Source organism: Saccostrea cucullata, unplaced genomic scaffold (assembly GCF_032062105.1).
Source record: "Saccostrea cucullata isolate Sc308-1 unplaced genomic scaffold, CSIRO_AGI_Scuc_v1 ctg923, whole genome shotgun sequence".
Lineage (NCBI taxonomy): Eukaryota > Metazoa > Mollusca > Bivalvia > Ostreida > Ostreidae > Saccostrea > Saccostrea cuccullata.
Genome location: NW_026936399.1, coordinates 616,105 through 688,193, shown reverse-complemented (window position 1 = coordinate 688,193; position 72,089 = coordinate 616,105). Strand labels below are relative to the sequence as shown.

The window sequence follows — 72,089 nt, the reverse complement described above, 5'->3', positions numbered from 1 at the left end:
CATATAATTATTAAGAATAGAAAACAATTAAAAAATAATTTTTCACTGGATAGATTAATAAAATAATTAGTTTTATTGATTTAAAGCAAAGGGGGATAACTCTTTAAGGGCGGCTCAAGGTTAAAGATTAGGACACATTCCGCTCTTACATATTGAGACTAAAACATTAATATTATATCTCCATATACTGAGTATTCTGTTATGCATTCAAATTCATTGAATCTGAGGCTATTATGGATACCTTAATTAAGTTGTTGAAATGAAGGACTAAGCACCCCTTCCAAGGGGAGATTATCAAGAAAAGACAAAAACAGGGTGAGGTCTTAAAAAAAATTTCTTAACCACCACTGGGCAGAAATGGTCAAATTTTATGTGGGAGCTTCCAGAGATAATGTAGACTCTAAATTTTTCAAATCTTGGCCACAATAGGGAATCAAAGTTTACGTTGATTTTTAAAAATCCTGTTCTCAAAAAATGCTGTGCTAGAAAAGTCGAAAGTAATGTGAAATCTGTAAAAAGTTGCTAATTAAGATTATGAAATGATTGAATCAATCCATTGTCCCTTGGGCTAGGGTGGTGCCACAATAGGGAATCAAAATATTACAAGGGAAAAAACTGATGAACAGTAGAGCAAGAGTAACTTGTGTGAGCATTGTGGCCCATGGGCCTCTTGTTATAAATAAGATTCATCTGACATTTTATTAATTTTTATTTGCACAGTTAATAAATTCTTTCAATATATGTTAGTTGTCACGTGATAATGAATAAAATGTGTTTAATCAAACAAAATACTTGTTATTAACCTCTGCAGAGCGTGTGAGGGCAACATTGGTAGAGATGGGAAACCCAGTCTTCAGTGGAGGTTTCAGCACGTTTCTAGCCTTCATTCTTCTAGCAGCCAGTAAAAGCTACGTGTTCACCACATTTTTTAAGGTAGACAGTCTTCAATTTTCAGTTTCTAATTTAAGCATTCACAAGTAAGAAATATTAGAGTAATATTTATCTCACCTTTGTGTTATTTTTGGAATGAGATTAATTGATCATTGCTACTTTGCTAGACTCAATCTGATACACCCAAGGAGATATTAGACAAATGAAAAAATAATTTAGATCATATTAAACACTTTTTTAAATATTATCTCTTGAATATCCAAATTATTCGATAACATAAAATTATTAGAAGACTTTGACCCGATTTATTTTCAGCGAGTTGTTATAAACATAGAGGAGTGGTTTTTGAAATTAAGTATTTCAAGGAGATTATTTTCACTGAATCAATTTTTTCTTAAATGTATCATGGTAATTTACCAATGTTCAAGTTCTGGGCAGATGGTAATTGTGAAATGACATGCCTTATAATGACAAAAAGTTCTTTCCTCAATCAATGTCAGACTTATGGTAACTCATTCAAGTTAGGGAAACTTATTCTTCCTCTACACTTACAATATTCTTCAAACTTTTTGTACATGTAAATTATTCCTGCACAAAAACAATATTTATAGAGCAAAACAGAAAATATTAGAAGCATGTTTTTCCATTGTAACCTAATGAATCATCTTTGACATGGGTACATTGACATGGGACTTTATATAACCACATATCAACTTAGGTTAAAGTCCTGACTCTATAATTGTATAATATGTAGCTGGAGTACAGTCACACCTTATTATCTCAAACTGGATGAGACTGGGAACAAACGTTGAGATATCCAGAAATTTGAGATATTGAGGGTAATAAACTACCGTACTTTGAAAATAAGTGACTTGGGACTTCCAAATCACTTCGATCTATCTATAGTATTCAAAATATCAATGTTTGAGATTCTGACGTTTAACTGTATCAAAAGAAATGAAGCAATTATAAACTGGTTTTTATAAAAAAAAAAAAAAATTTGGCAGATATTTTTCCTGGTGGTGATATTTGGCCTCTTTCATGGACTCGTATATCTGCCAGTATTATTGTCGTGGATTGGACCCTCGGCGTACACCAGCGCTGACAGGCGTTATAAAGGCGACGACCCGGAATCTGGAGAGGAAAATAAAGATTCCAAATTACAAGGCCACGATAACCTTGCCATGAAAACTACAGTAAGTCTCAAACATTATAGATGTCTTAGTGCCTAGAAAATATATAAATATGTTTATATTGTAAAAAATTGTGATAGAAGATAGAAGTGATCTAATTTAGCTCATGTAGACAATCACCAAACAATAGGTTAACTGTATTCATTTAATATTGTAGTTAAATTCATACTCGCTAATTGATCAATATTGGCATAAAGTAGATGAGAAATCGTATATCTTTTATGAAAAATTGATCTTGTTGAATATAAAATATGTGCTTAAGCAAGCTTTTTGAGATTTTACAACTGGCTTTCATTTTCCTTTATTTACATAGTACAAAACTGGTAAAATAATTAAGTAATTAATGTTGTCTTTTGATTTTTTGCCACTACATGCATGTTGTTTTGGAATTTGTTCATGGAACAATTAATTAATTATTAGAATCAGGTTTTTCATTCTTCGGTTATTTATTTTTTTAATCTGTCTTTCCGTAATTTATGTGATGCATGTATTGAATGATTTTTTCTGACCAATATCTGCCACAAAAGAAAAGTCTAATTATGTTCTAAACTAAGTCAATATCTGCAGACATCAAAGCATTTGTCTATTTTAATCTTTCTTATAACCCATAGACTTGGTAATCATTACATACATGGAAATTAACAAGTTCTTCTAAATTTTGATGCCATTTGCTTAAAGTTCAAAGTTAGAAGATCAAGATTTTTTTAATAACCACATGGGAAGGCTTTTCTTAATTTTTGACATTTTCAAGTTCGTATCTTTGTTTGTTAACATGTACTGAATATTAATTTTCTTGTTGTGAACTTTTCTTTTCATCAAGCATGATGGTATGGGTATTTGTACACTGTTATATTGTAATGAGCCAAAAATATAAAGAGAAAATTTATGAATTTTGAATTTTATAAAGAGAAAGCTATTTGTGCAGCTTCAAATGTATTTTCACAGGCGGGCAAGAGGTTTAATAAACTGTGCAGCTTACCAGCTAGGTTCAGCTTCTAGATATACTCTTTATAATTGCTTCTTTTAAATGATGGGATTTAATTAGAAGTATAAAATTTATGATTATATGAAAACTTCATTAACAATTTATCTCATCTGTATATTAAATTGTGTACCATTGACTAACATCATTTTAATGAAAGATCAGCTTTTTCTGATCAAGAAGAAAATAAAACAATGTACTGTTGTTTTATTTACTTCTTGATCAGAAAAAAAATATATACTGTAAAAAAAAAAAGACAACCAAAAAAAAACAATGTACTGTAATTAATCATGTGGATGTACAGTGAAGCCTTATTAATCTGAGCATAATAACCTAGATGTTTCATCCGCTGGATGAAATTTGTAGGGAACCATTTATATTTAGATATACCAAGTATGTTTCTATAATGAGGATGCTTCATAAATCGGGAAGATTTTCTAAGGAACTCCAATGTCCAGATTAATGAGGCACAACTTTATTACAGTCATGATAAAAAGGAATTTTAGTCAAGAAAAGGAATATAAAAAATTTAGTCATAAGTCCTTTAATGCATTTCTCAACTTTTCCCTCACAAGATGCACTTAGAAAAAATCAATGTGTACGTTAATGTGTAAACAAATTTAGAACTCATATTTTCTGTTGACAGTTTGATCTTTCAGTTCCTAGTGCCTTCATTATTAGTTTTCAATATCCTTGTGCAAGAACTTCCCCAGTCAAAAACTTGTCTGATTAGTTGATTTGTGTGTTCATCACTACAGTGAAAACTTGCTTATAGTGAATTAGTTGTTGAGGGATTATGTGCTATAGGGGGATGGCTTAAAGATTTTAAATTGTTTTTTAAACAAATATTTATTTCACTTTAACCTGGTTCATTATTGGTTTACCAAGAAGCTTGTAAAATGAGTCGAGATTCTCAGTCCAAAAGTTCTTGTTATGTTTTAACACTTGATCTTACCTGGTTAATCCTTATATATGTATAAGTCGGAATTAAGTCCTTCAAAATAATTATTAAAAAAAAAACAACAAAAAACTGCAGTAATCTACAGGAACAGATCAGATGTGATACTATTTAGTTTAAATTAAAGTAACTGAAATTTTTTAGAAAATGTTTTACAAAGTGTGTTTGGTATTGCTAATCTTACCCTGTTTTTGTAGTATTGCTAATCTTCCCCTGTTTTTGTTTTCAGATAAGTAATGGCTACGTATCAGAACCTCCTCCGGATTACCAGCAGACAGACTTACCGTACATCCCTCCCCCAGACTACACCCCTCCCTCAAAGCCCCGGGGACAGGCCAACGGAAGAACCCCCCAGGCAAACGGCAGGATAACCCCTATCAGTACGTAACGGAATCTTGCCAATTCTGCTACATCTGTGATATAATTTTTTTGTTAACAACTGTCGTTAATTCAGAGATTACTACAATGTGCCAGTGAGTTTGCCTGCATTTTAAAGAGATTATTTTATGCCATTTTGTTGTACGTGTTTGTATATTGTTTTTGTAAGGTATGTTGATTTGTCTTATATCTCAGTCCCAATTGTAACGCTACAAATATGTCTGTCCATCATGTTTTGTTGTCTCCCTTGTAAATCATTTTTTATAAAGTGAATCTCTGGTTGTAGACAATCGAATCCAAGTTTTCTACATGATCTGGGGTCATGACACTTTTAGTTTAATTATGTTTTATATATCTAAAGGCTTGTTTGTTAGTACTTGTTTATTGAATGAAAACCGGTATGGGATGCATATGTTTTTAACTTATGTTATTTGCATTTGTTTTTTTATAAATTTAATAATATCCACTTTTGCTAGTGCCAGGATATGCCAAACAGAAAATGTTATGTTGGATTAATTGGTTAATAAGAAGTTTATTAATTTATAAATAATGAGATATTGAACTTGTAAACATATAATGCTGATGTAGATGTTAGGGATACAGATTGATGATTTCATTGCTGTAGTACAGTAAAAACACACTTATAACAAAGTGCCAGGGAATGGCGATTTTGCCTCTTGATAAGCATAATTCGTAATATCTGTGAAGTTGATAATATAATTATATTTTAATGTCATCACTGGCACTGGTCACAGTGATTGAAAAGTACTTCGTTGTAACTTGTAAGCGTCTGTTGATTATAATCGTGTTCCCTATAACCATGCTTTACTGTACATTTTGAAATTAAGCATTTCTTGGAAAAACCTTCCAAAATATAACAAGGAAATACACTGTAGTATTAAAAATTGGTTAAGTGCCTGTAGAAGATCAAGATTTTTTTGTGTTTGATTATCTTTTTTTTTTTTTTTTTTTTTGGAAAGATTTTCATATCAGTATTTTGTGCCATAGTGCTTGTAGCAATCCAGTATCTGCAACAGCTTTTTTTTGAAGAATCTCATAGACTGGTTTTATTTGTTAGGGCCCTGCTCTGCCTCAGTATATCAGCTGATGTTTCCTGCCTAAAGTAAATTTTCTCTCCATTTGACTGTGTATTCTGTAAGTTCCTTGTCTAGTAGTATTTCATTTGTCCCTTCGGACAAGTTTGGCGAAACACTTCACCCATAGATACCTTATATGAGGAGAAAGCACTGTCTGAACCAACTCAAATGCAAATTTTTAAAAAAGATTTTGTAAGCACACTATAAAAAAAGCTCTCCCTAATTATACAGGCCATTCCATTTCCCCATTTACCCTTTTGTCCTCTTTATTTATTATATCCAGGAACCTTTTGAGATAATTCCCAATTCAATGACCTGTACAATGTATTTATTAGAGACACACTGTGGTGAAGCTCATATTAATAATTTATTTATTGTCATTATTCAGTTATGTATCTGTCAGTATGTGTGTTTGATGTATTATTATGACATATCAGTGTACTGAAATTCTACTTTAAAATATCTCAGGATTTTGTAGATAGGTGTTGTCTCAGAAGAAATATACATTCAAAGAAATATACATTCCAGCTGGAGATGCACAACACATGAGATGTATAAGCATTGTTGACTAACATTATTAAACATTGTCTTTCATAACATATTGTAGAATGTATATGCTTGTGCTTAGCTTTTGGTCTGGAATGTAATTTTCATTTCCTGTAAGAAGAAATATGAATATTTTTGGGTTTAATTTATTGTAATCAAAATTTTATGAATGAATGAATATGTATGTATAATCTTGATAATGTGAAGTTATTTCCTATCTGCCACAGTTTTGTGTAGTAATTTATAAATCATAAATACCATAGATTACCAATTCAACATAGGCAGAGAGGTTAGCATTTTATCCAGTCACATTTTAATATTTACATTTGTTTTAATGGAATAAAAAATGTTTTCAATCGAAATATGTTTTGATGAATTGTGACATAGCTTCTTTTAAACAAGATGAAGCTGAGAATTTAAGAATAATAATAATATTAGTAAAATAAAAAAAAATATTTTTTCATAAAAATAATCCAAAAACTCTACGTGAGAAGAAAACGCTTCCCAACTCGGCACCTTTTCCAGAAACCGGTGATTGTTCCATGCTTGTATCGCGAATCCGGTTAGGACATTGATACGATACCATGTTTATGATTACTATTATCATCAGTTTTATTCTTAAACTATGAATAAAATGTGAGCAGTTTAGAGTTACCATTAATGGAATGATACAAGGATACGTAAAACATATTAGAGTTATCTCGCTTCCCATTTGTCCTCGACTCTAGCTGAAGAGCTATTACATTAATCTGTTTATCGGAACTGTTACAACCATCTATCATGAAGAATGTCATTATTTATAGCATCTTCGGTTTTCTTGGAGAAAGCAATTTCGATAAAAGTCATTTTGAAGATGTACGGCTATGCTGGTGACAGATTTTATAGAACGAGTAGCGGCATTTAATGATACTCTGTGTATTGATGGCTGTCTCGCTGATAAATCTTTCTGGCGGTTGTAATGGTACATTTCCAATCGATGGCTATACTCTATTATTTTGTCTGGTCATCAAGGACTAAAGGCCTCGTCACGCATCTATTATTCAAGAAGTCAAATAGAGAATTATAAAGGATTCGCATATGAATCTAACGTATTTAACTAAATCTCCATGGCTAAGAACGAATATAGGTCTAGATGATCTAAATAGATCTAAATCTGCAGATTCTCTGAACCGACAACTTGGTGGCGTCCTAATCTGGATGGCATCACAGGGACATTAAATGCCGAGAAAACGCTTTCACCAACAACTAGTGGCACAGTCTTCCGCCAACAAATTGGTGTAAGTACCGAGCATTGGTCCAAATCTGCATTCCTCCACAAAGTAGAGGCGTCTAGCTACTAGTATTCTAAATGGTCCTAAATCTGCAGACATTAATTTTGCTGAAAACTTGGTGGCGTCCTTATTCTAATGAATGTATGGCGTCCAATTCTGAATCATAATGACCCCAACAAAATGGTGGTATTTTTATCTGAATGGTCGCTAGTACCGAGTTTTTTAGGCTACAAGAGACAACTCGGTGGTAGCTGCAGATCTGTAGCGTATATTGATAGACCGGTCTATCAATATATTTTTTTTTCGGAGAGCTTCAGATCTGCAGCTAACTCTGTGGAGTCCTTTTCTTTTGTGTTTCAAATGCTGAACCGCAATTTTCCACCAAGCGACGCCCTAATCTACATGGACCTGATTGTCGAGTATGAATTTAAATTTGCAGTCCTCTACCAAAATTGGTGGCTCCCTGATTGCAATGGCCCTTACTACTTAGTATGTTTTCATCTCCAGAGAAAGTATTTTAAGCAATTTTAAAAACAGTAACCCCCTTCCCCCTTTCGACTATGGACAACAGTATCTAGTGAAAAATAATTCCTTACAAAGATATGTATATCGTAAATGCAGATAACCCCAGACATCAAATATTCTTTTTCTCAGATACTCAAAGAGAGGAATATTTTGTTTGGGGCATCGTTTGACAACTTTTTCTCGATTGGTAAAAAGCTGAAAAAGAAATCATTCCTAATTTCTTCTGTTTGGACTATTCTATGAAGAACAGTTTAGCGACTCAGTCTCAGAAACCCAAAGTACTGCAGCTGTCCGCTCTTTTAAAATTTGACTCTGAACCTGTTCATGAAAATTTAATAATATATTTGGCATTCGTTGCACGTGCTTCTGTTTCTGTCAGTCAATTTCGGTCGTCTGCCACCGATTCCTGACCCCGAGAATTCACGTGCTGAAATTGATTTTTACGATTTTCAGGTGTTTGTTAGGAAATCTTATTGTATCAAACGATTCTGATTTTACAAATCTCCAATCTCTCCTAAATTTGAGTGACGGATAATTTACAGAGCGACACGAAAACCGACATTGAGGCTGACAACTACTATCTTTTGTTTCTCCCATGTTTGCTCCATGCGCCATGTGCCACATGGCGTGCGGGTTCCGTATTCCCAAACCGTAGTACTTATTGGTTATTTTCACAAATTAATGATACTTCAATGATGAGATATCAATTATGGATATAGCTTTGGATAAAATGGAAAATGTTCGTTAGTCACCAACGAAAATATCAATATAAGCCAACATCTGCAGTTCTTTCACCTGTATTGCGATGAATAGTTTTCATTGATTTGAAAAGTTCAAAGACAATAGATGGATCGAAGCCATCTGTCTATAACCCCCTTTTTTCTTTTCCGGAAATTGCCTCGGATTGAAGTTACTCAGATCTTGGACATTTGTTTGCGTGTTAATGAAATGTTCATTAATGAAAAAAATTGTTTAAATTGTCCTCTTTTTGGGGGATGGGGGCGGACATACAGTACGGTACTATGACAATAAACTGCATGTCGCATAAATTATTTCCTCCAAAATTAAAATGGACTGTGAATTGAAGGGTATTTCTTAGTCTTCCTTTTGAATCAGGGGAAGGCAATGGCTATCACCTGGCAACGAAGATCAGTGACGATTCTCGTACATATTGTCTTCCTATATCGCGGGTGATAATATACTTATGTGTCTACACTCACTGTGCATATTGTCGTTTATCGATGCTGACACGAGCGATTGGCATGAAACAAGTTCAGCCAAAATACGTTCAAATGTGGTTATATCTGCTAATAAGGTCATTAAAATATACTGGCTCTGAACTAGGTTGTTGAAATCCCTGCAACATCAACTTCTGTGAGAGTAGCCTGCTTCTGTTTGAGATTTCATGAAATTAATAATTTCAATACATCAGTTTCTTTATTGCTATCGTAACCCTAAGAGTGTAGCGAAAATGTGTGCAGTGAGTGTCAGTTCAAAATGATGGACTGTTTAATATGAGTTGCATATTGTCGCAGAAGGCAGCACCGCCACAATGTACTGTTTTATCGTTGTGAGTACTTAAAATACTCATGAAGATGCTCCAGTTGCTTTTAAAGTAATGTCCTTGATTGGGTTTTATTGGTTCCGAACCCCATTTTCAAAGATATGTACAAATCGTTCAACATAAATCTAGTCTACAAATATGTAAAGCAGGGTCGGGTAGATCGAAAACAAAATTCTCAGAAAACCTGTGTGTTTATAAGATTCAATGTCTTTGCTTGATGGATAAAAGTATGCATAAAAGGCTTCTATATGGCTGTCCATTACGCCTTTATGATATACCTTTCTAGACTTTTTCAGATAGAAATTTATGAGACCATTGATTCTCGTCGATATTTACTTTCAAGTGACATCTTCCTTATTTGCGCTGCAAATAGGCCAATGCTAAAAGTGAACAACTGAAGGAAGGAAATTTAGGCTAACAAGTGTGGAAACATCACGCCTTCTAACAACATCGATGTACTTCAAGAGACAAATAATCAGTGTCTGGCCGATATAGATACATGTACTCTATAATCACCTGCCTCACCTGTTATACATACATTGTAGAGAGAGAGAGAGAGAAGGAGAGAATGAGAGAGAGGTTTGCTAAAGAGGGGGGGGGTATTAGGCTAAAAATCAGATCATGGTAGTCACAAACCCAATAATATTTCTAGGGAGGGTGGGGCTAAGATTGGGTAAACTTATTTCAAACAAATATTTTTAAAAAGATGTATGCATAATTGATCAATTCTCATCGGTTGTTAACAGATGCAAAAGATGTTTGCCCCCACACGTGCATGAAATCACACTTCTGTCTTTCATATGACTTGTTTTTCCTTGATGTCCTTCCGTTCATTCATTTAACTGACGCACAACGTAAATTTTATATAACTTTTTAACAGTTATCACAAATTGCTTCATCTAATTTTGCTTACGGATGTTTCATAATAAATCCCACATTTGTCATGTTGCTATTTTTACTATTATGAATGATAAATATCGAGGTAAAAACTGTTTATATTTGTTTTTTGTTGTTTTTGCATCTATATTTACAATTTATATAATGACGTAATCCTGTAAAAAGGAACAAAGGATGCGTCTCTCTCTCTCTCTCTCTCTCTCTCCTTAGAGGATGAGCTTCATTATAGCATTGAAAAAAAAACGTTTTCTTCCCTTAATTAAATGAATTTATCTGTCTTATGACAAATATTAAGAAAACAATGGAATTTTCAAAATTTGATTATCATTGAGTTGTTTAGTGGAGGGCTTTTTCCATGATGTATTTTCAGTGCAAATAAAATGATTAACACATGTTAAAGATTTTTATTTGTTAATTTATACATAAACAATAACGTACGCATGTTTGCTTTGAGCTGTTTGTTTTCATTTTCAGTTGTGGTGGAAGCCCAAAAGATATGTCCTTTTTAATATACTAATAAGTGACTGAATTAAGAAATTTACAAAAATCGACGAGGATTTTTTAGCTTCCTGATTCCTTGATAATTGTTTCCATTACTTAGTAATATAACTGATCATTCTCTCTCTCTCTCTCTCTCTCTCTCTCTCTCTCTCTCTCTCGTCTGAAACCAAATGAATTTTTAAAAATTTACCCTATTACTCACACGAAGAACTTTTCAGATCAATATATCTACACTGTACATGCGAATTATAACATGGATTACAGAATGTGTCGTAAAAACACACAAGATCAAGCTTGGCTTGCATCATTTCATTCCGTTTGTCTTGCAGATGATGTATGATGCAGGTGTGCTTTACAGGTCCTGGAATGATCTTAGTCCATGACAGTACATCACTTCTCATACCATTGTCTCTTAAATCAATCATTATACGATCGACCACGGCCCGGCCCCAGGGGACTCACTGGCCAGCTAAGGTAACCGACACCCCCTCCTCTCGTTAATTAGTGATAATTAAGCCATATACTTGAAATATTGTGATGAATACTGATATATGTTTTATATATATCACATTTCTAAAGTCGGTCCATTTAATTTTATTCGTTTTAGGCAATTAAGTTGACATTGAACTACATATATGAAAGCACAATATATGACATCAAAAGAAACATTTTTTGTGGGAATAAGCTGCCAGTGAGTGGGGGGAAGGGGGGGGTCAAACTATGCCGACTGTAATTTCAATTATATATCGTTTTTAATTGAATTGAAACAAGAATGTTTGAAAATCCGTTATTTTTTTTGTTGTTATGACCAATATATGAGTCCTTGCAATGACATACGCCAAAATTATTAATAAAACCTTGCCATGTCAAAATAGGGTATTGATCAGGCCAGATGTTGAAATATGACACGCAAGTTATACCACCCAGTATATTCTGTATTCTTTTTAAAGTGTCATCTTTTAAAATCAGTTTTGAAAATAACTTTGAAAAATTTAAATACGAAACTTGAAGAAAATAGGCCTTCTTAATGCTGTTGTCAACTAAAACTTAATTTTGCATTGGTCACAGCTTTAGGAATTTCCAGAAAACTTGGAAATTTTGTTTAATGCACCTTTAACATCCACTTGTTATGTAAACTTGAAGATTTGAATAAATATATTTCAGGTGTCAATCGGGAATTGAAGGAAAGTAATGCGATTACTGCGTTTATCAGGCTGATATCAACTGTACGTGGGGGTTGCGAGAGGGGATTGCGATATACTTAATTATTTACCACTAAGATCACACCTGTCTTAACATTCATAACAATTCTTCAAGGGTACTTGTCTAGTGTAGTATGTTGTTTATGCTGCGTGCATCAAACGTTTGAAATTTCAACAGGTGTTTGACGTTAATTCTCATTTGACATGCGAAAACTAGTTCGATTTGACACCCGATTAAGTCCTTATTAAAATGCAGTTTTTTTTTATATGCAAGGATAAACAAGGATATTAAAGAAACCAACGTCCCTTTTTTTGTCATATGTCTTATTTTAATGAACACAATTTAAGTTTAAATGTGCAATTGAAAGTCTTTAAACGGGAAGAAGACCGAAAAACCTTTATCAATTTATTTGTCAAGTACAGTTAATGACTGCCAACTTTCTTATTCACGACAATACTTTGCAAAAAAAATTATTTCCCACTGAGAAGGAAGTTGCAATATTTATGTTAAAGTTCAATGTGTCCCATCTGTGATCAGAAAATCCCCTTTTTATTTTACCCTCTTTGTTCACTCTCGAAGTTTTACTCTGGAAAGATTTGTGCTAGTACGTACCTATATGTGATTTATCGCTAATGCTCATACAATCTATGCATCTTCCCAAATCAACGAGCAAAGAGCAGTACTTCACAATCTTACAGGAAAAGTGTACAAATCCTTTATTTGTTTTAAAGTACCATGAATGAATATCAGTTATAAAAATTATCATCTTTTATCTTTTTCCTTTCAGTTAGGGAAAAAATTGTCATGTCTTCGATCTTTGTTACATCTGAAAAAAAATAAAGATTAAAATAAAAAAAAAAATAGACACAACATACACTTATGAATAACATATCCATATATGCGAGGGGAACACTCACTTTCTTCGAGAAAAAAAATGAAACAAAGCACGTGTTCAGAAATTTCCCCCAGAATGGAATCAATACATCTTTTCTTGACACCCAAAATGTCTGATTAGAACGAGCGATGCTACGGCAAAATGGTTCTTGCGGTTGCCTCAAACCAGAGCACTTTCTGTGTATTGATTTTTCTTCCAAGAAAATACGAAAAAAAAATCCACATCTATGGCTTTGTGAAAGATTTGTTCGTGTGTCGCTCGATTGCCTTTATTTCCTAGATTTTATTTGTGTTTTGTTCTCTTTTTTATTATTACATGTATTTCAAATTTTAGGAATATCTAATTTTTAACTTGTTGAGGATGGTTTCTTCTCTCCTTTATTGTATTTAAGAATTTGATAAAAATTTTCACAGCTTAAAAGAACGCAATGTCAGAAAGTGATATTTTCAATTAAATTGAATTTGACCGTCTTGTTTACCATTTCTGTGTCAATTTCTATAATTAATATAAGAAGGGAGAAAAACTACTGCTCCTAAAATTCCCAATTTCTCAATATCAAGGTTCTAAGAACATTGCATGGTGCATTTTTTTTTCTTATTTTGTTCAATAGTCAGAAAACAGACACGAATCGTTCCCATGTTACATGTCATTAATTTTGCAGGTCATGTTGTATGTAACTTCCAATGATTATAACAAATATCATTCATTGTCTTAAAGTTTCGTGTGAAATACTACAGTATATCGTTCATCCAATGCCTTTTCCGTGAATTCTGGCTTCGTGTCCTTTTACACGGCGACACGTCACCTCTGTAATCAGCTTTTTTACAGTATATCCTACTTATCTATAGTGTGAATGTGTCATGAGTGACTGGATTACTGTTTTGTGTTAATTAAGGAAGCTTGTTCAGTTACTGAATGGTGAGCAACTACAAAGTCTGAAGCACCCTTACACAAGTTGTCCAATGTTATGCAGCTTGCAATTAAGACGCCTTCAAAACGACACTTCAAAGAAAAATATTTCACATGAAAAATTTGTCATTATGTCTCATGGATACTTTTGGCTCACATTTTAGCCCAAGTTCTACTTGTAGCTACTTTGAACTTGAAACCGACAGGAAGTGCTCAAAAGCTGCAGACTTCCTGTTTCGGATCGCTCGAAGTGCTTACTGGAAATACGAAGTCACACAAATTATATTTCCCACTCTTGTCAACCTGAATAACCAACGCAAAAATGTAATAATGTCAGCAAGTTAATGTGTCTTTGCCATCAAACTCTCATATTCCGGAAGCACCTGCGTCCATTTACGGAGTTTGCGCCGTAAATCAGATGGACATTCGTCAAGCATGCGTTTTGACAAACGCCATTTGCACAGTGAGTTTAATTAGCGCCAAGGTGCTTGAATTGATTAACCAACTAATTTATATCGAACTGTTACGTATTGCTCGACACTGGTGTTATTTCGTTCTGATTTACGTATTCGAAGTGAAATATTGATCGATTTTGTTTCACTTTGATAGGAATGCCACCGTGTCATACAACTATGTCAGGCACCTAATTTACACCAAACATTTAATTGTGTTTTCAAAATAATATCACAAAAAATATATACATTAAAACGATTATACGAAAACAGATGTAAATCGTACTAACTGGAACTAAAACCGAACAGGAAGTGTAAAGACTGATCAATATTAGTATTGTACTCACTTGTGCATGTGTCCACACAGTTTAATTAATTTAGCTGCATCAGTAATAAGGAAATATATTTTATTATCATAGTTATTTCGGTTTTAAATTACATTTTTGTTTAATTTACAAACTGTATACGTCCGTATTAAGTTACTTAGATAATTAGAGATCGAAATTCATGCTTTTCAACCCAAAACAATCTGCGCTGCAAATAAACCGGAAATCAAGTCAAAGCTTCATCGATATTTAATGTTAGTAATATCCGAAATCCTCAGAATTTTAAGCTTTAACGAAGCTATTTCTTCCCTCTCTTGACTAACATTGTTTTCCCAGGTCTGGGCAGACAAAAATGTATATCAAGTACAAAGTACTAAAATTCAAAGAAATTTATAAATTGTGTATTTTCTAATTAATTATCGCTCATATATACTCAAGTACTTAGATTGTCTCTTAAATTGGCCAACATATACAAAGTCATGCATGTACCACTATGTTCAAATAACGTTACTAATATGTAGCCATATATAGCGTGACAAATAAGGCGTTTAAGTACTTTAGTGAGCTGCAGGTGTTAGAAATATACATACCATCTGTTCTAGACGGATATACGAGCATCTCTCTCGAATCAGAATGGAAAACAAAGATACGCACATGTAGGAAATATTGTATACTTGTGTCGTGCCGTGTATGACAAAGGGCACTCCTGGCTTAAATACATTTGAACTATGAAATAAAAAGTATTTTTATCTCAATCTTTACTCAAGTTAAACGGAAAAAATAGTTTTCATGAAATATATTTGACCATAAAAACAAAACTGATTGTTAGAATTTTTGAAGTACGGGAAAACAGTACTTTTATTTTTGGGAAAGGCAAGATATTTCTAAATTAATTTGAATTTCTCTTAGAATTTTCTGTCCATAGTAAGTGAAATAGGATGATTCGAACCCAGGCAAATATTTAAATCAGAGAGCTTTTTGCTGTATCCTTAATTATTTGCTGAGGGGAAAAAGTGTCAAACTGCTTTAGCATAGCCTCATGTTATCTAATTGATTTGTCTCTTACAGACTCCAAAAACTACTCACGCAAAATTATATTTCGAACATTTGCGCGTTCAGCATTTGCGGCGTAGTCTATCGCTATCCAAGAAATTTTCACACGATTCTTAATTCAGATCGATACACCGTGCAGCTTTTTTCCAAATAAAATAATGTAATGGACATCGTTTGGTTGTACTAATGAACGTTTTGGAACACTTCAGGGAGATTGGATAGAAATCCATTGATTGCAGGTGTCATCTGCCTTATATTGATTTTGGTCGCAGAATTGATGAACCCTTGAACATTTGCACACCATACAATTCTCATTCCACGATTATTGTAAGTTAATTCGACGCTCAAAGTCAATATGCGTTAAGTATATATTAGAACCCAAAATATTGGATTTTCATTGTGTGAGTATATTTCTTGCTTCGTCACACCTGTCTTTTATCATAGCGAAGGCTCTTTCGTGTGGCACGTGCCGTTTTTTCTCTCTCTTTCGGCCGCGGGTTGAGATCCGTGTGCCAAAGTTTTTTCCCTGATTTTCCCCTGAAACAAACGAAAAAATTCACACATCCTTCGTTGATAATATCAGACGGAAGCATAGGACTGATATTCTATTCTGAATCAATAAACAGCTTTTAAACACCTGCAGAATGGAAAGAAACAGTGATTTAGAAAACAACCGTGATTTATACAAAATCGATCGTATGATCTTTTGTTTTCAGTGCGTGGCAGAACGATATATACATGTCCGGCAGAAATGAAATCTCATCTGAACTCAACATGAATTCACAGAAACGAACTCCTACAACGCCTTAATGGTGGCTCAAAGAAAGCCAACAGCAAGGCAAACAATCATTTATCATAAAACACTGATATCTCCTCTTTTTCAAATGGCGAGAATTTCTTTAAAATTACTTTAAGAAAACAAAGATATTGGATTCTGTCAATCTTATTTTGATATCGTATTTTTAGCTCACCTGAGCTGAAGGATCAATTAATGAGCTTTTCTGATCCGTTGGCTGTCGTCCTCGTTGATATCCTTTGTATTTTTTTTTCACTTTTTCATCTTTTCCAAAACGATTGGACCAGTTTCAATCAAACTTGACACAAAGTATCCCTGGATAAAGGGAATTAAGTTTTCTCGAATGAAAAGCCACGTCCTCTTCCAAGGGGATGGGGGATAATTAAGAAATAATTAAGAATGAGAAAATAAAGTGGGATTATTTAAAAAAAAAAACTGGGCCAGAAAAAATGAAACACGTGAAATCTATCTGGCTTAGTGTAGATTCAAGTATCTTGAAATCATAATTTGGATAGGGCCATCTCGGGCGATCAAATTTTTAAATAGGACCTTGACAGAGACAAGCAAAGTCAAAGAATTGTGGTGCCCCGCTTTCGGTGTCTTTGTGGATGAGATGTCTTTATGACATAATCATATTGTTTAAATATTAACGTTCTATCATGTGTCATTCAGAAGTAATCACCGAAGCTGATTTTTTTTTTTTTGAAAATAAGGTCAATCGTGAAGGTCAAGGTAAGGGATAAGATATAGTATGCTCGGAAATATCTTGTCCCAGGTAATGCACATGTCAAATATGAAAGCCCTGTATCTTCTCAATCAAAAGTTTCTAGGAAAAATTATAATTTTTGAAAAAGTAGGTCAAACATCAAGGTCAAAAGGTCAAAAATCAAAGTGTATGTAGAAAGGTCTTTTCACAGGTAATACACATCTTTAATACGAAAACCCTATCTCATCTCATTCAAAAGATATGACCAATTTGAAATAATATTTAATTTTTTTAAAGTAGGTCAACTTCAAGGTCAAGGTCACGAGGTCAAAAATAATAGTGTATTTAGAAAGGTCTTGTCAAAGGTAATAAACAAGTATAATGTAAAAGCGCTATCTCTTCTCATTCAAAAGATATGCGCAAGGTTAAATTTTTTGTGAAGGACGGACAGACAAATGAGATTTAATGTTCCGGTGTAACGTTGAATATTGACCCGAGTTGTAAATTGACCCGAGGTTCATTTTTCAATGTTGAACTTTGAACGGGGGTGTTTTTTTAACGTTGAAAATGGAGACCAAAAGTCGTTGAATTTATACCCGGGGTCATTTTTCAACAGCTTGATATTTTTTTTTCTTATCCCTATGACCTCAACAAGTTGAATATTGACCCCACCTCAGAGTTTCAACATTTTTTTTGAATTGGGAGGTGTTTTACGGGATTCATCAAAATCTCTATATTTATATTTTGATTTCAATTTTTCCCTTTTCAAGAATAAGAGATATAAACCTATCATCCCGTGTATGTTTTGATCAGTACACGATTTTTGTTATTTTCAAGCAGGGTAACTTTATTTTTTAACAATACTTTCTAAAATCCATAGCATCCATAAATAACTACAAAACTACGATGATGAATAGAGTCATAAAATCCTGGAAATCCTATCTAGTCAATTTAGTATAAAAAGTAAAAAAATTATAGCCACAAAATTAGAATGAAAGACATCGGTTAAAATGAATCCAATATATCAAAGGTTATATTTGTAAAAAAAAAGATCAATATAGTGACCATAACACGTAAGTAAAACTGACTTTAAACAAGGTTGGTGAAAACAGTGTAACAAACTTTTCTGTCAGTAGCCTGTCTCAGCCTAAAAATTGATCATTCTCGGGGAATCTCGGAGCATAACCTTGAAAATGAGTACAAGGGCTAGAGTCTGGATGGACTAGAAACTACTCTTCTCACCATCTTAGATACCAATAATTAAAAAACTTCATTTGTTCTAAACAACTTAAAAAAAACAACTAAAAAGGGCATTCCTCTTCAAAGAAACCAAGAGAGAGAGAGAGAGAGAGGGCCCTAGAGTTTTTGCCGTAGGCTAGGAATGGTGTCAAATTAAATCCCCTTCGGGTTTGGCTAGTTTCCCTCTTTGTTTGCTTGTTTGTTTGTTTGTTTCGTTTATTTATTTTGTGTATGTTTTTTTTGTCAATATTTCAGGGGGTTTTGACACCATTCCCCGCCTACGACAAAAACTCTAGGACCCTCTTTCTCTCTATCTCTTGGTTTCTTTGAAGAGGAATGCGCGTTTTAGTTGTTTTTTTATTTGTTTAGAACAAATGAAGTTGCAGGGACGGTGCGTGTTTTAATTGTTGGTATCAAAGATGGTGAGAAGTGTCCATTGTCCAAACTAGTAGTCCAAACCCGAAAATTTCATTTGGGGGTGGGATCCAATTTCTTTTCTTTTTTAAGCACTACACTAACTCTTCTTTCTTTGACTACACTGTAACGTGCCTGTTGAAAAGGGGGGTCTAAACCAATTCCATATTGTTCAATGCCTATATTTATGTCTATCTTTGCAAAAAAGGGGGGAAGCATCCTCAGATCCACCCTTCCTAATCACAGTTGTGAAAACCAAGTCATAAATATGTGTTTTTATGCTGTTGAATTTTGAACCGGTTTCATGATCAAAATTCCACGACCCGGCTCAGTTTTCAATGGGCTAGGGTCTAAATTCAACTCATTTGATCTCACTATTCAACGTTGAAAAATGACCCCCGGGTCAATTTTCAATCCGGGTCAAAATTCAACGTTACACCGGCCTCGCTTTTGCGAAAGCGGAGGACAAAAACAAGATGTGCTTGTGAAACACTGATGCCTCCGTATGGCAGTTTATGGCGAGGGTTGTAGTTTCTCAAAAGCACGTCAAACTCCAAATGTCAAGGTCGAAATATCAAAACTGTTAGAACTCAAAGGAAGGTCTTGTTACATGGAACATCTGTGAAAAAATGAAAGCCATATTTATAATTGTTCGAAAGTTATGACTATAAAGGTTAAATTTTTTTTAAAGTTTGGCCCACTATTAAAATCTTTAAAGTATTGTTATTCGCTCTAAAGAACAGGAAAGATGTACCATAACGCCTTAATCATAGGGGTATGTTGATCATAACTTTTGAACCGTTGTTTCTAGTGAATTAGTATTTCACGGATATATTTCTTGTTACAAGACGTTTCAATAGGTTTAAAAAATATTTGACCTTTCGACCTTGATCGTAGAGTTTGGTTCTCATTAAAAAAAATAACCTTAAACATAACTTTTGTAGTACTAGGGATTTCATATTTCACAGATGTATTCCTTGTAACAAGATATTTCCTTGGATACCAACAATTTTGGCCTTTTGACATTGACCGAAGAGTTTGACCCACTTAAATAGACTTTAACCTTGACCATGACTTTTGAACCATTAGTATTAGGGCTTTCATATTTCACGGGTCTATTCCTTGACAGACCTCCATTGAGTACCAACAATTTTTACTTTTTGACCTTGACCTTGGAGTTTAACTTGCATTTAAGAAATTTCAGTCTTCACTATAAGCTGCCATACGCGGGCATCAGTGTTTCACAAATATATCATGTTACCGAATTAAAATCATACAACAACTGAACCATATGTCACAATACTCATAACAAATTGTCAAACTCGACTGAGACGCGATTTTATTGTTGTTCTCAATTCTTTTAGCTCATCGAAGCTATATGCCTCCAATTTTTAACAATCCAAGTTAAACTAATATCTGGCATTCGATATTAGATATCTTAAAAGCTTAAACTCTGTTGCTTACTTGTGAATATTAATATACATGTATATTGTAATGTTTGCTTTCATTGAATAAATACAAAATGAATCGGTTTCCTTTTTACCATTTACTTGTGTGTCACTTAAAATGATTTTACTATATTTCTGAGAAACACCATTGACTGAAGGAAGAAAGTAGAAAAAAGATAATTTTATTGAATTTCCACGAAAAAAAAAAAGATAAATTGCTGATGAAAAAATTAGCAACAACGGATATTTAATATCAGCAGGAATTGTTTTAAAGATAGCTTCTGAGAAACTGTTGAAATTCATGCAAGGGAGCCAAATTGTATTTTAATTTTGGTTTGATTTGGAGGGGAGGCAAAAGGAATTAATGTAACTATAGCAAAGATCTGCTCTAGTCATTAGAAGTAGGAAATTACTTAAAAAATATATAGCTTCAGATCTGTAATATTGTTTTATCTATCTTTGCCACTTTGTTTCTTATTCCAAGTTTAAAATTTCATTTGTCTTTTAATGAAACTTACTTCAATTTCAGAATATATAAAAAAAAAAAATACGTATGCTATTCATGTATTTAAGTTTATGAAGATATTAAGTTTGAAAGTAATAGGCGATTAATAATGACTTTTCAGCGCGAAATTATCACCTATTAGCTCATGGAAAAAAATTCTGGTCCTAGAATACCACCATCGAACACTTATTTATTAGTACAGTTGTTCTTTAAATTTTACTTCAACTATACAAAAAATAAAATTTTGAATTATAGATTGATACTAAAATTTCAATACAAGATGGTCCGACTGTTTAATGTTAAAAACTTCAAAGCATGTTACTTATTTCATGGTTAAAATAAGCATGTTTCCTTTCCTATTGAGACCCATGGCGTTTCCGGTCCACCTGCAGAAAGTTACATCACACGCAGGGGGTACCTCAGGCTAACATGACAAAAGTGTCTTATCGTAAAAACGTATAAAAAAGGAATTAACCTGTTGACATACCCAACAACAACATTTCTAAGCTGGAATTTGTAATCTTTTTCATGAGTGACCTTAATGATTTCACACCATGGCATTCTATGAAAACTCAGTCGTAATTTAGTAGTTCTTCGAATGCATGTAAACGTTTAATTTTTCTTTCTTTTCTGTTTTTAAGTCAGTTTTCAAACCAAACAGTTATCACGGCTATTTGCAAACACCAATCTCTGTCATATTCCCAGATATCCGTAATCTTTTATTGTCGTAACGAAATCATAATCATATAGACGATATCAGCTGATGAAAGTCTTGCAGGTGTTCCACTTTCATATTCTGTCCAAACAAGTCTCAAACCCACTAATGAACCCGGGGGTTGATAGAAAATTGATTAAGAACAAAAGGTATCGGAAAGTACTGGGCCGCATCAGTTGTGCAGGTGTGTAATAAGGCCTAGCACATTAGCATGTATATTGATTGATCTAAAACGGGCCGAAACTCGCCAGATTGCTTGTGTCAAATAAGTTGCAATCAAGTCGCGTTTCGTCGTAATGACTATCAAGTGCACTCTCAAGACATATATTATTTATCAAAAATAACATAAGGTGTGCACGGATCTATTTTTCCCTTTTCTTTTTTTTTCATTGTTGTGAAATGACACCGTTAAACTTCAATCTTTCATGACTTTTTTTGTTAAATTTACGAAAAATGCTACAGAAATGAATCAATAAACTAAATTAAAGAAAAACAACTATTGACTTTACCCTATAGCGAAAAAAAACGATGTTTACGGAAACAACAGAAAAAGATTGAGCAATAAAATCAATAAGAAGAAATACATGAATCCGGCCTGATTGAAAGTTGGCATAACTGATGCCCTTTTGACTGGCCATGTCCAAAATGATTGATTTATGCCGCAAAGGAGATACACCAACTCCGAAATATGCATTTGTTTGTCTTGGGGAAATGGGAATCTTACATCAAGAAGAAGTCGATAAAAATAGCCAAACGTCTGTTCTTTACTTCAAAGGCCTGTACTCTTTATCTGGTATAGGTATTGCAGAGAGAATTATAACATAAAAGACACAATTTCAAGTCTAAAAACATATTCATGGAACCGATCTGATATCCATATGGCGAAACAGATGTGATCAATATGTCAAATGCCCGAATACCAAGTGCCAAAAGAGATTAGAAAATGGTGGCAAAATATGGATGACACATGGTCTACTTGGGGCTGGTATGCATGGGAAAACTAGCGCACAAGTGGTCATCTGCTGTGTTCGTTGTCGACACGCAATATGCCGCCCACTGTATCAATACCCGATTTCACCTGCGCGACATGTGCGTCAGGGTGCCCTTCTGGATTGGTCAGCCTCACCTGTAGGCAAGGGCGGCTGTTAGAAAATCGCGGGGCACGACTGCTAATTAGATGTCAGATGTAAGTTTTTCTCATGGAGCGCGATTTTGTCGTAAAAATGATTTCTTCCGCACGCAGATGGTCAGGGGCGCGTTAATTTCTCCTGCAGCTGTGACGATCTGAGGTTTTTGCGATAAGATGGCATCATTTTGGCACTGGACACGTGCATTTTTGTGGGATTCTGACCACGCCATCGTATACTGCATGCAATCAATAAAACTCACGTCTAATACAATTCCCTTGGGTCGGTGAACTTTCCTTTGATTTTCTTTACCCGAATTGATACAAAACAAAGCCCATGTGAAAAGAAAACAATACGTCTAAGATATTTCATTTGCCTTTAATCGTGACCGTTGTTTGTTTATGTGTGAAATGTACATTTCATTAGGATATGTTTATTTTTCCTTGATCATTGTACACATATTGGATGTTTTCTCAGGTGGGGGCCAACAACAGTGCTTGAAGACCCCGTTCTTGAAGGATAACACATAGCTAGCCACCTGGGGAACAGTAGCATAACCGAGTAAATAAACAAACACATGCTTATTGTATCTAAATTGACATAAACATACAAAAACTATTATTGTTCACGTGCTTTTCTCTCGTGGCACCAAGCTGCCCATTTGATTTAGATTTTAGACTCGAGGTCCATTTAGTAGCATTTACTTTAGATGTATGATAACTGAGTATTCCATATCTTTTCTATGAAATCATGTAGATAAGTTAATAATTCCTATCTTCGTAAGAAATCTGACGGAGTGTCAGGCTCTACCCATATTATGAGAGATTACTCCAATTGATACCCAAAATTGTAGTCAACATCATATATACTTCATATAAATATATTCTTATGTCGAGAAAAAAATGACAATCTGATCAAATTTGTCTCAAAATTTTTCCTTTTTTTACCACTTACAAGTACAAATTACTTTTATCTTTTTCTCATCTCTTCGCCAGGTGTCGATGGTACTAAATCCACAGGCCTCAGGTACAAAATACGTCAGTCTGTCAAAGCAATGCTCTGTGGGACCCAGGGTTATATTGCCTTATAACGGCAGATACGGAAGATTATACACATGTTCAAGACATGTCAACCCCGCTGGGCTTATTACTAATGCCCCTTGCTCAAGGAAATCGGGACTTTTCCACTTAAACAATTAACGACTGCTATTATAATTTGTTAATGAGGCATGTCCTGATATATTGCATATTGTGATGTAATGAAGTGACAAAACTCGTTGATTGTTTTTGGCGAAAAAAGTTTTAATATGAATCGTAATAAAATTTTAATAAAAATACAACAAGAAAAAAAAATATACATTTGTAAAAAGAAAAAAAAAACTCAAAATAATACAGAATCGGTGGCAATATTTTGTTCTTCCATATACAGAATTTTAACAATGAGTTTTTTTTTTTAAACAAGAGAAAAGTTCTTGTTCGGCGTCGCCAAGTTCATGCTTTCTGTCCACTATGTACAGAATTCTGTCCGAGGATTGGTCACTAATTGTCCACTCGGCACGAATCGTAAGAGAAGTAGTGACAAAAGAAAATGTAAACGTATATACAACTGAAGTCCAACGAAGGGTTGGTACTAAAATGTCACTACTTCACACAAGCTGCTTGTTCACCAAGGATGGGACCGCTTTTATTTTTTCCCGACTTTTCTTCCTCCTCTGGTGACCAGCATTTTTCGTCGTGCTTGAAGTTGACCAACTCGGTTTCATTCTTGGAGTTCTCATGCTTTTATTTGTTCATAAGGCTCCGTTCAAATGTGGCAACTCGCATGGAAAATTTGGGGTTCCAATGCTGTAATTAAATTAAACAGAAAATACTTAATAAAATTTCATAATGAATTCCAAGTGACGTCAGTAATTATCTATCTCTTTCATGGGAACAGGTGGGGGCTGTCCGATATATTAAGGAATCTTTAACTTAAACATTTTCTCGACTGCACCTGTTGATACAGTAGACCCGACACTCGAGAGCTTTTACTTTAGATGGCGCCAGCAAGTCTGAGACACAACTGGGCGAGAATTTTAACTTTATCTTCCCACAAATTTCTCATTTTAACCTCATTGAATATGATCAGGTTTTTAGTACATATTTAAACATATCATTAGACAAGGGAAAAAAATACTCACCGATTGTTAGTTCACATCCGCAAAGGGAGACACGGGTTCTCTTTACTTTGAATCGCAGGATTCATCTTGATCCATTGAGACTGCCATCTAAATAACGAGAAAATATTATTTTTATTTATTTACATAAAGAAATGAAGTCCAAATTATCATCAATTATGTTAAACACTGGAAGATGGATGTCAAATCAATATCATTAACATTATTATATACTAAGACTGTTCTTACCTGAGTAAAGGCCTGAATAGTGTTTGGCTCGGGTTTTTCTGAGAGTGGGGCCCGGTTAACATTGGGTAGAGGCTCGGTTAGCACGGCAGGGTTGAAGTCAAGGGCTGTCTCCAAGTCCAAAATATAATCAATCACATGTTGCAACAACTGGGTCTTGGATAGCCTCTTGTCTTGTGGCACAGACGGTACTAATTCCTTCAGTTTAGAGAAGCACGCCTGCATTTCTGCGGCACAGTCATCAACTTTCTTCATCACTTTCATAGAATCCTTCTTCATGCCGAGTTCCACTGGTCTTACACAAGGTTGAGTAATGGCTTTCATGTTTTCTCTGCGAGTTGTTGGTAATATCGATTGACTTGTTCTACGTACTAGCTCTTTCCTTGCTTAGCTTGCAAATGTAACAACGAGGAATACTTCGTGTATAAATATTCACTTGTAATAACCGTGAGTAGATATTAGCTCCGCCTACTCCAATTTGCCATAGGCTGAACTATTTTCTCAAAGGGGTCATTGTACCGTTATCAACCAATCATTCAACAGCAAGGCCACGCCTACTGAAATCTGTGTAGTGTAAAATATTAGATTATTTTCATTGATTTATTGTTATTTCTTTAATTTTTCCCTATAATCATCGATATAACTTTAAAAGTATAAAATCGGAAAGTTTTATACCATTTTTACTTCAATGATACTAGTTTCAACAGGTAAAAATCAAGCCAGTTTTCAATATAAATATTTTCGCCATCGAGGCGCCGACAGTGTGACGTCACTCATTCTTCTTTCATACTGTATGCTATGGTCTAGGCGCCATCCAGGCGGTCGCTAACGTTTTTGACGTGCCAATCACACACAACTTCAAAGCTGCCGCCCTGAAGTAACTGATAAATTGCATTAAAATTCGTCACCTTCGGCCCCCTGATACTTCACACTCGCACACCTGCGTATTTGCATATAATCATGTACTACAGAGTATTTAGATACGATATAGCTGGCGCCAGAGCTCTGAAAAAGATTAACAAAAATAAATACAGCGTCTAGGAGGGGTATTTAAGTTTATCGTAAATTACTTGTAAAAACAGGTATACTTTAATACAAGGAAAGTTTCTTCCCATGGATCATGACAACGAGAGATTCAACCGAACAGGTGTGCTTGTCCATTATCTAGACAAAGAGAAGACTTTTTGCCTGATGAATTAACCGGTCTTGATTCAATATGTTCTCTGTAAAAGGAGTGCAAGAAATTGAGATGAAACACATTTTTTGTTTTGTATGAAAAAGGTACTTTATTTCAAAATTGTTAATTTGTGTTAAATGAGAATCCTGTATATCCAATTTCAAAAATACCACAGAGGCGGTCCTTCCTCAATGTGAGAAATTAACTTTCCTTAATTCACCTGAGAACGAAACTTACACATCCTTAATCAAATTTCAGCAAAACATACGCAATATTTAATGCACTCCATTGCCACGACTGGAAATTAAAAAGTCACATGTTTCAAACATTGGTGAAAAAAGAAATGAAAAACGTAGAATCCTCTTAGGCGGTTCTGTTTTTGTTTCAACCAGGTATGTACATTTTTTTGGTAATAATTCCATTTGAGTCGCGTGCCAGGAGTGTGCCGATTGAAATCGACGCGTGCCATTTGTATAAAATTTCAGCAGGGGGTGGGGCTTAGGTACAATAAGGCATTATCAAAAGGAGATCTGACGACATTTCAATGAACAGGAATGTGTTCCGGTCTCGTGTAAGAAAGGTGCACAGCCAATCAGGGATGTGAATTCTATCACGTGACTTACTATCAAGAGGGTCAACGAGTTCATCGTAGTAAAATTTTGTGTAGAAATCTGCTACTGAAAACTTTCTTTAAATTTCCTTCTTTCTATATTTAATAAATCATAAGATACAGAAATCATTTTAAAGTTTAATTTGATATAATTTTTTTTAATTCTTGGTTTTGTGCTGAAATGTGCCACTTCAAAAAATTCAAAGGATGTTAAAAAAAATAAAATCAATTTTCCTTCGAGTGCTCTAGGGATGAATAAAGTAAAAAAAAAATGACAGAATTATTGATCGAGTTTTAGAGAATTCAAAGAATCGGCCAGTAAAAGCAAATTGAAGCGAAATAAACACAAAATATAAATAAACAAAGATCAACAACAAAACTAATTAAACAATTCTTTCAATTAACGTAACAGTAAAGCACACATACACATATACATTAAAAAGAAAACAAAGACTAACAAATCAACAAACAAAAACAATGTTAATCTTCACAGCTAGAAAAAATAGAAGGTCTCAGAACCAGACGCGGTACCGACATAATCTTTGAATTCAATCTATTTCCCGGCTTGGATAATCCCGGTCCAGTATTTGGTCCGAAGCTTTTAGCACCATCTTACAATAAGCGTTATTTGTTTTGACATCATCTTGTTGTATTGCCGTCCACGGTCGCTCCAGGTGGATTCTCACGGTTATATTCGTTGTCCAGTAGGTATTGACACGTAGCCATTGTGGTCGCACCTGGGTACCTCGAGCACTTGACCGTTCTTTAAGCCCTTTATGTTAAGGGTCCAATACGATTATGTCACTGCTATTCTGCACAGGTGCCCTAGGAGAAGGACAATAGACCGATAATTCCCTCCTAAACGTTACCTCACCAGCAGTCTTTGAAATTCGGAGACAAGCATAAGTAATTAGTTATAGGCGAATTTCTTTTGTTGGTTTTATGATGGGAATAAATGCAGACAATATATTAAAAATTATGCATTTGTACATTTTTAAAACAGAGAATTCTTTTTTTTATGTTAATTATTTCTCTGTATGAAAGGTTCATTATAATTGAGCAAAATTTTTGACATGGCATATTTTCACCTGCACTGAATATGATTTGATTGCCTAATTGACTCATAATAACTGACTGTACGAGAGTAATTAGCGAGGTATTTGCATAATAATTATGCAATTCACATGCCATGGAGGATTTCGTGCCATGGCCCCCACATTAGTGACGCTAATTGTGGATTTCATTCCTTAATGAAAAGCTTTCAAATCAGTTCTACAATAAAGCCAATTAACATACAAGACAATTAATATCATATGAAATCAAATTATTTAACCATTTCATCAATTTTTTTTTCTATATGAGATATACTCAACATATTTTTTTCACTCAAAAGGTTGTAAAATAGGTTTGAAAGAAATATATGGACATTTCTTATATTTCCCCAAGAAAAATATATACTTTTCAAACTATACTTTTTCGGAAAAAAAATCTCAGGGTAATAGTAGGATCTGATATGGGTGAGATAGGCAAGGTCCAGTAATTTTGCCCAGCCGAGTCGGGGGGATGCGCCAGGCGGTCTGCATATTTAACTCTAGGAATTTTAAACAAAGTCGAGTACTATAATGTCGTACTGTATCATGTAACGCACAGTGTGATACAAAAGATTGCTTCCTTTGAAAGTCATTTAGCTAGGTCTAGTGAAGTTTAAAAAAAATGATTAATTGAACATATTCCCGAATGACAACTACGAGACATATACATGTAGGCTAGGCCTCTATAAACAATTGGTATTTGTGTTATATGTTGTTTTCTTTCTTTTCTTTCTTTCTCTTTTCTCTCTCTTTTTGTTCAATTTTCTATGACCCGTTTATTTTTTTAATCAAATAAACGTGAAAAAATACTTTAAAAGATTAATAATGAAAAGCAAAGAAAAAAGAAACCAATGGCACAGAATTCGAGAACTTAATTAATTGCAAATCTTTTACTGGCGAAAATTTTGCAAAAAGATAATATATATAAAAGATATTTCATTTAGACACCCCGAATATTTCGATAGACAAATATAATTGTTGTATATAATAAGTATTCGATTTTTGTGTTGTAAAATTTGAAAAAGACAAGAATTAATTCTTCTGCATTTTTATTATTAAGCTAAAAGTGCATGTCTGTTTCATGTCAAGTTATAACCTTATAAACCATTCAATCCATCGTAAGAAAATGGGGGTACTTACTTATGTAACTTTATTACCAATTCCATGTCAAAGTGACTGTAATCAAGTTGGGATTTATTTGGCAGCATCAATTAATTCCCGTCATAAAACGGCCATAGGATGGACAATATTTACAAACAGTCACTGTCTATATCAATAGTTTCTACATGACAACATTGGCCTGTCAAGTTAATTATAGTCATGCACACCTGGTATATACTATCGTACCAGTCCCTCCGGATGCAGAGAGATGGGTTCATTCTTTGTTGCTGTTTTTACATGTTGACCTAAATATTTCTGGCTTGAAATTGACTACAATTGAGTACAATATCTAAATATGATTTTCATAAAAAAAGCTTTGTTTTTTCAAATAAAAACATTTCTTTTACCCCATTTCGAGATTAATTTTATTTTAAATTTATGTCACTAAAAGCTTTCAGACTTAGTATGTTCGACATGAAGAGAGATTTTACCACCCCCCCACCCCCCCCACCTTCCGCCTCCATCGTTAACTAATACAGCGGAATCACAATTATAATATAAACTCACATAAATATAAGTACTGTAAGTAATATTTCCTATTGTATCGATCACTTCAGGGTTCTTTGAATGAAATATATATGGACCGTGTCTTTACCTTTCCACAATTGAATTATTACCAAGCCACTGGCATTCAATGGTGATTGATTGTTCAAAAGCATATGCTGTACTCTTATATAAAGATATTTTTAGTTGATTCTAAATTCAGATTTAAATTTGCTTATTTTGAAATCCTTTCGGTTGTAAAACAGCTCTTGTACAAAAAAAAAAAAATGATCTTAAATAATTTTATTTATTTATTTTTCTTTAAATTAACAAGTGTGTAGAACCTTTCTTACGAAATTACGGCTATTATCAAGATGAGATTTATTGGCAGCTAGCATCAATTAATTCCCGTCATAAAACGACCATAGGATGGACAATATTTACAAACAACCACTGTCTATATCAATAGTTTCTACATGACAACATTGGCCTGTCAAGTTATTTATAGTCATACACACCTGGTATATACAATCCTATCGTACCCAGTCCCTCCGGATGCTGAGTCCATCTGTTGTTCTTTTTACATGTTGACCTAAATATTTTTGGATTAAAATGGAGTACAATATCTATAAATATGATTTTCATAAAATAAGCCTTATTTTTCCAAATAAAAACGTTTCTTGTTACCCTTTTCGTAATTAATTTTATAATTTTAAATTTATGTCACAAAAGTTCTCAGACTTCCTCTGCTCAGATTTCCTCTGCATACAGAGTGCTTGTAACACCCCCCCCCCCTTCACCCCACCCCACCCCGGCCTCCATCGTTATCGAATACTGCGGGAATACATTTTTTATATAAATTCACAAATATATAAGTACAGTTAGTAATATTTTCTATTGTATTCATCACTTTGATTGAACCGTGTCTTTACCTTTCCACAATTGAATTATTACCAAGCCACTGGCATTCAGTGATTGATTGTTCAAATTTAGCATATGTTGTACTCTTAAAGATATTTTTAGCTGATTTTTAAAATTCAGATTCAAACTTAATTTCAAGTCCCCTTTATTTTGAAATCTTTGCGGTCGTAAACAGCTTTTGCACAAAAATAAACATTTTATCTTAATTTTTATTTATTTTTCTTTAAATTAGCCGTGACAAGTGTGTATAACCTTTCTTAGGAAATTTTGCATTTAAGGACAGACGAGACGTTCCTTAATAATAGATAAATTTTCATAAGAGTTTGTCATTGAAGTGTTGCTACTTAAACATGTTTACTCACAAAAAATTGAGGTACCTTACCAGGCATTTCTGCAAGATACCAGGGGTAGTTTTTCTTATCTAATCCATTGGGGAAGAAAAATAATTTTCCAATTTCAAATTTTTAAGAGTTTAGACTATTTAAAAACGTTTAGAAACTGGTTTAGACATCAGAATGTTATTAAAATTTTCAATATTTTTCATATATTACGAAGATATACAAAACCAATTTTGAGGAACGTCTCGTCTGACCTTAAAAATCGATCATATGAAATTCTACTATAATAGTTTAAAGGTTAAACTTTAAAACAAAGTTTCCATTAATTTAATCATTCATAAAAATTTTTTTGTTATATTTAATCTAAAAAATATCAAATATATAATTTTATTTGTTCCTTTTCATTTTGTTTGATCTTCACCTTTCAATTTCTCTTTCGCAGTTGGGAAAAATTATCTTTTAACACGGGTACTTGTTATCAGGCCCCCCACCCCACCCCATCAATTCTTTCTTAAAGTGTATGGTGGAGTATTTTTTGTGTGTTTTTGATACGAATATTTTAGTATTTTCCTGATTTTTTCTTAATTCTTATGGAACACTAATCCGCCTTGATAAAAATGAAATGAATATAATTTGTGAGAAAAAGTTCAACAAGCCTGAGAGATGAATACTGAGTATTGAAGGGAGGGGGTGTGTGTGCTGTCCATGAGTAGCTGCATCAAAATCATCCAAACAAGCATGACTGATTAATCATCTTTAAAGGAGAAAAGAGTCCAGACAAAGTGAAATATTCATTTTTTAATTCATTCGTATAATTTATAAACATATTCGCTAAAATATTCAGCATTGAAAATTAGAGAATTTGTAATAATGTCTTTCTGGCATACTTTCTATTTATCAATAAAAATATGCATTATGACTACTAGTCATGATGCATATTTTTATCGATAAATAGAAAGAATGTCAGAAAGACACTAAGTAAATGGAAAAGTAAGAAGTTACTGATTCAATCAGCTGCCAACAATTAAAAAAAATCCAAAACATAACAAATTGTAAACGTATCATATCGTAGATTTTGAATTTTTTGAAAGACTCATATCATTTCACGCCTTTTTAAATCAAATATTAAACAAAAATACCATTGATTGTCACTTACTTCTATGGGGAGATGTATAAAAAATCTTGTAATCAATAAATATATTTTCAATCGGTACTTAAAGTAGTTTTTTTTTAAATGTAATTAATTAATTCAACCTAACACTAAAACTCCAGCAAATATTATATGCATGCAAATGCAATCTTGTTTGTACTCGTATATCAACCTTTTTTCCCCTAAAAACATCGACAGTTGTAGCCATTTATGGTGATAATCTGGAAAGTTGAGAGTATTTGTGTTCGAACCATTTGTATATACTTTTTATAAAATGTGTTCAAGGACCAAGTTTGAATCTATAAATGGAGGTTAATTATGATGTAAAGATCTAGTAATAATAATAATTAAAAAAATACGTGGCATATCATACCGGGGACCTATATACTTATTTGTATAAAGGTCCCTGATAATACATGATAGATTTAATTATAATGTGAATTGTAAACTTTGTACATTTACCCCCATCTTGAATTAAAAAATATATGACATATATGCATGGTTTATGGCAATATATTCACACCAAAAAGCTTCTAATTTACAAAATCTTGAACCAACGACAATTTAACCTCAGGATGAGTTTATCCAATTTATCGTTAGCTTTCAGGTATCTACAGGTCTGGCATTCTTTTTGCTAACTTTTGAATGCTAATGAGACGAATTTCTTCTTGGACAACTTCTCAAATGTCATCTATTGGGATAGTATAATTCTTTACTAGTCGTGAAAACAGCAATTACGGATTTAAAAGTAAATGTCATAAAATAGAAAAAAAGTTTCTCGTCACAAATTTAATTTTACAGATAACAGCTGATATCCAGGTGTCTCTTCATTTTCTCGAGTCGGTGACACGGATGTTTATTTCGTTTTGACGACTTAACATTAAAGAAATAAAAAAAAAATTACAAGCTCATAATTTAAGCCAGCCCCTTTTGTACAAGTAATGTAAATTTCGCTTGATCATCGTGTATTCAAATTTGTTGTTGATTTCAAACAAAACTTTTACAATAGTTACTGTTAAAATTTCCCTTCTGTTTCATATTAAAATATGATTAAAACACACTAAGTACATTAAAAAAATAAAAGTTCAAAATAATCTTTTCCCCTTCAAATTACACAACACTTTATTAAAACGCGGTAGTACCTATACCCATTTTAATTAATTCACCAATTTCAATAATGCAAACCTCAAAGTGGGATTTTTTAAACAAATATTAATCATGTTTCATCGATTACTGTCGGCTTGATATAATTCTATCCCAACCGTTCTCTCACTAAGTGTATACATATAAAATCTTTTCGCACAGGTGTGATTTTGAACTCCCCTAGTCGACATAGATAGCGTAGTTCGTTTGCAGATGTACTGGCGCTGCGCTAGACAACCTCAGGTGCGCTCCAGCCAAGCTGGCGACAGGCGAATTATACAGCCAAACATTCACACCAGTTATAAATAGTTTAAAGTCGAAACCAAAATAAGACATGTCTGTACCGATTGAATGAAGGAGAGAAAAAAAATAGCCCGATATAACTGGTATTTGAAAAAAAAATTTGGCTTAGACAATTTTTTTTTCTCCACCAATTTCTAAATTTTTTTTTTTAAATTCAAATTTTAAAGTTGATATTATTTTATATATACAATCAATATGATAAAATAACAATTTATGCAGAGAGAGAGAGAGAGAGAGAGAGAGAGAGAGAGAGAGAGAGAGAGAGAGAGAGAATTATAGATTCTAATTCATTAACTTAAGAAAAAAATCTATTATATAAGAACAATCCAGTTGTTATAAATTTCGAGTTCTATTCAAAATAACAGGGGTATACGTTTTTTAGGAAGTTGAAATTGATATTCACCAATCAATGTCCATTCAAAGGAAGGTTAATACAACTAAAAGCCCTGTAAATACTAATAAAAAGATAGATATTTTATTTTAATCATAAATTTCCAAGTTCAAGTTTATTTATCTGTTATGTATTTAAACTTAGTATTCTAATTGCACTGTGTTAATGATAATAATAATTTTTATTTTAAGAGAATACGTTATTGTTTATTTACCTCATTAAAGAAAACAGTAATTAAAAACGGCGCCTCACATTCTCATGAAAATTCATTTATTTTAGTTTATGTGCAATAAAACAAACATGTTTTCTGTTAAACATTCATTCATCATTAAAAAAAACAAACTGAATAATTATCAAAAATTTTTCTAAATAACAAAACCAGATGTATGCTTAAAATTACATTTAAGAAGAAAAGAGAGAAGGTTAAAAAGAAAAAAAAAATACCGAAAAAAAATTTAGCAGGTGATAAAAAACATTACGCTTATTAATCAGTTATTTAAATGTTGTTCATTTGAATCTTTGTGTGTATAGTATACATTGAGGCGATAACCCGGTGTTTACACATATTTCTCTATGTAAAAGCCCGACGCCAGGCTGTCTAGCGGGCACCTGTGCCTGTAAAGCAATGTATATAACCACGTGCTAGGACAGACAGGAATTCCTGAGCTCGCTAGACGCTTCAAGGCCTAAGATCATCTATCGTATGGATCCTCTATATATATAACCCCGAGTGTAATACTACGTCTTGAGACTAAAACTTTATTTATTTTAATCATTTATGGATAATTGCACCTTTTTTAAACAAAAATTATTTTTAAATAAAAAATCTGAAATTGTGTGTTACGCTCTTTTCTTAATAAAATGGGTTCGAGGGGAAAATACCAAAACGCACGGTAATCAAAATATCAAAGTAGATAAAAATCTTCACAAAACAGCAAAATTTTCCTTTCTTCTTATTTTTTTCTTTTATCAAAACCTGTTATTTCAAAGTAAAAAATATTATGAAACAATAATCATAAATTATTGAAAAGACTATTAAACCATGGTTAAACCATAAACATATTAATGTAAGTAAATGAATATATCATTCTTTATTCCATCAGTTAAATAAAGCTCGAATGATTTACAATCCTAAGTCTAATTAATTTTAATAATGAGAAAATTAATAAGCTCATAAATGGAACGTCATCCTTTCCCTCCCTCTCCCCTCTGGAGGGGGTGGGGGTTTGTAAAACATGTTCGCTCTCTCTCTCTCTCTCTCTCTCTCTCTGTGCTGAAAAATATCGATTTTTCATATGTGTGCACTTATATTTATTCAAACTTGATAGTTTATTTTTTTTTTATTTTAGAATCCTTTATTTTTTTTTTCATTCGGAGGAGTAAATACCTTCAGGAGATGATAGATATAAAATTATATTTCTCAAGCAAGATAGTGTGTTCCTGAAGTAGAAAATAATATTCATTTGTACCTAATGTACAATAGAAATAATATAGGGGAAAATAAATTAAGGTTTCTTTCTTTTTTGATCCACTTTTGTACCTTCAGGAGATGATAAAAATAAAATTATATATTTTCAAGCAAATTAGTGTGTTCTTATAGTAGAAATTATAATTCATTTGTATAGAATTTACAATAAGAGACAATATCATTGGGGGGGGGGGGTTTCAATGATTTCTTCTTTTTTCAATTCCATTCATTTCTCTATAACCTCATCCAATTTAAGGTGGACAGTAACTACGGATATAATAGCATTTCATACGAATCAAATATTTATGGTAAACTAATTGTTTGGTATGTACATGCATGCTTCGCATTAGTATTTAAAATGTCGAATTAATTAGCATTAAGTGTTGGTCAACTTTTCAAAAGGAAAACCATTTGTCGCTGACATTACTTAAAACCACTTTATTTCTTTTGGAATGAAATTAAACTTTTCTTCATGATATAAACTAAATCCACGTTGCGTTGAAAAGAATATATTTTAATAAATGATAAAAATGACATGAAACATATTTTAAAGTCATATAAAAGAATGTATATCAAATAAAAACATATTTTTTTTTACACGAAAATTAACAAATCGATCACGAGAAATAGTCATTTTCTACCTCTTTTAGAATGCCAAGGGCTTGAGAAAATAGTTTTAAATGTGTATTTAGGTTTGACAACATATTTCTAATACATTTGCATTATCGCGATAATGAATGTTTGCAAATGCAAAACAGCACAATTCATTCTAAATGCTCATATCTTAAATTAAGAACAACCATTCTTTTCATAATGAAATACACATCTGTTGAAGAAAAGAGGGGCGAAAAAAAAACCTCTTGGTACTTGGCATGCTATTTTGATATTTTTTTCTTTAAATTGCAAATGCCACAGCAATGAGTGTTGGATTAGAGAAAAAGGAAATGAAAATATTCATTTACAAGAGAAAAAGCCCGGATATGTGTACAGGACACTTTGGAGTGTTTTGGCTGACTTAAGTACGATCTCCGGCGCCAGAGTGTCGGCTCTAGCGACAAGACTCTTACCTTCAGGTGAGAAACCCACGAGAAGCATTAATACGAACAATAGATAAAGCGATTGTGTGGAGACACCTGCGTTTAGGGGATTCAAAGGTACACCTAGTGGCCGGCAATACCCAAAGCTCGATTAGCCGGTTAATGTTTAAAAAACTGACGAATATCCCTACTTATGTTTAATCATAACTTTTAAATCTGGACACTTGTGTATTTGAAGAGCGAATATGTTTTCCTTAATGCTTTAATAGGTAAAATGTTTTGATATAAGAATTATTAAATAAGTCTGTATATTATTTATCTTACGATGGCTGAACTTTCGGAGCAATTTTTTCCTTTCCCTTTTTGGGGGGCAAAGGTGAAGTTGGAGGGGGTGGGTAGGGGTAAGGGTTAATTAATTTTCAGTTGTAGACAAAATAGGGAGTTTTCTACGAAATAGAATTTGTTCATTTTGTACATCTATACAAATAATGAATTTTTACTCATACACAAATAAAAAGTCAATATTTCTTAAACATCTTTTTTATATTTAATAAATACGAGAGAGAGAGAGTAACCAAACCGAAAAGGAAAGAGGGATAACTCTAAATGAAAAAAAACAACAACAAAAAACGAGCGGACGAGATGAATGAGCAAAGAAAGATAACTCCAATTATATATACTCCATGTAGTCCATTCATGTTTGGGATTGGAGTGGGGGCTTCAATGAAATTAGTTAAATTGAATATTTTCAAAATTTTTTTTGGAAAATAAAACAATGATTAATGTATAACTATTTTGATCAATTCCATTTTAGATCCTTTTCATCAAATTGTTTTAAAACTTCTTAACAGCAAACAGTGATTTCAATCATGGCGAAATTCCCTCCCTTGTCCTGTTTGTTTACCTGTGCTACAGGTAAATTATGTTTACCAATCGATTTTTCTAGATTTCGCGATAGAAAATAAAAATGGCGTGCACAGCCGATGAGGAGGCCCATCTTAAACAGACGGCGGAGCAGGGTTTCAGAAGTTCTACGTCCCCGATCCAAAAGCTTCGGTATGCCTGCCTGATGCGTGGGGCGAACGGAATCAAAGGTTTAGGCAGGTACATGTACTCGCATGCTTTATTTTTATTTCTGTCTTCTGCGAGCATAAGCATGATGAGAGATCTTGACAATAATGTAAAAGTCAAATGCGCATTATAGACATTTGACGAGCATCTTGAATAGTCCACTGACTGTCAGGAATATTGAAAAAAAATACATCGAGAGTCACTTGTACATGAGAGAGAGAGAGAGAGAACGAACGAACGAAGGCATAGGTCATGACATCTCTCCGACATAACTGTATAAATTTTATGAGTAGCACATAGCTGATATTAAATTTCCCAGTCAGACTCGATATATGTCACTGTACAAGCTCATGGGTGCGTTCACAGTTCTACCATTAGTACCAACTTTCAATATACCATTGGTACAATAATTTGACAATGGTACCAACTGTACCAATAAACCCTGAGAGAGAGAGAGGGAGTCCAGAGAGAGAGAGAAGTTATTGGCACATGCCAGAATCGCAAGAAAATCATAGCAGACTCATATCCGACAAACAAACCACATTAGGATCACACTTCTTTAGTTGTCATATCTATGAGTTTTATATAATCCATTTAATGGATCATGTCTAAATCATACTTCAAAATCATGAATATAAGTGTTTGATATGATTTTAATGTGATTTTGGCATGATTTGTTAAAAAGGATTAGAAGAAAAATCGTTTATATCATTGTAAATCCGGGATCCCAGTCTTTCTAGCTTGTTGCCATGTCGATAACTAGCTGTGACGTCATTTACCAACACTAACCACACTCTAGACTGTCTGCAGAAAAATATACCATTGGCAAAAAACATTGGTACCAGTGGCATGCCAATGGTAATTAATTTTACCAACGGCAACTTTTGTCTACCAACGGCAGAACTGTGAACGCACCCATATTTATCAAATATTCCCCAGTAAGTACAACGAAGCTCAATATTCCATAGAAATATATAACTGTAGCAATTACCAACATTTGCAACGACTTATTTATGTGTTTTATTCATATACACCCACAGAAAATTATGAAATATGCATTTTATAAAAAAAAATGTAGCTACAAAACTCTAGCTCTCCGAAGAGAGAGAGAGAGAGAGAGAGAGAGATTGTTATAATTACCCCGGTATATTTATCGCATACAAAAGTTCTGGTTATTGATACTCGGTTCTGGTTTAATTTTATTATTTGTCCTAGCCTTTTCTTGTATATCCACGATCTGTTCTATCTTGTTTTACAGAAGTTTCCGAATAATGGATGACGACGGAAGTAAGACGTTGGATTTCCGTGAATTTCGAGACGGTCTTCGTGATTACGGACTCCGAGAACTGGACGACCAAACAATAGCAGACGTTTTTAAGGAACTGGACAAAGACGGAAGTGGGAAACTGAGCTATGACGAGTTCTTAGTGGCTATCAGGGTAACTATTTGCAATTTATTTCTGATGCCATACTCGTTTTTCGATATGTATAGCTATATGACCTTCTCTCTTTAGCTAGAACTTCAGCAAATGTAAACAAGTAAGATGGCATGAACTGCTTAATAATGAGTTTGTACCTTTTAATCATTTGATAATGTGATGAAAAAAAAAATTGCAGTTTTTCAGTCAATACGAAAATATATCCATATTCGAAGTACAATACCCTGGTATACTCACCTCGTCTTTCGGGCTCGGTGAATATCATACTCTTCAGGTGGTTAAATTATCGTATTGATCTCAAAAACAGCAATAACTAGGGCTAATTGTAACGGGAACCGTTACAGATGTTCCCCAAACGCTCCCCAACTCCCTTTTGGTGCCTTATTCCCTGTAAGCTTCATTAAATTAGACGAACTCTATGCCTTTTAGACTATAACAATGTTTTCCCAGAAGTATATTCAGTATATTAATTTATGCATTGCACGCATGCGCATTTGAATGCATGTGCGTAATGACCATTTCATCTTGTCTATACTATTTATATACTAGAAATTACAGCGTTTTATCCAAAAGTATTAAAAAATACGTTTTAATCTAGTGTATTTGTAATTTTACTCATTTCACGTGCACGCACGTGCATGCATGTGCATGTCGACTGTATCTTCTTGTAGGAGTCTGTTATGTTTGTCTATGTTCTAAATCCCATCCTGTTTGGTTGAAAAACGAGGAAGTTATAGCCATTTTAAGTTTAAGCCAGTCAGATTGCAGCGCACGTGTATGCGCATGTTTTCACGACAACTGTTATATATCATATTGTAGGACATCCTAATGCATGATTATGTTTAAAATTTTAAAACATTTCATCAAAAATTAAAAAAAGATATTGCGATTTTTGTTTCAGCGAATCAGAGCAAAGCACACATGCATGCACGTGCATGCATGTGCATGACGACCATACCTCCTTGTTGGAGTTCATCATGTTTGTCTATGTTCTAAATCCCATACTGTTTCGTTGAAAAACAAGGGAGTTATAGCCATTTAAAGTTTAAGCCAATCAGATTGCAGCGCACGTGCATGCGCGTGTTTACATGACAATTGTTATATATCATATTGTAGTAAATCCTAAAGTATGCCTATATTTTAAATTTCATAGCATTTCGTCAAAAAACAGAAAAGATATTGAGATTTTTGTTGCAGCCAATCAAAGCGAAGCGCACGTGCATGCGCGTGAGTTCGTGCTAATTTGACAGTGTCACATTATCTACACTATGTATATATCCTTATTAAATAAGTTTTAAAATATTTCATCAAAAAATGTTTAAGTTATGGCTATATAAAGTATATCCGTCATTTCATATTTCACGCGCCCGCACGTGCATGCGTATGCGCGCAAAATAACCTTCGTGTTGCACACCTACACTACACACCTATTAACCCTAAAAAGGTTTTAGCTCAGTTGGGTGAACAGTTTTTAAACATGACAAAAAAAGTTTATATTAATGTTAAAAAAAAGAATAATAATAATAATAATAATAATAATAAGAAACCGAGTAAAAACAATATGTTCCCAAACTCCGTTTGGGGAACATAAATATGTAATATACCCTTTTCTCAAAGTTTCAAGATTAAAGTAAGACAAGAAATATTTAGAATATGTCTATTCTTATTTAGGGACCAATGAACAAAACTCGTGAGGAATATGTGAAACAGGCATTCAAAAAGATGGATGCTACCGGTGACGGTCAGATAACAATCGAAGACATCCGAAGGTTATAATCCAGTCAACATAAAGTTCATGAGTGGCGAATGGACAGAGGATCAGTGTTTCCGACATTTCCTGGATTCCTTTGACAGCCCCGGAAATCCAGACGGTGTGGTAAGCCCCCCCCCCCCCCCCAATAAAAGAGAAACAAATAAACAAGGAAAAAAGAGGAAAAATTATCAAAGCATATCCATTAAAATGGTTTGATGGAGGTTTGTGTTAAATCTTTTTCTTACTAATTAATATTTCCAGGTGACCTGGGACGAATTTCTAAACTACTACGCCGGCGTCAGCGCCTCTATTGATGAAGACGGGTACTTCGCCACAATGATGAAACGTGCCTGGCGACTGTAATATTTAACATTTCCTGATACTAGTAACACGTGGTTCCGTCCGTATACAGACTGGTGGACAGCTTCAAGAGTAGACAGGGATATATGTTTATGATTTATGTATGTGATATATATACAGACTATGCAGATCTGAGGACGCCATTATTATAATCAAAACTTGTTGATCTTTACCTGTTTTTAATATGAAGTTTATATTAATGTTATATTCAAATAAATATACGTGGTTAACCTTTTGAAAGCCTGAATGTCACATTTGTGGATGAAATATTCGTACCATGGAGACTGGAACCAGAATTTCTTTTTTAATTCAGTGTATATTGTTAAAATGCGTGGCATTTTAAAAGAATGTAGTGGTTAAATGGTGTTCTTTGAATATAGTAGCTGCGGAGCTTTAGCTCTCCGAAAAAATCTGTCAATATTTTTTTTTTCGGAGAGCTACAGTTCTGCAACTACTATTTTCCTAACAAACTACAGTGGATTAAACTAGCACCTTATTTGGATTAAAATTGGAAACAAGAAGAAAAGATGTTTTCAGATTCCTTTGCATGGATATTTAAAAGTTGGCACTGAAATTAGCAAGAACTCATCATGGAAAAGCACTCTCTCTACATTGACTATATCCAAGTTTGAAATTTCAGTTATAGTCGACATTGTGGCAAAACTGGCGATCTCTTTTGCCTTTGTCAACCCTTTTTTTTCTTAACTGAAGCCTTGCCTTTTTTTTGCAAACTGTAGCTCTCTGAAAAAAAATATATTTTTCTATCAATATATTTTTTGCTTCCGACGCCAATGTATACAGTTCTGCAGCTAAGCCTTACCATAAGTATTTGAGCATGGTTGAATAAATAAAAGTGTACAATACTTCAAACAGTTTGTTTTTCAAAGTTTTACCTTTCTTATCAAACACGGAGATAATGAGCAATATTCAAGCACAAAAGTTAAAAGAAACAATACAGATCAACATTGTTCAGAGGCAAACATTTACCTCTATAACATCAGGGGTGGCCGTGGGATCAGGTGCCATGAGGAAGTAAGCATTCCCTGTCGACCATTGTGCTTCTTGTCATGATCGGGCAAAGAAAAATCCGTAGACAATTCCACGTGTAAATAATGACAACAATCGGTATGGAAAAACAATGACCTCATGATCGATTGTATTTCTGACAAGGTTATTATTATCGATCACAGAACTTGCAAAGTGGCGACTTTTAAACGAGGCCGTTGATATTCTTGTTTCATCAACTTGTTTGTCAGTATCTTGCCTAGTATAAAAAATGGTCATACGTAGATTAGTAGAGCAGACTCTTGAGCATCGACTCAACTGATAGACGTAAACAGGAAATTGGCAATAGAATAGTTGTGGATATAGTCACGTTTATCATAAAATTTTCTTGTTAGTTTACCATTCACGTCTTTCTCTAGTAAAATATCAAAATATAAAACAGATGTGTCAAATTTCATGATATCTTTTATTTCAAGTTCACTGTAATATATGAGTCGACATAAGATTTGAAGTAACTGTTGTTCATTGATAATGTCGTCAATATGTATTATATAAATATTGCATGTAGTTGAAAATAAAATTTTGAAAACCATTGTCAACCGAGGCGCAGCCGAGGTTGACAATGGTTTTCACAAAATTTTCAATGTTTCACTCAACTACATGCAATATTTATTATATTATACTGAATGTTTTATACAAAAACATGTTACAGTGAACCGTGCACGCATAAATTCCGCGCAGTCGCTATTTTTTGTAATACCACCCGTCGTCAAGCAATGTTGACTGTTGCTACGCAGGAGGGCGTGGCTTCATTATTCAGCGGGTAGTAGTGTTTTTTATCAAATGTTTCTCGACGAATCAGATTCAAGTAATTTACATGAAAGTATAATATACATAAATAATATTGCTGAAGGCCCCAGCAAGTGTTGTGTTCTTCTCATATTTCTGTTTTTGAATAAAGTCTGCTTCATATGAATACAAATATAGACCTGCTAATAACGGAGCACAATTGGTACCCTTGGTAATTCCGATTACAGATTGTTGAGTTGTGGGACCTGATCTCTAAAAACTTCATAGATATTGTATCAATCAGACATTCAAGTACTTTTAAATATCAACTTCAGAGTACTCATGTGTACAATAAGCATTTTTAAATTAAAAAAAAACAACAACAACAAAAACCCCACATTAATTCTGCAAATGTCCTATGGCAAGCAATGTAAATTTACGAGTTCCATTTTAATGAAAAAGTAGCTGTCAAAAAGAAAGGACTGTTACTTTATCGTGGAGAATGGTTGTATGTAAAGTGTTGAAAAGTAGTATGTGTTTGTGTTCCTAATTTTGGCAAAATCTTTATTATTTTATTCTTATTCATTAAGAATCCTTATTACAAGATGAACCAACCCCTACTTACTGTTATAACTAGGACTTCCATTTTTTGTCTTGTCCGTGTAGGACAAGGCAGGTTTACCCCCCCCCCCTTTTTTTTTAGCACAACTGAGCCGAAGGCTCAAGTGAATTTTTCTGATTTGTCCGTTGTCTGTCGTTGTCAACTTTTCACATTTTCATCTTCTTCTCAAGAACCATTGGGCCAATTTCAACCAAACTTGCCACAAAATATCCTTAGGTGAAGAGATTCAAGTCTGTACAAATAAAGGGCCACGCCTTCTTCCATGGGGATTATTATGAATTAGTGAAAAAATAATGGCATCTTGTAAAAAATCTTCTCAAGAACCACTGGGCCATGAAAGGTGAAAATCATGTGGAAGCATCCACAGGTAGTGTAGATTCAAGTTTGTTCAAGTCATGACACCCGGGGGCCGGGGATAGACGGGGCCACAATGGCTAATTAAAAGTTTTTCTTTGGAATATATAGAAAAAATCTTTAAAAATCTTCTTCTCCAGAACCATTGGGACAGGAAACATGAAACTCATGTGGAAGCATCCTTGCGTAGTGTAGATTCAAGTTTGTTCAATTCATGACCCCCAGGGGTAGGGCGGGGCCACAATGGCTGATCAAAGTTTTACAAAGGAATATATTGGAAAAATCTTTTTAAAAATATTCTCCAGAACCATTGGGACAGGAAAGATGAAACTCATGTGGAAGCATCCTATGGTAGTGTAAATTCAAGTTTACACAAATCATGACCCCCTGGGGTAGGGTGGGGCCACAATGGCTGATCAAAGTTTTATATAGGAATATACAGGAAAAATCTTTTTCTAAATCTTCTTATCAAGATCAGCAAAGCCATGATTGGTGATACATTTGTAAATGAAAACACCCTTAGTTAGACTTAAATTCATATTTCTTCATATCATGACCTCTGAGGGTAGTTTAGGGCCATAAATTTGCAATCATGGCTGTACATAGAAATCTAATGGGCAAAAATATTTAAAAATCTTCTTTAAGATAAGCAAAGTCATTGCATGATTGGTGATATTTATGTCCCTGGAAGCTCCTCTAGACAGTGTAGTTTTTATTTTCATTTCTTGGGGTTAAAATGGTAGACAATTTCAATGTCCTCGCCCAATGACGATCAATTTACACTAAAATATCTTTAATTTTTTTAGAGAACACCAAATCTATGATTATTATTTTTTTTATATGGAACTAATGGAAGCATCCTCAAGTGGTTTAGATTCAGGTTTGTTATCAAATTAAACCCCCTTTAAAGAGTGTGGCCACAGAAAAAAATTTTGCATAAGAATATATAGGAAAAAATCTTTTCCTAAACAGAAAAGTTTTGTTTTAGTCAAATTGACATCTGCAAGTAGTAAAGATTTAAATTTATTCAAATAATGTCCCAGGGCTGGGGTAGGAGGTTAGCAAGGGGTCACAATGGAGATCAAGTAATATGTTGGAAAAATCTTCTTTTGAAATATGGCAAAGTTATACATGTATGCTTTATTGATATAGTGACATTCTCAAGTAATAGAAAATTTAACACCCCCCCCCTCCCCCAAAAAGTAAACTTCAATACTGAGCTGATTTGTGTTTTTTAACTAGCCCAAGTTGCTCAGGTGAGCGATATGGCCCATAGACCTTTTTCTTGGGGGGGTCTATGAATAATGGAATTATTTATCATCCCTGTTAAAGATCGAATGTGGATGATAGATAAGGCATAGGCACAGATACTTTGTTTTAAAATGTCAATTTCTAAATTTTCCATTTTTTTCACATACATTTTAAAGCACATTTTGTTTCACAAGACACAGAGCACAAGCTTGTGTTATTTCCTAAAATGAATTTCCTCTTTTACCCCCTTTTACCATCCTTTTTGGTATCTTTTTTTCTGAATCCACATGAAAAGCCAATCTTGCATGCTCTGAATGTTTTTAAACTTTACAAGGAAAAAGAAACAAACATTGTAAAGAAAATTTGTGTGTTTATTTGGTTTAAGCACTTGAATAAAAGATGAAATAAATACATAGCATATAAGGGCCAACAAATCTAAGTCATCTAATGTCCAAGTACCCTTGATCATATTATGAAATATTTATAATGGCAGTTGCTTATTTTTCAGGATATTTTGTCCTCGTTTGTATAGTTTATGGAGTTATACAGAATATTAACGGCCTTTTCTTCAAATATAACAGCTGGGAAACATACACTTCTCTTCACACGCGATAGTTAAATATCACAAACCGACAAACGTACATGCACTAATTATGAAATTTTGTCACATCCCCTTCACTCTCCTTTTGATGTTTCATCAAAGTTTTCCACTAATTCTGAAAAATAATGTAAAAGATTGTCAATGTTTAAACCAACACATTCTTTTTATCATCATTTTAATTTTGGGGGAAAAAATACGGTCAAATTTTTGTGTGTTAAAAGGTATTTTTTAAGAAAACTCTCACAAAGTTAAAAGAGACAATATATTCTCAGAGAAATTGACACATAAAAAATAAAGACACATATGTTAATTAGCTGATACAGGACATCGAACCAAAGTCTCATTTTGAGAATTTTGAGTAAGAACAGGAAGCAAGGTCTACCTGGGACTCCATCGTCATCTTCATCAATGTCATCTGTGGACTGTTTGTTGTCACCGGATGCTGAAAGAAGAAAAATGTCATCAATAAAACTCAGAAGTAAAATAAAATAATATATAAAATTTTTGAAACCATTCTTATTCTGTTCTCCTGTCAGTACATGAGTATTTATTAGAAGATGAATTTACCAGCGACAGTTGAGGCCAATTTCTTTAGGCTGCTGAAGCTCTCGGCACCTAGTTGGTTTAAGATTCCTGGTAACATTTCTGCAATCTCTGCAAGAAATAAAAGAGCAAAAGTCCATAAACATGCCAGATTACTCATCATGCAGAAAACCTTTATTCTTTTTAATTTAGGAGCATAACATTGTGACAGTTCTTTTGATCAAACATATAAAAATATAAACCCCCAAAAGTTTGTAGTTGCTAAGTGAGCCCTCATCCCCCACCAAGACCATATTTTCTGAGACAACAAACAATAACAGCAAGCATCTTTGTTAATCATATTAATAGTTACACAACAATGATGAAGTTGGAGTGAGAATATAAGGTCTGTACTTACGTTTGTTCTCAGCCTGTCCGGTAATGGCAAAAGTATTTGCTGCCAATGAGGCCTGTACTTTTGGATTGTTAAAGTGGATCACAGTACCATCTTCTTTAATCATATTAACCTACATCATATATAAAACAATTTTTTTTTTCTATAAAATGAGACCTAATTAAACAGTATAAACATTAGTCTATCTAAATTTAATTCACTGATTCTCAGGCCAATTTTCTCCAAAACAGATGCAGGAGAGAGGCATTTTATTTATCATTTTGTTGGCAATATAAAAAGTAGATGAGTGAGGTATTTTTTTAATTTTTGAATTTCCTTTAAAATAAAGATAATTCTTTTAATCACAGATATACTTTCCATGTCTGATCAAAAGGTTTGCTTTATCCATTGCTTATCAGAATGTGAACATCATAGGCAATGTCTTCGAATGTATTTTCAAACGAAGTAGCCAAAATCTCTTTGAAAATGGCTACCGGAAGTGATATTTGAATTCTAAACTATAAAGAAATAAAAATGGAACTTTTTTTTCCGGATTGGTCTCCGCAATAGAAATTTTTTATTTTATTAAAAATACAATAAAATTGGCAATGCGGCTACCTCAAAACAGATGCGCGCGGGCCTGAGAACCAGAATTTCAATTTAATATAGGATTAAACGTTCTTTTTGAAAAATTTATCGATGTGTAAACTCTTGACATTTTACTCACAAACTAAATAAAAGTGCGAAGCACTTTTATGTTAAGTTTGTGAGTAAAATGTCAAGAGTTTACACATCGATAAATTTTTCAAAAAGAACGTTTAATTCTTATAATTCCAATATCGAATTTTTAATTATATTTAAATTATTTCTCTTTGAGGCCTCCATACAATCCGTTATTTCTGGACGGCGTAGGAATACATTTTACCTTAAAGGAACGTAATCGAGATGAATTTCGATAGAGTTCAACTTAAATTGTCAAAACAATCGATAAATAAACTTATAACAACTAATGGAATGTTGTTTAAGTCAACTAATATCGTAATTACGAGTTTACTTCAGAATAGTTCGTCTTTGACCATGGCCATGTTGACATAAACAACAACTCTCATAGCGAAACTTGCAGACCGACGACGCCTTCAATTTGCACTTGTTTATTCAAATATTGAGGAACAATATAGAAAGTTAATATGAATTTGATTCTAATAGGGCAAGAGTTTGAGGTACGTTTCTTTTCCCTGTCAAAGCGATACAGACTGAGCTTATTTTCTACGTATGAACGTTGAGACAGCGATTTTTAAAATTCACACTCGTGATCGGACAGTGACATAAACATTTTCACGGCGTCCATCAGTTAGGCAGTCTAGTATGTTGCCAGTTTTGTTTAAGCCCTAATTAAATTTAAAGTTTCTTGTATTCATTATTTAGCCAGAACAGACCCAGAAATAACTGCTTTCATTGTTTATACGATAACCTAGTAGTGTCATCAAGAAAGTAGTTCTGATGGAAAGAATTTATCGATGTGTAAAAATTTTCTGGAACGTGTTCTCGTCCAATCAAAACACAGGAATCAATAGATAAAATGAAGATTGGAATTATTTAGCCTTAATAACAATATAAGAAAGTCTTTAAAGGTGAATAATTCTTAGATTCCTAAGCTTCAACATTCAGTATTCTCTTTTAGAAGTATTTAAAATTTTACCTCTTCAATGCCAGGAATGTTGTTCACTGACAGTTTTTTGAGAGAACTCTGTAGTTTTTTGTCGTCTGTTGTGGCAGTTCTGTGTACGACCTTCTTCTTCCTCCTTGCAGTTCCCTGTATTGAAATACGACTTTAGGTAAGAAACTGAAGAAAACAGCATTTTATTACAAACATAAACTATCAGCATTGTTTCAGAGAAGTCTACATAATCTGCAGAACTGAAAAGAATGAGAAAGCCTGTCTGGCTCCAACAAGGCTGTCACTGTCCTTTTTGGTACAGCATCCCTTTTAGATTAGGATTTTTTTATACTCACAATTGTACAGTTTGTGAATTGAGAATTTCTAGATAAGTAAATTTGGGATTTTAAGGGGTTTCCCCAATTGGAAAAGGTCCGTTTATCGGACCCACATCAGAGAAACTGACTGCTAACTGTGACTATATTAAAGTATACTAACCTTTCCGCCTATACGAACTTGTTCTTGCAACTGCTTTAGTTTTTCTGGATTCATCTGCAAAAGAAAACTTAATTTTAAACAATTAACTCAAGACTTTTATATATACATGTAGTCTTTTTTTCAGAACTGACAGACATATATATACCTGAGATTTTTTTTCTCTACAGTGAGTACTGTTTCAAGTTTTTAGAGATCTTTTGTCCCTACATACTTTTGTTTTCTTCAGATTTTTCAAATTTTAAAAAATTATCAAGGATAACAAAGGAATTCATAAGTTTTTAATTTATGTAAAAAACTACCAAATAATTCATATTAACTGCCCCTGCCCTTATAAGCCCCCCTCCCCAGACCTTTTTCAATTGTCGGGAAATAAGGGCCAAATGTGCATTGATTAAAATCCTCTAAAATGGTATCGAAAGTCTGACAAAATTTGAGGAAAGTGAAAATGAAACTTTGTTATTGGGCTTTATATGGTAAACAAAAATAACATAACGTAATATTGCATTTATTTTAAAAAATAACTAAGGAGAAATCTGAAAGCAGGTGATTGTGGTAAGCTTTATTACTCCGTTGAAGGACATAACCCTCAGGGAATATGATTTTTAATGGGCAAAGAAATCTTCATGTCTCCCTCACTATCATGCAATAAATGTACGCCAGCCCACCGAGGTCTCCGGTAAATTTTGTCTGAGTCCAATAGTCTCTAGAACCACGCCAGACACCATGTCCAGTAGATAATTCAGAATAATCAGTAGTAAAATACAATTAAAGAAATAAGATAATGCATTATTTTTCAAAACTTCGTGAAATCGAATCTGTAAGAGTTTTACACCATTTAAGTATTGCAATACTTAGTAGTATGGCAAGTACCTGGCAGTTATCGAACATACTACCGCTCTTTTGCAGGGGAGTTGAGAAAACTCTAAATCTCGCGCGATCGAGCACAACTGAATGACTGCATGGAACAACCATTATACAGTTGTTACAATGTATTGCCACGGGTTGAACTCCAGATAATAGATTGTCAAATAAGGAAAGTTTAGAGTATTTTAATTTTATTAGCTTTCAAAAGTAAAGATATTCAATAAAAATTAATGAGCTTAGTGAAAAACATCTTCAAAAATGTTTCATCTGAGGACTAGCTGATCCTCTAGTATCTAACAAAATTTATAACTGTGATTCAGCGAATGTTTAGCTAGAAATTTCAACAGGATTTATTTCTAATATGTCTTTTTAAACTCCACAATGATCCATTTTGCATTGTATTCACTAGCACATTGTCCCCATCCAACAGACATTTTTTTCCTCCACTGTGAAAGAGTTCCGCCAATCACAAATCAATTTTAATTTTACATTTTGTTGTTTTTACATTTGGTCTGGCAAATTTTTAGTGTGTCCTGTAATTTTTTTGATTTTTAGACACTCTGTAGGACACTATGTTCCGACAGATTTTTTACCTCTTTCGCCAACTCTGGATCACAACTAGTGCTGTGCGATATTACCGGTTAACCGGTGTATCCCGATTTCGTTCTTCACAATACGTATCGCGGTATTTTTTTGTGAATATCGGTTCGGGTTCGATATGCTATAAATTGTTACAAAAAGAGTTATTTGCCCTTTTCAAGGTAAAATATGGCGGCAAGCGACGTGAAGTGTGATCAAGAGACATGTCTCTTTCAAAACCGAAACGACAACAACTGTTATATTAAACCCCTTCATGTTAAAGCTGAATCTGAGTGTTACAACTTACCCGGTAATTGAATTCAACAAGTTGTGCTACAAAAAATATTATTTTGCCACTTTCGCCGACATAACGCGATCAGGCAATTGGAATATCAACTCTACATGTAATTTGAGTTTGTGTTTTCATTTAACCTTGATTATTAAATATTTATATCGTGATATATTGCAATACAAAATATAATATTGCAATATATTGCGATACAATTTTTCAGTCGCGATACCCAGCACTAATCACAACTATGCTTCACATGTAAACTAAATGCCAAAGTTGTAACTCTCTGTTATTCATGTCTCTACAGAATTTTAAGATTTCAAAACAGAGAACAAATATATGTATATCAACAAGAGAATATTAAACTAAAACCGAAATGTTGAAATCCCAATCAATCTTGTAAATCACTGATTGGTTGAAAAAAACTTCAAGTGTATCTATAAAATTTATAATGAACATCATTTGTAATTTAACAAAAATCAAGATGCAAAAATTCTATGCAAACACTCCATTGAACATTGAGAAATGGTAATTAGTCACATAGCTAAACCAATCTCTAAATCGCTTTTAACATTTCATACAAAACATAACTAGTGATGTATGTGTTTGAGTGTAATCTAATAACTTTGCTATAAAAGGCGCAAAAAGGTAAGTGAAATTAAAGGTCAAGGTAAATGACTATGACTAAATCTAAATGTTAAAGCATGTTATTACAAAGCACTGCACTAAGGACTGAAGGGGCTAAAAATGAGAAAGCGGGGATTGATTTGATTTTCCTCAACACGGTTACTTCTTGAACACTGTATTTCTGATGACAAATACCCTAAATAAAATGTTATAAAGGGCACAATTCACCCGTTTGCTTATCACTAGGGATATCATGTTCAACAAGAGGATGCATGTTATTGTTATTCAATTTCACAACGCACACAAAGATTATCTGATCAGATTTACATTTCTCAAACATAGAATACAAATCAGAATTGTTGATTTTACTAAATGAACCGTCATAATGTCTCAAAGTTTTTGATTTTTTACCTTGAATCTTGTGTATAACTGTAAGACCCACGAGGTCTCTAATATGGCCGCCTGAAAAAGGAAGATGACGTAGTAAAATTTCGCGTATAATCTCAAAGAAGATTTCCTCCCCAAAAAGCAATAATGAATTGGTTGTACAGCAGAGTAAATCAAAATGATTTAATATATAAATACACTGTTGATTATGAATTTATTAAAAATAAACTCAGATAAATGTTAGAATTATTGGTTTAGAGAGTTCTTGTGTTCTACGTCATATTTTCACTTTGCTGAACAAGGCAAATAAGGCGGGAAATATACTCGAGCTCATCATTCTTTGCACGGGATTTCGTTTATAAACCACATGATGGACACACCCGGCACTAGTTCATCATCAGACAAGGAAAGGTGTGTGTCAGTGTATAGATTTATATGTGTAACTTTAGCATTCACCCACAGTGATACAACTTTTAATTGGGATCTACTCTTTACAGATTGCTTTATAAGGAGTAAACAAAGATGCTTAGTTATTTCTTGTTTACTTGATTGTAGAATGTTGTCAAACTAGTTTAGATAGAAGTACTCATTCTTTATGACATTTGTATTCATAATGTATCTCAATTCATTTTAAATACAGACTTGGTTGTTGTCAGTCTTCATTTGCATCAGCAAGAAAGCCTTATTTTTAATCATTTTGCATTACTGATTACAGGATGGAAGCTGCAGAGACTGCTGTTGCCATTTTGGCTCAGGGAAAGCGCAACATGGTGTGTGGTGAAATTCCCAATGCCGTCAACCAGTTCCAGGAGGCATGCAAAGTTCTGTAAGTAGACAGTTTAAATCCAGCATGAATACCTTATATTTTGATATCATTCTGCAACTTGTTTTAGAGACCAATTTGGACATGATGTTCATTGTTTAAATTATTATACCATCTAATATCTATGATATTACTAGTCCAAAGCATTTGTTCTTTAACTAAATTCAGTTCTAGACAGACCTGCCAAGTGACCCGCATTCATGGGTCACACCCGTTTGACCTCTCACCCCCCACTATAAGCGGCGTGTCATTGTCTTCACCCGCAAAATCGATCATCCCAATTTTTTGACCCAATATTAATTAAGCATGTTTGTCTTGTCATTCTCAAGAAAGATCTGAAAATTCATCCTAAAATTTCCGATTTGTGTTTTATAAATCAGGATATGAACATCTTGTTTATTCAATGCACACAGATTAGTATCTTTGTTTGCCGAGGTGTTAAAAAAAACTGTTAATTAAGCACAGGAAATCACTTCACGCTTGATCGCAGACTGACACAGCTGTACAGGTAATATGCCTGGAGCATTTAGGGGATTATCTAACCATTTGAAGGGGTATATGCATGGTGAACCACATAGATTTAGAGGTTAATTAAATATCATTTTATTAAAAACAGAAATTAATTAATTAAATACAATGATATGATAAACATTGGGATCGTTTTTTAAAAACGAAAGTAAAAAAACGAAACTACAAAGCATAACTGATAACAGCTGATTTTATCAGCTCTCGTATATTGAAATTATTGTTAAGAGTAGTGGTTAAAAGAAAATGATATTAATTAAGATAAAGCAAAAGAGTCTAAAGTGAAGTATATTGAATTTCTTCAAAATGTAGTATTGTACGTTGTGTTTCTTTGTTAAATGGCTATGACAAGGGAATACCCACTTGTCATCACATCATGACTCTAACGATTTTAAGTTTTTGTTTGGGGTGTTAGGTATCCTTCATAATTTATTTTGTAGTATTTGATTCATTTAATTTTTTTTTGTGTGTGTTTTAAAATTAATAATAGGAAATTAGATGGCACATATTTCTTAACACCACCCCCTGCAGCAACAATTTTTCAATATCAATCTTTCAATGTAATGTCTAATTACAATTTTCTGATTGTGTAATATGTTGAAAATTAATCATTGTAGAATAACAAATGTTTCCCATTAACATTTTAAATTTTTAAAACTTTGCAAAAATTCTATTGAACTAAAAGTATCTGAATCTTACTATCAATCTGAAAGCGTTCTGCAATTTTAAGTAACCTGTCCTAAGTAAAAATTAAGTCTGCAATAAAATATAACATATACATGCATGTGTTTGACTGTTTGCATTGATGCCTAAAAATTAGGGAGCATTTTGTTACTAAACCTTGCCAAAAATGTCGTTTATATATTTTTTCAATTCTGAATGTTTGTAATTAAATTTTTGGTTGGCAGGTCTGCCTAGAGTGTCTGCTCATGCGACCCATTACATGAATCTTGTTTGTAAGTCTAAGGTAAAGGTTTTGATACAACAGTCAAGATCAAAGTTCATTAATGAACTATTTAGAGTGTGCCTTCTTTTGGTCTTGTCATTCTCTTTGAGTAAACTTATAGTTCTGCATTGATTCTTTCCTTTGAAATGTCGAGACCTTCAGAGTTAGACACCTCATCACCAAAGGAAAATCTAGTTTGTCAAGAATATTAGCTTATAAAGAGTCTCACACAATAAACATTTATGAAGATTTCTCTCCTTTGATAAGCTAAATGCTGGCATGTAAGAAGTTTTGATTTAGATGTTGTAGTGTGGGTTTAACACTAAATCTTTATACTAGACAACTTAAAATCATGATTCCAGAGCAAAAGCATATGGAGAAACAGCTAAAGAATGTGCAGAGGCTTACTTCTACTATGGACAGTCACTGCTAGATCTCGCCAGAATGGAAACTGGTGTGCTTGGAAATGCTCTGCAAGGAGGTAGGTAGCTTTTGCTTTCAGTGTTTTTAAGAGTGCCGTAAATTTACCCACATTGTAGTAATAACATTGCATACTAGTAATAGCGGAACCTGTGTGTGGTGGAAGGCAATTGAATGCTGCAATTTGAATGTTTGTATAGTACTTGACCAAAAGTTCGTGAATGGATTTTATTTGGTTTATTCCTGTTTGTTAGTAGCTTTTTGGTAACTACATAACGTTTTTGATATTCATTAAATGTAGGACTTGTACAAAGTTAAAGAAATTCAAAGTAAAGGCATACATGTATTTCTTAAGGTTGGAATATCTAGAATCTCATGTTTATCAACAAGTTTGACAGCAGTCCATCTTGTCCTTTTTCTTGGGAGATAGGGGGATTGCTGTAACTTGAACTGTGACAAAGCAAAAAATGAAAAATGTTGGGAGTTATGTTGCTGAATCTATGGGATTGTGATTTGTAGTTCCTGAGGAAGAAGAAACTGAAGATGATAAAAAACCCACTGAACAGTTTGAACCAGCAGACATAAATGGTGTGTGGCTAAGAAATACAGATACTCGTGTTAGGAATAATGAAGGCGGTTTTGTTTGACTATTACATTCTGTTATTGCATTTGATTGAAGATTTGTATTTAAAAGTTAAATATCAGTATTTTGGGATATTGTTACTCTGGTCTAAACATGCCTGTAAGAGCCTGTATTGCTTGGTAGGAGAAGAACGGGAAAAGCTTCGTATGGAAGTTTACGATGCTATGGCAGAACATGAGGGCTCTAAGGAGGGGGAAAAAGAGTGTGATAAAAAGGAATCCGAGGGTAAGGAGAAAATGGAAACTGATGAGGAAAAAAAGAAGTCTGATGGTGAACCGTTGAAAAATGGGACAGTGGAAGGGGAAAAGAAAGAGGAAAAAGGTGCTTATAGTTCACTGTTGGTGTTGAAAGCTGTTCTGTTGAGCTTTTGTGCTTGCTTGTAATGCTTGGGGGTTCTGAGTATGTTTATTTGCATGAGGCAGTGGAATATGTTCTATTTTGTTTGTGGATAATCTGCCAGTTGTTTTTGCAAGTTCTAACCTTTTTTACCTAATATGCACTAAAAAGAAGTTGCTGCACTTGTTTTACATTAATTTGTTTATTTACATAACTAGAGATTGCATTACTTTACTGAATTCATAATATGCAATGACAATTGAACACAGATATCTTGAATATAATGGATATGTCAAAGCAATTTAAAAGCCCTGTGTGCTTATTTTTTTAAGTATTTTACCTTGGATATCTCAAAGTATTTTTATAATGCCATCCTGTCCAATATAATCTATTCATTTATAGTTGGCTAGCAGCTGATGGATCTTTTTAACTTTCACAATGATTTGATCGAGAACATTTTAGCTTAAAAGTTCCAGAATTTAAAACCCTTATGGTCTTTGGGGAAAGGAGAAATTAAGTTAATTAAAGTACATGAATGAAAAAGAATTTAAATCTAGTTTTATGCTTAAAAAAAATCATATTTGATGTATATTCTGCATTCAGGTATATGCAATATATATACACATTAATGAGAATTTTCTGGAAGTAATTTAATTTATTTAGCATATCTGTAATCAAATACCAAGTTAAGAATTAAGTAAAATATAAATTTAAATTGCACGAAATAAGAGCCAATCCAAAATATAAAATTTAAATTTTAGAACTCATAGGAAGAATTTGACTTTGTCTAAAATAAATTTGCTTAAATCTTGTTTGTTTTTACAGAGGAGGAAGGAGAGGAGGAGGGAGATGAAGAGGAGGGTGAGACGGCAGAAGAGGGGGATACAGCTGAGGAGGGAGAGACAGCCGAGGAAGGGGACACAGCAGAGGAGCTGGAGACTGCAGAGGAGTCACAGGAATCACAGGAGGAGGGAGAGGAGGGCAAGAAGAAAGAGGTAACTGAAAGTTGATTGGTCAGTTGTTGAACTGAGGAGGGGAAGAAGTAAACAATAGTTTTATTGATTAGTCAGTGATTGAGGAGGGAAAAGAGATAGGTGGTAATTCATGGTTAATTACTCAATTGTTGAGGAGGACAAAAGGAAAATGGCAAATGATAATTTATAAGAATACCGTATTTCGGGGAGTACAATACGCACTTTTTTCCTAAAATAAATTTCTGTGAGAAAGGGATGCGTATTTTACATCACAATGGGATTTTGACAAGTTTTTCTTTCAGGTGAAACACGGCTATCATACGTACATACCGTAGTATTACTTAGAGACATATGCAATTTCTATTGTTAATTGCCATATTTTAAACTTCGGAAAGTTATTGTTGGAAGGTATGCTTCTTAAAAATGTCACTTTCATAATCTTTTGATACCAAAATAACATGAAAAAGTAAGTTAAAAGTAATTTGAGCTGCATGTTGATTGTCTCCGAGGAGGCCGTCATTACCGATGTTATTTTTAGAAGTTCACTCATGGCTATGTCACGTGCTTCCGTAATGATAGTGCACATGCACCTTATCTGCCAGACAAAAGTAATAAATCATTTTTTAATGAAATACAATAAAATAAATATTAATTTTAGGTTTAAAATAACTCAATGATAATCTGCAACAATATTAACACCCCTCCATACGTCCCAATGAAAGGAAGCCAATGTTGTGACACACGTGCGCTGGTCAAATGATAATTGCCTATCAACACCCCTTAGGGCAATTAATTGTCTACCGACTCCAAAGCAATCTAGCAATGTTTTTACAGTTAGAGCACTGATTATTTACTGCCATGTTAATTGCTTTGATTATTTTCTTTGTTAAAAATTGGGGGTCGGTTTATGACCATTGGTATGTGTGAGCATGTGTTGATTACGGCATCTTAAACAATTAAACACTTGTTAAATGTAATTTTACCTTATCTTATACTTATCGGCCTCTTGTTTAAATAATTGAGAGTTGAGAAATGAAATATAAATTATGCTAAAACTTTTAATAAAAGTGGTATCATTTAGAAAATAAGATATCCGCGAAGATTCAGAAGAGGAAAATCGTAGTCTTCTTAAAGAAATAAATACTTTGATGTTTCAATTTCGTTTCCTGTTAAAATATTGTAAGATAATTTTAAGCATGATTAACTAGAACCAAAATTAAATATGACAACTGATAAAACTTTTGACAATATCTCTTGCTTTGTTGAAATAAAATTATTTCATCTAAGAATATGGCGATGCATAATTTCAAAATCACCGTAATTATTCTTTAAAAAAATCTGTTAATACTTTTACGCAACATTATCTTGTGCTTTGTTGAAATAAATGAATAAATAATTTTCTCCAGATTGCCGCAATATGGAATGTCAGGATTAAGAGAAAGTTATAAAGTGTGTATTTAAAAAAAAAGTGTGTTCAGTAAATTTTTGATACTTAATCCTCGCGCCGATTTTCGTAACAAATTACCGCGATTTTCGTAGTTCAGAACATCGCTTGGTAAATTTTTCTGTTGCGTATAATACATCCGAACTGTGTTTTTTTCCCCAGTTTCAGACTCAAAAAGGGGGGTGCGTATTTTACATCAATGCGTATTATACTCGGCCAAATACGGTAGTTGTTTTTTAGGGGAAGAAAGAGGGAAATGGTAGTTGATAGTTCAGTGGTTAAGTAGGGAAAGAGGAAAAAGGCAACAGATACTTTTATAAAAAAGTCAGTTGATTAGGAGGGAAAGAAAAAAAGGGGGAAGTGATGGTTAATTAGTGAGTTTTTGAGGTGGGAAAGAAAAGGTAACTAAAGATTGGTTTAATAATTAATTCTTGAGGGTAGATTAATCAGCTACTTGTAGCAAGATTGTTATAATAATGCTCTATTTCACATATTTATGTTTATTGATTGATATATTATTGTTTTACAAACACTGTGACAGTTTGCTTGATGGGGCGTGCTAAAATTTTGTGTGCTGGTTATCATTTTGCTCATCGATTGGATCAATGAAATCAATACTAATTTGCATATGAAACTCGGAATACAACAATAGCCTGATAATACTGACCAATCACATTGAACGATTGTTTACCAATACGGCATTTGTAGTCAGCAGCAACACGTGGTCAGTCAAAGCCCATTTTCTGTCTTCAAAACAGCATACATGTACAGTGAACCCTCAGATATCCGGACGCCAGATATCCGGACGCTTCAGTATCCGGAAGATTTTCATCGGAACAGAATTTTTTAACGTTATTTTGTCTTGTTTAACTGGTGATTCAGATATCCGGATGCTTCACATATCCGGACAAATTGACTGGGAACCAAAGTGTCCGGATAAATGAGGGTCCACTGTATTATATTTGTTGTGATTTGACCGGATGGGTTTTTAAATACGTATAAGAAAATTTAAAGAATGGAATTAGTAAGGCTACTCTGTTTTTGTTGTACTATATATGTACGTTGCTCTGTCAATATCATCATTATAGGAAGTAAAACTTGCTTTGTCCGTTCACGTGTTATTGTTGTTTATTAAATGCGATTGGTCAGTATTGTTAGTGGTAATGCTGGGTTCTGTGTTTCATATGCAAAGTATTATTGATTCCATTGAAATCAAACATCCAATCGATGAGTAAAATGATAATCAGGCATACGAAATTTCAGCACGCCCTATCAAGCAAACTGTCACGCTGTTTGTAAAACAATAATATCATGTATGTTAACGTGTATTTGTATCTTTACTACAGAATCCCGATGACATATCCAATTTGCAGTTGGCATGGGAAATGTTGGAACTGGCCAAAGTGATCTATTTAAAGTAAGAAGATTTGTTGGAATTATAAATTTGAATGAGTTCATTATATAGTAAACTGTGATATATATGTCAGGAGATAATTATTATAGTAATAGTTGTTTGAATTTATTGGTCTGGACTTTTTTCAGAGATGAAGACAAAAAATCCAAACTGAAGGCTGCAGAGTCTTTCCTGAAATTAGGAGAAGTCAGTTTAGAAACAGGTATAAATCAATAATAAATTTTAAAATCAGTAATTACAAAGGAAATTGCAGTTATCTCAAACACTAATTTCTTGAATACCAGGGATATGTTGAAGCTAGATAGGAGCATCATTTTTGTTTTTCAATTTTTTTTTTAAATGGTTTTTACAGCCATGTTGAATATATCTCAATGTTTAATTTGAGTCCTGTTGAGTTGGAGATATCAAGGTTTGACAGTAATTGAAAGCTGTAGAATATTGTTAATATGTTGATTGTACTATGTAATTATTTATGTGTGTTTACAGCATTTTATAAAGGTTCTTTTGTATTTTTTTCCCTTTAGAAAATTATGAGCAAGCAATATCAGATTTCAAAGAATGTCTTAAAATCCAAGAAGCTGAATTAGAACCAGATGACAGACTTTTAGCTGAAACGTATCCTTCACAACTATGGAAGTTCAGAAAAATGCAAACAGTTCATATAGTTTTTCTGATTGTACATGTATGATTATAAAAAATGTGATTCCAGGTATGAAAGTTCAGAATTTCCCAAGTTAAAAAAGGGGGAGGGGAGTTAAAGCAATCTTTTACGTTGTGAATTTTTCTTAACTTGCTATCAGTCATTATCAGCTTGGATTAGCACATGGGTTCAACAAACAATATGATGACTCCATAGATCAGTATAGAAAAGCTATTAAAGTTATGGAAGCCAAAATGAGTAAGTACAAATTAAGGCCAAAGTTATTTTATCTTTAGGTTTATGGATTTTTTCAACCATAATGTCCATTGGGTGGCGACAAAATAAAAATAAAAATAATTTGAAACTTCTTTCAAACAGAACATAGCTGATTTAAAAAAACACAAAACACCACCACCCTTCTTTTGAATTGGTAAAAATTAGAAACAATTCCTGAAATTATTTGTAGTAAAATGAGAATCAAATAAAAGGAACTACAAATGATTTTACTGAAGGTTTACTTCAGATCTTATTTGAAATCATTTAAAAAAATATCTTTTTAAATATTGAAAATGTTGATCATAGAATATTTTTGGAACATTACACATTCATTTTTTTTAAACAAAAAACCAACTAATTTACTTTGATTTAGATTCATAATCTTGTAAACTATATTAATTATCAAGACGAAGTCAAAGATTGTCTTCACTTCTTTTAGTGAAACCCTACACTGTTGCCTATTTCCTTTTATTAGCATGACCTTATTGCTACGGTTAAAGTCAAATGTCAACAACAAAGCATGTATCTGGGACCTATAACCATGAAAATGATCTATTTATCTGGTTATATTAATTTTTTCATTGTTTCATACTGTGATACACTTGTCACATAAAATTTAGCATGTGTCTGGGTTTGGGAAATAAAATTCAAGTTAGAAAAAACGTACACAGTCTTTGTGTGCAGTTTCTACAATTTTGTCCAGTTTCAACATATTAATTCCTTACTTTTGAACTGGAAGAAAAATATTACCAATGGGAAAAAAAGGGAAGTTATGTCATTGAAACAGCTGATATTTGGTGGTTATTTTTATTTCCATAAAAATCATAGATTACGTTTTTAACAGGACTCTTTGGGGAAAAGAAATATTGCATCTCCCATAGTTTGCTCTTCTCTCATTCTCTGTGAAAATTAAGTTTCTGGACATCGTGCTATCTCAAAGACATTTTAACTGCACTTTAAAATAAAGACATGCTTGCCGCCATGTTTACACGTTTTTATACGCCCGTCTTAAGACGGGACGTATTATGTTATACTGTCCGTCTGTCCATTCCTGTCCGGCTCATAACTTCAATACTAATAGGCCTAATTATCAAACTTTGTCAACTGATACTTCTTGGGTAGACGGTGTGTCGCGCACAAAAAGTTTAGGTCGCTCTGACCTTTTTGCTATGGCCAAATATGGAAAAATACTGTCCTGCTCATAACTAGTAAACTATTAGACCTAGAACTATCAAACTTGGCAAATGTATACATCTTGGGTAGAAGGTGTGTACCTATTTCAAGGTCACTGTGACCTTTAATTTAAGTGAAATTTTTTTAAAAACTAAGTCTTTTAAATTTTGAATTTCATAATCCTAAAAAATGCAAAATTTTAGTTGTATCCTTATTAAAAAAGTGTTAAATCAAGAAAATACTTATTTTTTTCAGCATATACTTGACAGCAATCTATAACAGATATTATGTATGTTAAGAGAAATCCCATGTCTCCCATGAGTGTAATTATCAAGCACTGGTCAAGAGGTTTGATAACAGAAAATTGCATGTCAAATTAGAGAGAAATTAATGAGTTTAGTGTGAGGAGCAAACTGGAGACCATCGGTGTTATCTATGTCCCTTTGGGAATTGGGCAGATGGGTAAGCCTGTTGGATTAAAAATAGCTCTTGTTGGCTAGCCTAAGTTTTAAAATGATTTTGATGAAAAGTAATTAACACTAATTTGATATTGCATTATAAACTAATCTAATAATATATAATATTATTAATTTAAAAAACTAATTTCATAGGGGTGGAATCAGCATGTCCATTTTCCATAGAAATTGCATATTTAAACCTTTCTGACATTAAATGTTAAAAAAAAAAATCATTGAGTATTTTATATGTTTTAAAAATATTTTATGGTAGATAGTGCAGATTCATTCATCTGTAGTAATGAGAAGACAAGCATCCAGTCAAAGATTAATTAATGAGTTCAATTTAGGAAGGCTAGCTAGCATCTTCTTATCTGTATCCTTTGAGAATTAGACAGAAGAACTGCCGGTCAGTTTAAATAGCATATGTCATTTGATGGCCTAGCCTTTTATTTTCAAAATTAATTTGGTTTAAATTAAGTTGTTAAGACTAATTTGATATTGTTTAATATGATGTGCATTTGACAATTAAGGTCTAATACAACCAGTATAGAAATCTATCAATGATGTAATTTGTTATAATTAATGCCTACACCACAGGGGATATCGATGGATAAACAAATATTTTAAGGAATAGAAAAAATCATGGAAATTTTAGAATCAAGGTTTACATGATTTTCTTGCACTCTAAACTGTTTAAGTTAATTGTAATTTTTTGACGGGCGTATCATGCTGTGGCGTGGCACTTTATTGTTTATAGTCACTGAAACGTTTGAAACAATGAGACGTTTTATAACATGTTTGGGACTCAGACGCATTATAAATATTAAAACCCTGATGATCAGGCATGAATTTTCCGGAAAATTATCGAAAGTGGTGAAAAAATCCATTATTTTTATTTTCTAGACCCTGAAAAAATCGGGTCGGCGGATCCGTAAACCGAAAGATATAAAAACTGTGGCCTAAATTGTAAATTAAAAACTTGTAATATTTGTCAATGTTAATGCTTAAAGAAAATCAAGGCGATAGAAATTTAATGAGGGACTGAATTTTTTTCCTTGTAACATTTAATTTTTCATCCACTTGCAACAAATAAGTATATTTTGAATTTTGAATGTCCCATCCAGCTGTTGATCAGTCTGTTTTACAACTTGATGAAATTTTTGTAAGTACAGTTTATGTGGCTCTTCTCTGTTGATTTTACAAACAGTTAACAATTTTTGTTTACAGATAAATTAAAGCAAAAGGTTGAGGAGGGAACACAGGGCAAAGGAAAAGGTAACAATTACCACCTAGGATCCTCCGTATCTGTGACACAGAAAGAAAACGTGAAATTAATATTTATTCATACTCTTTAAGTTTGTTCAAATATACATTTTTTCATCTGGATATCTCCTTTGTAGAACCATTACCTGCTGATGATCCAATTAAGGCAGCCCAGCAAGAAATCAAAGATCTAGAAGAAATTCTTCCCGACATCAGAAGTAAAGTAAGAAATTCTGTTAGATTTGTTTAAAGTGTCATTTCTTAATTTATTGATACTGCTACATCACCCCCTTTTGAATGTTCGGTATAACTTTTTGTGATTATGACTTTCATAGATAGAAGACATGGAGGAAGAAAAGAAGAATATTGATGAACTGAAAACACTAACAAAAGAAACACTGGTAAATATCCTCTTCTTGGGTTATGATAAACTCAGCTCTAATTAGCAAGATTTAAAACTGTAAACTTTAACTGAACACATAAATGTACATGTATGTATGAGAGGCAGAATCTCATTTCCGAAAAGCTCATAATGCTTTTGGTGCCAATCATTTTAAGCACCTTAAATTAAATTTGATACTGCATTTATTGCCAGGGGATACTTTCACATATTTCTTTTTCTATCAGTAAACGGCATAAACTTGATTATCACTTTTTCAGCATCAAGATACCTTAAAATTTTATGAAAAAATGAAATTCTCTTGAATGAAATGTGTGTTATAGATTTTAAAAGCATATGAAAGGATGTGTTTAAACTTACATTTAGATTTATTTTCAGGCTGCAGCAACAAGTGAACTGAAACCTGCAGAATCAAAAGATTCATCAGAGGTAATGAGTTTATGTAGATGCTGTATTTTATGTTAATGAGCCTTATAAACATTTGATTTGTTCATGTACATTTCATTCGTATTTTTCCTTCATGTTAGCCACAGAAGGCAGCATCAGACATCAGCCATCTTGTCAGAAGAAAGGTAAGTATTTTAATCTTATTTAAGATTCATTTTTCAAACAAACTTAGTTGAATCTCTTCATAAAATATATGTGTAAATTGATTATGATCCTGTGCATGCTTAGAAAATACAGCAATGATGATTTAGTCTCTTACGATATTGTGTAGTAAGTTTTTTTGAAGAGAAACTTAATTTACTTATCCTAGCGTCTGAATTTATGCTCCAGTTATGTAAAATTTGAATATTTCTTGAATTGATGTTAGTCCTGAACACTTTGATAATAATAATACTTTATTTAGAGAGGGTAACCCGATTTTAAAGTGTTATTCTTTAAAGGCATTATCTTGAGTGTTTGATTTTAACTAATGATACTTTGTTGAAAATCAGATTTTGGTGTGTAAAATTCCCTTCCATTCATGAGTGTGATACTGTTTTACAGAGGAAGCCAGAGGAGGAAAATGCTGAAGCTGACACCAAGAAAACCAGACAGGAGGATGGATCAGGGGACGCTACAACGAAACCGAATGGTACTGCCAATGAAAAATCTGAACCGGTAAATCAGTCCCAAAATTACCATTCCAGTTACTTTACACACTGCATGATTATGTGTGCACCAAGTTGGGAGTTTTAAATTCAGTTGTTGCAAAGAAATTCAGATGATTAAATTATGTTGTTTTGCATGGCATTTTTAGCTCATCTGATCTAAAGTCTCAAGTGAGCTTTTCTGATCAGTTTTTCTGTCATCTATCTGTTGTGTGTCTTATGTAAACTTTTCACATTTTAACTCAAGAACTACAGGGCCAATTTCAACTAAACTTGTCACAAAGCATCCTTGGAATTCAAGTTTGTTCAGATTAGGGGCTTTGTCCTCTTTCAAAGGGAGAAAATTAAGTTATCTCTTTCTGTACTAATGCACCAAGCAGAGGAAACAGTTTGATGAAAATACTGTTGTTCAAGGTCTCATAGTTCATTCAATTAATGTAATATTCAATTAATGTAATATCTTGCATTATTGTTTGTTTAAATGCTTTCATTGCATGGATATACATTTGCATGTACTAACAAATGGGACTTTACATTGGATTTACATGTATTTTGTAAACCGTCAAGCTCGTAAAAAATTTTTCTAAACTTAGTTAGGAATTACATCTTGTAATAGATTGGTAATTGAGTGAAAAAAAGAAAGTCTAATTAAAATACATAAATGTATTAATATTTAATGTTTATTGAAAGAAAACTTCTAACAATATTTGTTATACTTTCAGGAAAGTGATGCTAAGAAAAAGGAAGCCATGGATGTTGAACCCCCCAGAGCTGTAGCTTCATAGTCTACCTCCCCATTCTTCATTCTGATTGGTGTTTGATCAGGTCATCACCCAGGATGAATCATCAAGCATCACTATGTACATTTTGTGCAACTTCAAACTGCTAATTTGTGATATTTATTGACATTGTACATACCATTGCATGTTGGAGAAATGTTTACCAAATTAAGAAATGATTCCATTGTTCCAATTTTCACTACACAATAAAGCAGCTATCAAGAATTTTTTTTTTATTTTCATGGGAAATGATGGATTGAACACAGCAAAGCAAAGGCTGTTTTGAGGTGGTCACATTGTCATTTATCTGTCTTCACAAAAATAAGGGGACATTTAAATCCCATTTATCCTCTAATTGGAATTGAACCTGTCTTATTTCTCGTATGTTAGCTGTGACGAGCTTTCCAATTTTACCATTTTAATACCCCGGCAAACAGAATTTGGATGGTATGTAGGAATCACCTTATCTGTCTGTCTGCAAACATGTTTGGTCTATATCTTTCTTATGAGAAACATTAGTAGAATCTACTACTTTACACAAAGATTGTTCATGACCTTGACCCAAGATCTTTTTATGGATAAACTTGGTGAGTTCCCATTTTACACAAGGATTGCTTATGATCTGATGGTTGATCCAGGGTCATTGTAGATCATGTAGATCCTCAAAAACTCTAAAGAACTTTTGGAAAATTTTAAAATCACCAAATTTTTTCGAAACTCTGCATCAAAACATACGACTTTTTTACATCCAATCCTCTTGATAAAACTAGAGGTACTGTGAGCACTGAGCTCACAAAATTAAACCCCATCTCACAAATAATGGCAAAGTCAATATTCTGAAATTAAAGTGTCAAATCAAAAAGTTAAATGAGGTCATAGTGGCAATGTGCAACAAAGATTATGTGAAAGTTTCATTAAATTTAATTCAGTGGTATAAGAGGAGTTGCAGATAAGAGATCATGGTTAGTAATCTCAGCGAGATGTCGTAGGGACTAAAAATATTGGTCTGGTGTCCCTCGACATCTTAGCTCTGTAAAAAAATTCACACAAAGTGTTTCGGGGTTTTTGTCCCAACTTCGACCACTTGTTTCAATCGAATACAGGCTGAAATGAATTTAGCTGCCCGCTTCAACTGTTTTCTTCGCAGTGGTTAGAGCGTCTGCTCTAGAGTCGCGAAGTAAGGAAGTAAGGATCCTTACGTCGTGGGACGTGGAGACTGGTCCTTCGGATGGGACCGTATAAACCGATGTCCCGTGTCACAGTAGGTGCTAACACGAAAAAGATCCCTCCCAGCTCAATGGCCCTGAGTGCCGAGTATAGGACAAAATTTGCAGCTCACCACCGGCAAGTGGTGGCGTCTCCGTATGAGTGAAAAATTCTCGAGAGGGACGTTAAACAATATACAATCAATCAAATTTTTTCTTTGGACTTCTTTTTAAGTCTATATCACTATACGGCTTTCGTTTCTTACCTTTAAAAGATTTAAATCCAACAAAGTGAAAAGTTGTTACGCCACCGTGAATGAAGTTTCGGGGGTGTATAGTTTTTGTCGTGTCCATCCGTCTGTCTGTCTATTTGTCCGCAAAAATTTAACTTTAAATTGTTCATACCCGGTAACTTTTGATTAGATAGGGCTATGACTTTCCTACTTCACAAGTGTGTTTCTTGTGAAAAGACCTTTCTTTTGGTACCATCAAATTTGACCCTTTGACCTTGGAGTTTGACTCACTTTTACACAAATTTTTACTTTCCATATCTCTTGAACAGCTAGTAGATACCTGGATATTTACACTTCACATATGTATTCTTTGTGGAAAGACCTTTCATTGGATACCAACAATCTTGACCTTTTGATCTAAACCTTGGAGATTTCCTTTCTTATGAAAAAAAATTAACCTTAACCATAACTTTTGAACACTAAGGGCTAGTGATCTCATATTTGACATATGTAATTCTTGTGAGAAAACCCTTCACTGGCTATCAAAACCTTTGACCCTATGACCTTGGAGTTTAACCAACTTTTAAAAAGCAAACCTTTACCATAACATTTAAAGGGTTAGGAATAGTGCTTTTTTAATACTTTACATATTTAATTTTTGTGACAAGACTTTTGACCCTTTGACCGTAGAGTTTGGTCTACTTACAATTTTTTAATCGTGGCCATATTTTTTTCTTTTGAAGGTTAGGGCTAGAACTTCCATACTTCATAAAGTAAGTTTGCATTTAAGAAAAGTTTAATCTTCGCTATTTTGCCATACGGAGGCATCAATGTTTCACAAACACATCTTGTTTTTCATATATAGCTTCATGCTATTTGTTTAAACCTCCGAAGCTGAAGAGTTCAGTGTTCCAACACCCTTGGGTTAAGGTCAACTCAAACCCTTGAATTTTTTAGCAATCAATGTACTCAGTATAAGCTTCCAGCGCTTCTCCATTACAAAGTCAAAGTTTCAGAATTGAGAAAACTTGTTTTTTTTTCAGCCAGTGACCTTGAACTTGCTGGAATGACCTTGGTTCAAGGTCCTGACACACCACATTACCTATTTGAATACTTTATATGGTCCCATCCTACCCACAGGGGTAATGGTTTGAAGAAATTAGAATTTACACTACCTTAAAAAGTTTCCACATAAGTTTCAGCTTTTTTGGCACTGTAAATTTTGACAAGATTTTCATGCATATATACTTAATTGTAAAACCATTGTGGTCTCATGCACTTACCCCTTGGGACATGGTTTGAACAGTTTAGAATCTACACTACTCCAGAAAGCTTCCAAAATTAGTTTCAGCTTTTCAAGCCCTGTGGGTTTAGAGAAAAGTTTAAACATTTTTCCAGTGTATTTCAATGTAAAAGTTTGATTCCCTTTTCTGACCCCATCATATCCCTGGGTGTCAAGATTTGAACAATATTGAATTTACACTAGCTCAGGAGTCCTCCATATCAGGCCCTCTTGATTCTTGATAAGATATATATAAAGGTTTTCCCTAATTTATTTCAATGTAAAAATTTGATTCCGTATTGTGGCCCTACCCGACTCCTGGGGGCATGATTTGAACAATTAGAATTTACACTTTTTATGCATTGGGGGGTATATTGTTTTTGTCCTGTCTGTCTCAGTCTGTCTGTTTGTTTGTTTGCAAACTTTAACCTTCGCCATAACTTTTGAATCATGAAAGATAGAGACTTTATATTTGGTATGCATACTCCACTCATTAAGCTCTTTCAAATGACACCAAGGTCAATGGCCTTGGGACCTTGACTGTGACCTATATGCTAAAAATAGGTTTTTATCTGCAAACTTTAACCTTCGCCATAACTTTCGAACCACGAAAAATAGAGACTTCATATTTCGTATGCATACTCCACTATTTAAACTCTTCCAAGTGACACCAAGGTCAATGACCTTGTGACCTTGACCTGTATTGTAAAAGTATTTTTTCTTATATGCCCGTTTTAAGACGGGACGTATTATGTTATAGGCTTCGTGTCCGTCCGTCTGTCTGTCTATCCGTCTGTTAGCTTTTCTCTTGTCCGGCTCATAACTTTAATACTATAAGGCCTAGAGTTACCAAACTTTGTCAGCTGATACATCTTGGGTAGAAGGTGTGTCTCGCACAAAAAATAGGTCACTCTGACCTTTAATAAAGATGCTATAACCAAATATGGAAAAATCCTGTCTGGCTCATAACTAGAAAACTATGAGACCTAGAGCTTTCAAACTTGGCAAAAGTATACAGCTAAAGTAGAAGGTGTGTCGCAGCCTATTTCAAGGTCACCGTGACCTTTAATTTAAGTGAATTTTTTTAAAAACTAAGTCTTTTAAATTTTAAACTTCATAATCCTAAAAAATGTAAAAATATAGTTGTATTTTTATTAAAAAATGTTAAATTTAAGTAAAAACTTATTTTTTCATTATATACTTAACAGCAATCTGTAACAAATGTTTATGCTTTGAGAGGAATTCAGTTTGTCCCATGGGCATAATTATCAAGCACTGGTCAAGAAGAATTTTGATAGAAGAAACTTGCATGTCAAATTAGAGAGAAATTAATGAGTTTATTGTCAGGAGCTAAGAGCATCTCTAGATCTGATGCAGCTGTTATCTTAATTTATCTCTTGGGAGTTGGGCAAAAAGAAATGGCCTCATAGTTGCTTGTGTTAATCAAGAGTTCTTGATGGCTAGCCCAGATAAAGATCTTCCAATTGGTGTAATGTAATTAAAACAAATTTATGTTTTAGTGTATGATTAAAACTAAATTAGTATTGTATAATTAAAACTTATTATTAATATACATGTGTTCATTGAAAAAAAATATATATTTCAATTTTTATATATATTTGCAACAAATTGCAGTCATGTCTCACTTAGAATTTTATAGTCTGAAGAAATTATAATTTATGTTTGATTTTTTTATTCAACTGTAGCATTTCTATTATTTAATAAAAAATGCAATAAACAATTTAAGTTTAAGTAAGCTGCAGATGGATATTTGTTATGCTCTAACACAACCAGTTTAGAGTTATATGATTTATTTGTTATAATCAATCCCTACACTGCAAGTCTCTTAGAGATGTATGATAAGAAATGGAAATTAAATCATTGAAATCTGTGTCAATCTGTTAATCAAGGCTACCTGATTTTCTTGCATCCTAACCAACTTATTATTATTGAACAATATTTGACGGGTGTATCATGCTGTGGCGGGGCACTTTATTGTACCTTTGCCATAACTTTCGAACCATAGAAGATAGAGACTGCATATTTTAGTATGCATACTCCACTATTTAATCTCTTTCAAATGAGACCAAGGTCAATGACCTTGTGACTTTGACTGTGACCTGTATGCTAAAAATAAATTTATGGTACCTTTACCATAACTTTTGAACTATACGAGATAGAGACTTCATATTTGGTATCCATACTTAACTGATCAAGTTCTTTCAAATGACATCAAGGTCAATGGCCTTGTGACCTTGACTGTAACATAATAAGGTAAAAATAGCCTTTTAAAAATTTTGTTGCCGCCGGGAGCATAGTGTTTCACAAACACATCTTGTTTTTATATAAGTTTTCAACTTTTCTGGCTCAGAGATTTAATTTATTAGATTCTTTTTTTATTTCAATATAATATCAAAATGTGTTTGTGAAACAAAATATGTTGGTACCTAAAGTAAGATCTTTTCACAAGAAATACAAATGTAAACTAGTGCTATAATTGTAACGGGGACCGTTACAGATGCTCCACAAACGCTCCCCAACTCCCTTTTGGTGCCAAATTCCCTGTAAGCTTCATTATAAATAAGACAAACTCTGTGCATTTGAGACTTTAACAACGTTTAATTACCCAGAAGTGTACCAAGTTCATTCAAATTTTAGCATTGCAGTGCACATGTGAATGCATGTGCGTAATGACCATGTCGTCTTGTCTACACAATCTATATACTTTTATATACTAAATATGAAAGTATTTAATCCAAAGGTAATAAAAAATCTGCTTACTCAAGTGTATTTTTGATTCTACTCATTACACGTGCACGCACGTGCATACATGTACATGAGCACGGTACCATACCTTCTTGTAGAATTAGTCCATTACATCTATCTATGTTCTAAATCCCACCCCGTTAACCAAGGGAGTTATAGCTTTTTAAAGTTTAAGCCAGATTGCAGCACACGTACACGCACATGTTTTCACGATAATTGCTATATACCTTGTTGTAGGATATCCCAATGCATGGCTATGTTCAAAATTTCAGAGGATTTTGTTAAAAAACAAGAAAGATATTGATACTTTAGTTTCAGCCAATCAGAGGGAAGTGCACGTGAGATCTTGCTATTTTGACCATGTCATAATGTCTATGCTACTAACCTACTAACTTCGTTTGGGGAACATAAATATAAAACCTTAGAGCCACCTGTACAGAGGAAAAATATGACCAATATTAATGTTTTTTTTTAAAGGTAGGGCAAACTTCGGGGTTATAAAAGCACTGGCCCTTATAGTTCAAAGGTAATGGCCAAGGTTAAAGTTTTTTAAGTACAGAAATCTCCAAGGTCAAAAGGTCAAAGTTGTTGGTACTCAATGAAAGGTCTTTATACAAATAATACATAATTGTATGAAATATTAAAATCCTGGTGTCTACTGTTTCAAAAGATATTGCCAAAGTAAATGTGTAAAAGTGAGTCAAATTCCAAGGTCAAGGTCAAAAGTCACATTTGGTGGTACCAAAAGAAAGGTCTTGTCACAAGAAATACACAAGTTTGTGAAATATAACTAAATTAAAAGAAATGGGCAAGGTTCAAGTTTTTGCGGATAAACAGACAGAATGACAGACAGCCAGTGACAACAAAAACTATATACCCCTAAAACTTCGTTTATTTGGAAGCATAATAAATTCCCTTTTGTAGGTCCATCCAACCCTGGGGACCAAGATTCGAACAACATAGAATATAAACTCCCCTAGGATTCTGTCACAAGTTTCCATCTTTTCTGACCTAGTGGTTCTTGAGATTTTTTAATAACCCCACCCTATTTTTCTTTCTTGATTATTTCACCTTGTAAGGGGTCTTGGTCCTTTCTTATCATAACTTAACAAGAGGCCCATAGGCCACACTCACCCACCTGAGCACAGAAATCAGTTTATTATTGAAAAGTTAATTTAAACCCAAAAGTGGTCCTAACCAATCCTTAAGGGGGAGAGGGTATGATTTGAACAAACTTGAATCTTCAATAACTAAGGATGCTTGCATATTTCTTTGACTACCTGTGGCTTCTTTATTGTCATTTACATTTAACTTACATTGTAACCCTGCCCTACCCACTGGGGTCATGACTTGAACAAACTTCAATCTACACTACCGAAGAATGCTTCCATATTAATATGACTATCATAGCTCTGCCATTTTTGAAGATTTTAAAAGATTTTTTCTTTATATTTTTATGTAAAACTTGGATACCATGTTGTGCCCCCCCCTACCCCCAGAGGTCATGACTTGAACAAAATTGGATCTACACTACCTGAGGATGCTTAATATAGATATGATCATTCATATTGAATCTTGAATCTACACTATCTGAGGATGCTTCCCTATAAGTTTCATCTTTCCTGGCACAGCTAGTGGTTCTTGAGTAGATTTTAAAGCATTTTC

The 72,089-nt window shown here is 33.5% G+C and overlaps 4 protein-coding genes, 1 long non-coding RNA gene and 1 pseudogene across 8 annotated transcripts in view; 4 read left to right on the top strand and 2 right to left on the bottom strand.

Moving 5' to 3' along the window:
• LOC134245509 (protein patched homolog 1-like) overlaps positions 1–4,651 on the top strand; it is a 21,320-nt gene extending 16,669 nt beyond the window's left edge. Inside the window, exons 17-20 of one of the 2 annotated variants that reach the window (XM_062727795.1) lie at positions 812–933; positions 1,899–2,087; positions 2,398–2,420; positions 4,254–4,373. In XM_062727795.1, the coding sequence (XP_062583779.1) occupies positions 812–933; positions 1,899–2,087; positions 2,398–2,420; positions 4,254–4,257 (338 nt within the window). In that variant the 3' untranslated portion in view covers positions 4,258–4,373. Of the gene's footprint in view, positions 1–811; positions 934–1,898; positions 2,088–2,397; positions 2,421–4,253 lie in introns of both variants that reach the window. The other variant, XM_062727794.1, reaches the window with a different exon arrangement.
• Positions 4,652–13,532: 8,881 nt separating this feature from the next.
• Positions 13,533–23,867, top strand: LOC134245508 (uncharacterized). Its single transcript, XR_009987447.1, has 3 exons — positions 13,533–14,273; positions 23,069–23,152; positions 23,587–23,867. It is a non-coding gene; the product is annotated as an uncharacterized LOC134245508 (long non-coding RNA).
• Positions 23,868–23,871: 4 nt separating this feature from the next.
• Positions 23,872–26,613, bottom strand: LOC134245507 (DNA-binding protein inhibitor ID-2-A-like). The gene is made up of 3 exons (XM_062727793.1): positions 24,996–26,613; positions 24,771–24,857; positions 23,872–24,435 (listed from the first exon to the last, which is right to left on the bottom strand). The coding sequence occupies exons 1-2, from the start codon at positions 25,314–25,316 to the stop codon at positions 24,813–24,815; spliced, it is 366 nt and encodes a 121-aa protein (XP_062583777.1). The 5' UTR covers positions 25,317–26,613; the 3' UTR covers positions 23,872–24,435; positions 24,771–24,812.
• Positions 26,458–41,114, top strand: LOC134245506 (calcyphosin-like protein; annotated as a pseudogene).
• A 4,145-nt stretch (positions 41,115–45,259) lies between these two features.
• LOC134245500 (transcription factor BTF3 homolog 4-like) lies at positions 45,260–51,452 on the bottom strand. The gene is made up of 7 exons (XM_062727785.1): positions 51,355–51,452; positions 48,582–48,635; positions 48,126–48,239; positions 46,451–46,559; positions 46,078–46,164; positions 45,893–45,952; positions 45,260–45,625 (listed from the first exon to the last, which is right to left on the bottom strand). The coding sequence occupies exons 2-7, from the start codon at positions 48,633–48,635 to the stop codon at positions 45,585–45,587; spliced, it is 465 nt and encodes a 154-aa protein (XP_062583769.1). The 5' UTR covers positions 51,355–51,452; the 3' UTR covers positions 45,260–45,584.
• A 138-nt stretch (positions 51,453–51,590) lies between these two features.
• LOC134245499 (protein HGV2-like) lies at positions 51,591–65,163 on the top strand. Of its 3 annotated transcripts, none has more exons than XM_062727783.1 (17): positions 51,591–51,741; positions 52,046–52,156; positions 53,987–54,105; positions 54,564–54,632; positions 54,811–55,008; positions 55,849–56,018; positions 58,788–58,858; positions 58,984–59,057; positions 59,380–59,470; positions 59,656–59,753; positions 62,630–62,677; positions 62,803–62,888; positions 63,001–63,066; positions 63,444–63,494; positions 63,593–63,637; positions 64,056–64,143; positions 64,882–65,163. In XM_062727783.1, the coding sequence occupies exons 1-17, from the start codon at positions 51,698–51,700 to the stop codon at positions 64,887–64,889; spliced, it is 1,437 nt and encodes a 478-aa protein (XP_062583767.1). In that variant the 5' UTR covers positions 51,591–51,697; the 3' UTR covers positions 64,890–65,163. The 3 variants fall into 3 exon arrangements, with proteins under 3 accessions (XP_062583767.1, XP_062583768.1, XP_062583765.1); XM_062727781.1 differs by having other exon boundaries at positions 51,592–51,741; positions 64,056–64,169; XM_062727784.1 differs by lacking the exons at positions 54,564–54,632; positions 54,811–55,008 and having other exon boundaries at positions 64,056–64,169.
• The last annotated feature ends 6,926 nt before the right edge of the window (positions 65,164–72,089 follow it).

Bases quoted from the DNA above. Each gene is read 5' to 3' on its own strand.
- LOC134245507 (XM_062727793.1), bottom strand. From the start codon at position 25,316: ATGAAAGCCATTACTCAACCTTGTGTAAGACCAGTGGAACTCGGCATG. The intron at 24,858-24,995 runs GTAAGAACAGTC...CTCGTTATTTAG, and splicing joins CTATTCAGGCCTTTACTCAG to ATGGCAGTCTCAATGGATCA.
- LOC134245500 (XM_062727785.1), bottom strand. From the start codon at position 48,635: ATGAATCCAGAAAAACTAAAGCAGTTGCAAGAACAAGTTCGTATAGGC. The intron at 48,240-48,581 runs GTTAGTATACTT...ATTTCAATACAG, and splicing joins AAGTTCGTATAGGCGGAAAG to GGAACTGCAAGGAGGAAGAA. The intron at 45,626-45,892 runs GTAGACCTTGCT...ATTATTTTTCAG, and splicing joins AGATGACGATGGAGTCCCAG to AATTAGTGGAAAACTTTGAT.
- LOC134245499 (XM_062727781.1), top strand. From the start codon at position 51,698: ATGATGGACACACCCGGCACTAGTTCATCATCAGACAAGGAAAG. The intron at 56,019-58,787 runs GTAACTGAAAGT...TCTTTACTACAG, and splicing joins AGGAGGGCAAGAAGAAAGAG to AATCCCGATGACATATCCAA. The intron at 59,471-59,655 runs GTATCCTTCACA...ACTTGCTATCAG, and splicing joins GACAGACTTTTAGCTGAAAC to TCATTATCAGCTTGGATTAG.